General features: G+C 39.9%; 2 pseudogenes and 2 gene segments (V, D, J or C); 2 read left to right on the forward strand and 2 right to left on the reverse strand.

Moving 5' to 3' along the window:
• Positions 1 to 29,312: 29,312 nt before the first annotated feature.
• LOC110288715 (cell division cycle 5-like protein pseudogene) lies at positions 29,313 to 31,712 on the forward strand (annotated as a pseudogene).
• Positions 31,713 to 32,057: 345 nt separating this feature from the next.
• Positions 32,058 to 33,870, forward strand: LOC147001350 (WW domain-binding protein 11 pseudogene; annotated as a pseudogene).
• Positions 33,871 to 39,602: 5,732 nt separating this feature from the next.
• LOC110306711 (Ig heavy chain V region 3-like) lies at positions 39,603 to 40,092 on the reverse strand. The segment is given in 2 exon segments: positions 39,603 to 39,931; positions 40,014 to 40,092. Coding segments are annotated over 2 exon segments (375 nt in total).
• A 20,355-nt stretch (positions 40,093 to 60,447) lies between these two features.
• LOC110289154 (Ig heavy chain V region 3-like) lies at positions 60,448 to 60,934 on the reverse strand. The segment is given in 2 exon segments: positions 60,448 to 60,776; positions 60,859 to 60,934. Coding segments are annotated over 2 exon segments (375 nt in total).
• Positions 60,935 to 72,089: the final 11,155 nt, after the last annotated feature.

Consider the following 72,089-nt stretch of genomic DNA (forward strand, 5'->3'; position numbering starts at 1 on the left):
AGATGTGTGGATGATAGTTTGCTTCAACTATGCACTTGGAAGAGTCTCTTAGACTGCTTAAAAACAACTACTCAAATTGAGGTTTCACATAGCTGAATCTGGCCACTTGTTTGATGATCTTTAGCTTTTACAGGCAGAAATATTGTCCTGTGGAGCTATTAAGTAATGTTTAGATATCATTTAGATATCAGATGCCACATTGGCATCCCTGTTAGCTATTGCTGCCACGCATTATATTGATCTGTGAAAATGATCACTGTGAGGTTGATCAGAAAAATGGGATCTGAGTTCTAACACCTGGAACCCAAGTCAACAGATCATGTACTGGGTTTGAGAAATGGCCCAATAGTTAAGAGTAAATGTTGTTCTTCCAGAAGATCTGGATTTAGTTCTAAACAACCACATCAGATGGTGTACAACCAAATGCCTGTGACTCCAAATTTGAAGGATGCACTGCCATCTTCTGGTATCCAAGGGTACCCACACAAATGTGTCATTTAATTATCCAGAATACTGCACAAATACACAGAAATGAAAAGTAAAACAAACAAAAAACATATTTTAAAAACTTCTGAGTTTCACAATACTCACATAAAAGCCAAATGCCCCAGAATCTGTCTGCTGTCTTAGACTCAGAAACAGAGGAGCAGAATGGTCCCTGAAGCTTTCACCTCAGGAGAAATTGATCAAATTCAAAAATTGATCTCTAGTCAAATTGATGAGCTCAGGCTTAGTGAGAAAATATTACTTAAAATATATAGGGGAGAGCAATAACAGTTACACCTCACATCCACCACTTGTCACCACATGTACATACAAATCTTTCATACCCAAAAAATTAAAATAAAAAATGGACTGTCTCATTCTATAATACATGACTACTTACTCCCTTAAAATTTGTCATAATGTCTTTAAATTTAATCCTGTTTCTACCTGCCTCTAGTTCCATAATAATGTCCATATATTTTTTAGGGTAATAATTTTAGAATTCCATTTCTATGACTTGCTTTATTACAGATATTTGTTGCCATGGAGAAAAAAAAAAGCTTCCAATTCTAGTGGACTATCATAGTTCCCTTTTACGCTCCACGGTTTTGTAGGTTTACTGGTTTCCAGTCACTAATTGTAGCACTGCATTTCTCATGTAGTTGTAATATGCTATAAACTTAGGTATGGATTCTGTAAAGTCTTTCTGTGCTGTGCATGTAAGATTGCCCATTTATATTGCTCTCCACTGGTTCTAGCTCTTGCCTAGGAGATCAATTTCTTTTTCTATTTCATTGAGTCTGTTTTCTTAGAGGAAACATCCCACAGGAATTCACAAGGACCAGGTAGAAGCCAGAATTCTTATTACCTTGTAGATAATTCCTCAGATTGTTACTTCTACTATAATGGGTAAGCAACTCATTAAGCTAGTCTGAAGGCAAATGGCAAGAATGTGGGCATCTCGGGATAGAAAAATATGAATAATTTTAGAAACTCAAAAGAAGATAAATGAAAATACAGAAAAACAGCAGTGCCTAAGCGTGTATGTGGATGACATTATCTAAGACTCCTAGAGGTGGGGGACATGGGGCCTGAAGTGGCCATATCCTGTAGCCAGGCAGGAGGACTCCCAGTGAAAGGATAAAGATACCAACCCAGCCAAAACTTTTGACACAAAATGTGTTCAGCTCATAAGAAAAGCAGGGACAAATTTGGAATAGACATTGAGAGAATGGCCAACCAATGACTGGCACAACTTGAGAGTCATCATGTGCAGAAGAACCAATTCCTGAAATTATTAATGATACCTTTTTATGATTGCAGACTGGAGCTTATCAAAACTGTTCTCTGAGAGACTACACCCAGCAGCTGACTGGAACAGATGCAGAGACCCACAGGCAATCATTGTATAGAGTTTGGGTATTTTTGTGGAAGAGTTGAGGTAAAGATTGAGGAGACCCACAAGAAGACCAAAAGATTCAACTAACTTGGACCCATTAGTAGCTCCCATAGTTTGAACCACCAAAAAGCAAGCATGGCCTCTACCTTGGCTCCTGCATATATGTAGCAGAAATGCAGCTTGGTTATCATGTGGGTACCTCCACAACTGGAGCAGGGGCTCTACCTTATCCTTTCACCTATCTGTGGGTCCTCTTTCCCTAACTGGCCTACCTTGTCTAGCCTTAGTTGGGAAGAGACATGTCTAGTCCTGCAGACACTTGATGTTCCATGATATGTTCGAGGAGAAGGGCCTCCCCCTTCTTAGAGGAGAAGGGGATGAGAAGAAGAGACGTAGGTAATAGGAGGAAAAGTTAGAGCTGTGACTGGGATGTAAAGTGAATAAATTGTCAAAAATAAAAAAGAAAACAAAACAAAGCAGTGCTCAGAAAGGATAACATTGAAACTTTTAGTTAAATGAACACAAGATCCACATACTCTTATTTCTCTACTACTGCAAAATCTTCAATAACTCCTTTCAAACTTATGAGCCATATTAGAGAATAGAAAAGCTTGTGAGTGTTCCACTTTCCCCATTATTACTCATTTTTATTTGTTTTAATTAATAGCTTTCATACATAAATCATATTTTAACTATTCAAAAACACACAAACATACCAGAAATGATAGATTAATTTATCATGAATGACCAGTACCTTAATAAGTACAAAATACTTAAACGATAAAGAAAAAAATAATAACTTCTCTCTCTTTCTCCCCCCCCCCGTGTGTGTGTGTGTGTGTGTGTGTGTGTGTGTGTGTGTGTGTGTGTGTGTTTGTCTTTTATTTGTGAATCCAGATAGCTCCAGGGGAGTGCACACATATGATCCAATGGGAACCAAAGCAGTGTATTCCAAACTCACCACTTAATACTGGATAGCCAAAAAATTTTCAACAAGAAAAGATCTTCTGGGTGAATCATAATGCTTGACCTCAATTACAAAGCAACTGTGATAAAAATTGAATGGTATTGGTAAAGAAACAGACAGTTCAATTGATAAAATAGGGTCAAAGACTCAGAAATAAACCCATACACCTATGGACACTTGATCTCTGACAAAGAAGCTAAAACTATACAGTGGGGTAAAAGTAAATTCAACAAATGTTGGTGGTCTAACTGGCAACCTGCATGTAGAATACAAATTGATCCATATTTATCAACATGCACAAAGGTCAATTCCAAGTGAATCAAGGACCTCAACATAAAACCAGACACAGGAAATTTAACAGAAGAGAAGTTAGATTATAGCCTTGAACACTTTGGAACAGGAAAAAAATATTGAAAAGAAAGCCAATGGTGCAGAGTCTAAGATGAGCAATTGATAAAAGGGGACCTCAAAAACTAAAAAGATTATGTAATACAAAGGACACTTGTCAATAAGACAAAACAACAATCTACAGATTGGGAAAAGATCTCCATTAGCATTAAATCTAAAAGAGGGCTAATATATAAAATATATAAAGAACTCAAGGAGTTAAACTCCAAATAAATAAATAAATAAACCAATTTAAAATGAGATACAGAGAGTGCATATCATGTGTGTTCTTTTGTGATTAGTTTACCTCACTCAGGATGATATCTTCCAGATCCATCCATTTGCCTAAGAATTTCATAAATTCATTGTTTTTAATAGCTGAGTAGTACTCCATTGTGTAAATATACCACATTTTCTGTATTCATTCCTCTGTTGAGGGACATCTGGGTTCTTTCAGGATTCTGGCTATTATAAATAAGGCTGCTATGAACACAGTGGAGCATGTGTCATTATTACAAGTTGGAGCATCTTCTGGGTATATGCCTCATAAAATTACAAAGCTTCTGTAAGGCAAAAGACACTGTCAATAAGACAAAAAGGCCACCAACATATTGGGAAAGGAACTTTACCAATCCTAAATCTGATAGGGGACTAATATCCAATATATACAAAGAACTCAAAAAGCTAGACTCCAGAAAATCAAATAACCCTATTAAAAATGGGGTACAAAGTTAAACAGAGAATTCTCAACTGAGGAATACCGAATGGCTGAAAAGCACCTGAAAAAAATGTTCAGCATCCTTGATCATCCGGGAAATGCAAATCAAAACAATGCTGAGATTCCACCTCACACCTATGAGAATGTTGCTTATGTTCTTATGCTTGCATCTTGCCATCTGGTTATCTCTGGTGTTATCTGACCTCCCTGTCTGTGACTGGAGCCTGTTCTTCCTGTGAGATGTGATCCTGTCATTCTGGATGTGTCAGAACACCTGGAGAGTCAGGCTGCACCAGCGATGTGTGCTGTGTAGGTAGGGATCCAGAGTCTATGTTGTGATCCCAGAAGAGGTGGAAACCAGAATGTGCTTTGGTCTCTGGCTGGGAAGGGAATCTGTGTCCAAAGGTCTCAGGATTCCTTATACACAGTGTATTGGGGCCGTGTATGGGGTCTTACTTGTGCTCCAGGGTTTGTCAGAATACCTGGGAAGTCTAGCTGCAACTGTGTGGGTACAGATCCAGAGCCAAGTCTCTACTCCCAACCGAGGTGGAAACCAGAAGGAACACAACTCTCTGGTGGGGCAGGAAATCTCTACCACTATAATCTTTACACAGTGCACAAAAAGCTCACCCCAACACAGAAATATGTGGAACAAATTCACTAATACTCCTTTTCCTGAATCGTAAATGTAAGGGTTTTCAGATGTGTATGGAGTAGATCTGGGTCTCAGTTTGAATGTCTGAGGACAAGTGTTTAGATTTTTTTTTATGTATTCGTTAAATTTCTTTGAGCAATGTTATATAAATATAGATGTTGAGCATCCTGCCAATAGGGTTTTTAAAAACTAGAAAATATTGTGAAAATTTTGAAGCATCTCACTTACTCAAAAATTTTACTGAATGGCTTTTATCTCCTTTTCTTTTTTTTCTTTAATCTTTTTTTTTTTTTACATTCCAGTCACTATCCCCCTACCAGTCCACCCTCCAAACATTCCCCATCCCATTCCTCTTCCCCTGTCTCCAAGAGGATGTGCCACTTCACTACACCCCTACCCCAATGCCACCCCACCATATCTTCCTACTCCCTTTTGCCACAAGTCTCTCAATGGTTAGGTGTATCTTCTCTCACTGAGGCCAGACCAGGAAGTCCTCTGCTGTGTAGGTGTCAGGGGCCTCATATAGGATAGTTCATGCTGCATGGCTTGTAGTTCAGTGTGCAAGAGATCTCAGGGGTCCAAGACAGTTGAGTTTTCTTGTCTTCCTATAGGGTCACCCTACTCCTCATCTTCTCTCAGGCTTTTCTTAATTCAACCACAGGGGTCACTGGTTTCTCTCCATTGTTTGGGTGAACGTATCTGCATCTGACTCTTTCAGCTGCTCCTTGACCCTCTCAGAGGACAGCCATGCTAGGCTCCTGTCTGTAAGCACAGGATAGCATCAGCAATACTATCAGGCCTTGGAGCCTCCCCTTGAGGTTTATCCCAATTTGGGCCAGTCACTGAACTTCCTTTCATTCAGGCTGTTCTGATTCTTTTCCATGCAGTTCTTTTAGACAGGAACAAGTCTGGGCTGCAATTTTTTACTATGGGATGGCTACCGGATTCCTCCACTTGATGCCTTGTCTTTCTACTAAAGAATGACTCCACAAGTTCCCTCTTCCCACAGTTGAGCAGGAATTAAGGGAGAATGCTGGAGGTGAGAAAAGCAGGTCTCATGTGCCTGCAGCTGCTGGTGGCAGCATGAGAGGAGAGTGCTTTGCCCCTCACTCACTCACTGAATTGCATACAAGAGGAAATGTGAAGTGCTGAGTTCTGAGCCTGAGATAGCCTGAGGAGCCCAGGAATTTCAAGCACTCCAGAGTTGGCCCCTCCCTCTCCCACACAGACCTGGGCAGTTAGATAGCCAGGCTGTCTGGCTCAGGGCTTCTCCTGGGAGTTATGCAAACAGCTGAGAATATATTGCCAGGGAAGGGGAACGCTGAGTCTCTCACATTAGCCCTCACCCTGGCTGACAGGAGAGTTCCTCTCCAGAACTGGAGCAATACTCCTAATAAAGATTTCTTTAAAAGAACAAAGAAAATAATTCCTCACACTCTTATACACTAAAAGTACTGCCCACTTCCTCCAGCACACTTGTTTACTGCTGACTAAAGACAGAAAGAGGATACTAACCTAACATGTGCCTTGCTTCCCCTTAAAAAATCAGGGGAATCTTTGAGTATCTGGTGGAGATGGAGGAGGAGGCTGTAACTAGGACAGGAAACCATTCCTTAAACACCTCTGATGGCTGGATCTAGATGAGCCAGAAGAGCAGGCAGCCAGGGACATCAAAATGTATGTGACAAATGATACTTACAGTCAGTGGGTCCTTACCAACAACAACAAAAAAAAACAGACCCATAGAAGAGCCAAGCCTATACCAGAGCAGCTGAAAGCTAAAGAGCTCAAGCCTTAGGGTTTCAGAAGGAGGTGACTACCCTGACTTGTACTCAGAGCACAGGGTCCAGGCATCTTCACCACACTCTAAATCCCTAAGAGATCTGTCACCAACATAGATAACTACAGTCTGTGAGGAAGCATTCCCCTAATCAAGCCTAAACAAAGGATAATAGTGGGTGGCAACAATCACAAAGGTTTTGCTCACTGTCAGACCTTGGTGCCCAGAGCAAGAAAACATCTCCAAGACCTTTAGACTCCTACCTCACCTTTACAAGGGTATATTTGTACACAGTTGTTCTTCTGGCCAACACCAATGGCAGTAATAGCCACTAACAGCTGTCAATGATTGACAGAGATCAGCATCTTATTCAGTCCACTGAGTACTAACTGGAATCCATCTTGGGTTTTGCAAATGTTTCTCAAGACCATGTGGGCAGAAATAGCTGACCAGAAAGATAAAACCAGGTCTATGTAAATCCAAAACTAGGGTATGATGCTTCTCCTCCCAGGATGGCAGTTGTTATGTCTGTGCTTCTTGCAGCATGTTCTCCTGGCATCCTAGCATTCTCTCCAACGCCAGACAATATTACACTGTGTGACCCAATTATCATTCTCACGGGACACCAAAGGATTTGTTACGGTCCCAGGCCCAATATAAGAATATATGGTAAATTCATAGTAATGATTATCTCTGATGAGTAGGATTATTACTATTTTAAATATCCTAAAATATACTTTATGAATTTGAGAGGTTTTGTTATGGTTTCATTTGTGTTTTGAGTCAGAGTTTCTTTGTGTAGCCCTGGCTGTTCTGGAACTTTATTTGTAGACCAGACTGGCCTTGAATTCAGAGGTCTGCTTACCGCTGCCTCCCCAGTGATGGGATTAATGGTGTGTACTACCTTCAGTGGGAAATTATAAAATTTTAACGTGAACCCATAGAATACTTGATACATGAAAAATTTCAAATGTACTTGAAAGTTTGGAAACTAGAATGTATAGCCCCTACTAATAAAAATAAACACTATATATTTTAATGTAAATGGTTGTTTTGCCGGCATGTGTATCTGGATGTAACATGTGGACCTAGTGTGTGAAGACATCAGAAATAAACATCAGATCCTGTATGACTGGAGTTACAGATGGTGGTGAGTTGCCATGTGGGTGCTGTGGGTGTTGAGAATTGAACTGTAAGAGCAATAAATGCATTAAATCACTGAGTTAACATCCCAGGACCACCCACATTTATTTTCATTTACTATTTTATCAAAGAAGCTGCATCATCTGACCTGAAGAGTGTCCCAAAGCTATGCGTTAGAAACATTTTATTATTTATTATATTTATTTAGTGATTGATTGGTTGATTGAATATGTATATATGTTTACACACATACATGCCACGTGTGTTAGCCAGAGGAATTTCTTCAACCCTTCCATCAAGTGGATCTCTAACATCCAATTCCAATTGCCGGGTTTCGTCATGAGGGTCTTTATACTCTGAGCCATTTTGCTGGCTAGGAATGTAACATCTTGATAGTATTCAATACTTTATACAGAATTCTGTTTGTTTCACATAGATGCTTCTTTAGATAGAGAAACCTCTTAGCATTGAACAGCATGCTTTGTTTTTGCACAGAGGCAGGACAAGGCTAAACAATGTGGGGGCATTTCCATCGATTTGAAAGATCAAATGTCTTGCCAGGCATCACTAATGGTTGATGTTACACCTGTCATGAAGGATTGCAAGGTGTTGATGGTTTCATTCTGTCATTTATCTTCTCCTTCTCTCTCTCTCTCTCTCTCTCTCTCTCTCTCTCTCTCTCTCTCTCTCTCTCTCTCTCATTAGAATGCTTCTTCAAAAGGAGCATTTCAGCAAGATAGAGTGGCACATTTATAAAAGTCCAGCACGACAAAGACATAGGCAGGAGGATTTGGAGTTTATTGGTAGGCTTGGTTCCAGGAGACTTTGTGGTGGTTTGAATATGCTTGGCCTAGGTAGTGGCACTATTAGAAGATTTTTCCTTGTTGGAGGAAGTGTGTGACTGTGGGGGTGAGCTTACAGATCTTCCCTCTAGCCACTTGGAAGTCAGTCTTCTCCTAGCAGCCTTTAGATCAAGATGTAGAACTCTCAGCTTCTTTCTTGCCATGCCTGTGTAGACACTGCTATGATCCCACCTTGATGATAAGGGACTGAATCTCTGAACATATAAGCCAGACCATGAGTTATCTTGGTCATGGTGTCTCCTCACAGCAGTAAAAACTTAAATAAGACACACTCTGTCTTAAAACAAGCAAGCAAGCAAGCAAGCAAACAAACAAAAACCAACAATAACTACTCAACCAACCAACTAACCAACCAATCAGAAGAAAGAATCCCACATAATTTTCCTTTCATCAACTATTTTATTGCATATCATAATAGAACACAAAGGTAAAGTAGAAACCTCTAGATCTTTGAGGAGTTAGTTATGTCAAATGATATTTTGTTAGAGCACACAGGTGAAAGCCTACAGAACAGTCAAACAGGATCTGAGGAACCACCTGTGGAGAGAATGAGAGGCGAGGTACACAAGGACGGACAGCAAGTCTGATTGATCAAGCTGTCATTTTTTTTATTATTCCCAGGCAGGTTTTATGCCCACAGAAGCAGGGTATGGGGAGGGAGATGACTCAGATCACTTTGTTTCTGGGAGAACACACATGTTCCCCAAAGCAGGATATTGGCTAGGAAAAAAGTTCAGCAGGAGAAACAGAATAGAATGGGTTGCTAGGTACTTGTCCACAAGATCTATAGCTATTTGTTCTTAACTTGGGGTAGTACTTTCCCATAGAGGCCTCAACTTTTTCCCACAGAAATCTCAACTAAGCTACTATTTTTCCACTAAGGCCAAGACTTTGTAAACAAGCACTTATGGCTGACAAGGCAGTAAACATTCAAACAGGGTTACTCCTATCATCTTCCTAAAACAAACACATAGAAGAATGTTTTCCTGAAGCAGACACATGTGAAAGGATGTTTCCATATAGCAAACATGTAGAAGGACCTGTGAGGAAAGAGTATCAATATGACGCCACAGAAATGGGGAGACTAGCACTGAGCCTTGATTTGGTTTGCTCAACATCTCTATTCTTCATTAAAGTCATGCATGTATTGGTTTGCCATATACAGAATTGGTGAGCTCAACTTGTGATAATGCCACAACTGACTCAAACTCACTTAAAAACTGCCCATGAGGTTTCTCTGACCTTGCATCAGACCTGTTGGGCAGCCCTGTGGTTTCTTCAGGATTGAACTACATCTGCTGGTTTGTGACTGGTGTCTACCTGTCTAGAGGTCTACAGCAGTTGAGGAATATTTGGTCTTTGCTATGTGAATGAACTCCTGTCATAAAATTCAAGCTCACTCCCAAAATACTATTGCTGAACAGTCTACTTCCCCCATATCATAAAAACTTTTCTCTTTCACTATCTACTGAGTGGTGGGGTAGAAGAGAGTTTGAACCTTCATTAAATGTAGGTTGCTAAAAATTATGCCTACACAAAGGAAAGGGGTTGATTCTCTTTAATAGCCACATTCAACATTTATATATGCAAAATATATGATCTATAACATACACACACACATACCACACACACACATACCACACACACACACACACACACACACACACACACACACACACATATATATATATATATATATATATATATATATATATATATATATATTTGTTAGAGGGACTGGTGATTGAACTCTGGGTCTTATACATGGTAGACAAATACTCTATGGATTGACATCTCTAAACTTCCTGGCCTCTGCTGTAGTGTTGAGTATCAAACCCAACACTTTTTATGTCAACTATTTGCCTCCATGTTAGTTAATCTTCTGCCACCGTGCCCAAACACCTGCTACACATAGTGTAAAGGAGAAAAGATTTCATTCCCCGTTTGAGATGGTTTGTTCATGTCCTCCTGACTTCCCTAATTTGGGACCATGTGTGGTGAGGCAGAACAGAGTGGCAAAGACCATGTAGTAGAGGAAAGTAGTTTTACTATCAGTGGACTAGAGACAGAAAGCAAGAGAAAGGTGCCAGAGCAAAGGCAATTTATGCAAGGGCACTCTTCCAATGAACCACTTCCTACAACAAGATATTGAATCACAGCCCTAATGATCCAGATGTCTCTTGAATCTCCCTCATATCTACAGCTGTGCTTGATGAATCTTCTAGACAACTTTCAGTACAATCAAACTGACACCCAAGATTAACATCACAATCACTGAGCCACATACACAGCTCTTAGCAACAAGTTTTCAAATAATTACATGGTTTTCTAAAGGCTACCAGAGTGGCTTAGTATTTTTGTATCATAATGAATAAAAGGAGTTAAAAATAGTCAATGTGTTTTAATCTATTTATCTTTCTTTTTAGCTCACTTAACACAAATTGTCTCTTTTTGTTTTTGTTTTGTTTTTGTTTTTTGAGACAGGGTTTCTCAGTATAGCCCTGGCTGTCCTGGAACTCACTTTGTAGACCAGGCTGGCCTCAAACTCAGAAATCTGCCTGCCTCTGCCTCTCAAGTGCTGGGATTAAAGGTGTGCACCACCACCACATGGCCACAAATCATTTTTAAAGTCTCTGAGACAGCGTTTCTCTGTGCAGCCCTGGTTGTCCTGGAACTTGCTTTGTAGATCAGAATGCCCTTGAACTCCGAATCTATGTGACTGTGATAGACCGCTTAATTTAGCTGAATGGGGCTTCCTCCTGTGACCCAATAGAGAAATCGAAAAGGGACAGAAAGGTGAGTCACGTTCCCAGAATCAGGTTCCTGTCCATAATTCTGTGACTATCAGTCATGTAGACAATGTCCCAAGCATCTGGCATTCTGGTTAGACACCACTCCCACAGTTACCTGACAATAGCCAGGTATGCTCCTCCCCACAGCAACCTGGCAACAGCAAGATAGCCCAGCCCAGTATAAAAGGGCTATTTGGCCCCTCCTTGCACTCTTTAAGCCCTCACTTTTCTTACTCTCTAACCCTACTTCTCTCTTTCCATTCTCCCCTCTCTACATGTGGCCATGGCCTGACTCTCTCTTTCTACTTTCTCTCTTTCTCCCTGCCTTTCTACAATAAAGCTCTAAACCATACACTGTCTCAGCTCATCAAGGCCCACCATGCTTGAAAAATGGGATAGGCTCTCTCGCTCTCTCTCTCTCTCTCTCTCTCTCTCTCTCTCTCTTTTCTTTCTTTCTTCCTTGCCTCCTTCCTTCCTTCCTTTTTTTCCTTCCTTCCTTTCTGTTTGCTTGTTTTCTGGAGGAAAATAAGATGTGTAGCTGTGTGAATTCAAAGATAGGACCAATATGGAAAGAGTTGGAGATGGGATAACATTATTAGAATGCACTGTATTACTTTTATTGAGAAGCTTATAAAAGTCAAAAAAATGAACATTCATATGACAACGAATTAGTAAAGAATCTAATGAGCACAGAGACATCACATGTTAATCATAGCAGGGAAGATCAGTTAATACACTTAAAAAAGATAACCACAGAGGATAGAGAGTCCCTTCCATACCTACCTCATCTCTCTCTGGGGATTTGTGACATTTTTGTGTTATCTGCTGCTCATGAGCTCCCCTGCATGTAGGTTTGAAAAGACTTACACTGAAGTTGCACTGTCTGGCCTAAGAAAAATGGCATCCCTGTTACTTCATTGTTCACAGACCTCAGCTGAAGGGAGAAGTGGTTCTAGTTTACGGGGAGATGATCATTTACACAACAGCTGTTTTAAGTTGTTCTAGTATTTGTATAATATCCCGCTATATTGACAATGTGGGATGTATAGACAATGAAATACTACTCATAGTAAAACACAAATTATGAAGTTTAAAGATATAAATGGACCTTTAAAAATATGCTGAATGTGGTCACCTATGTTCATATGACAAATGCTTCATGTTTCATGTTTTCTTTCATAATGTTCACTGATTTGACTATCTGATTGTGTGTTTAATTTGTAGAAACCAAGATAGTAGAAATGGGCCAATAGGGTCACATGAATTAAAGGAGATGATGTAATAAAGTTGAGATAAATTGAATGCAAAGAATGCATAGAGATGAGGCAGAGTGGTTCAAACACCAAATGGTGTTGGGGCATGGAGAAAAATGACAGTGGTGTAGGATAAAACAATGTTAAGTGTTATAAGAGAGGTAAGATGAAAGGTAAGATGTTTCAATGTAGGTAAAAACAAAAATATAGAGGAAATAAAATGTATGGTGCATGAAAAACAAACTAGGAATCCTGAGATTAAAACAAAATGCATTATGAAGTAAAAAGAGAAAAAAATTACAAATTTTCTATGAAAACCTCTTGAGATATAATGAACAGTTCATAGTTGCCTAATATATATTAAGGAATATCTTAGTGTTGATAGAGTAATATTATGTTGAGATTTCAATGAGGATTTATGGATCTTCTGCTATAGTATTTTTTTTATCAAAAATATTGAATGCAAGGAAATTCTATGAGAAATTGCTGGTATTCAGATAATACTCACTAATCAGTTATTGCAATTGTCTCAGTGATCTGGGTCTTGCCATGCTCTATGGCTGTGTAGTATATGTATTTGCAGAGACCAGTAGAACGTATTCAGATGGGCTGTATGTTTTATTTTTACCTAGGTATATTGGGACAGAGCTACAAGCATGGAGGGCAGTGCAGCTCCCAGAAGATATGAGTTATTAATTGGACATCTCAGTGCCCATCATAGGATAACTCACAATGAGTTAATGGTTAGAGAGTCCTCATAGGTGCCACAAGAGTATGAGGTATTTCACTTGCTCTAAGTTTCAAAATAACTTAACAATTAAACCTCATTTCTGAGAAAAACATAAAATGCTGAATAGAATAAAAGAGACAGAGGATCTGAATCCAAAGAACTGTTTTCCAGATATAACAGGACTCATGTGCATGTGAACCTACAGAGACTGTAACAGCATGTACAAGATATGCAGAGACTCAATACACATGGTGTCCCAGTGCTGAGAGAGGGTCATGGCCACACGTTCTCACTCTTAACTAAGAGGTTTCTGGAATTCACACTTGTTTGGCATAGAAAATTAGCTTTCTCCAATGGAACAACATTGGGTCTATTAGCCATACTTAAGGGTGGACACATGTCCAGCAAGAGAAGGCCAACACACAGTAAGAAATTCCATCCTCAGAGAGTTGTGGAAGAGGGTACTACTGTGGAACTGCTGGTTGTGTGAACAACCCTGTATTAGTGAGACTGCAAAGACAGTAAATATAAGAACAACCATTTATGAATAATCTCAGAACCTACCTCAATTAACAAGTATATGTTGGTAAATAAATTCTATGAAAAGTGACCTAATAATATTTTGAACAACCTACAGGAATTCCATATGCACACCTATACATTTTAATATAAGTATTTCTCACATTCTAAGAGAGTGGGACTTCTCCTAGAACAGAGTTAATGACTCATCTGGGATCACTTAATACTTAAGAATTTGAAAAGAGTGTTTCTTTGCCCAGATGTTGGTGGTTTGGATTTTATACGTCAAATACAAATTATTCATTATCTCCAACTATTTCAACAAAAGTTCTGGTCTCTCAGAATCCAGTGATATTTTTATCCTGCATCACCACAGTTTTCCCTTTTATTGTTTTGTGGAGTCAGGAACATGTCAGTAGAGGTGGTCGCCACTGAAGACATTGGCAATATATGCTGTCTTGTAGGTTTATCCTAAATCAGCACAGCTTTATTCACAGATGTTCTTTTTAAAACAAGAAAAAAGCAACTTAGGACTTTGAGGAGGAGGCATAAAAATGGAGATTCAATATTACTATTTCTGAACAAGTCTAAAGGTTAGACCTTTTGGTCATCTCAGTGACAGGGCAGATTACTGCTCCTCTGGGGATTCTGACACACTCAGGATGAGATTACAACCCTCTGTCTTCACAGTAATAGTCTTTAGAGTTCTCAGATATCAGGATATTAGTTGCAGGTAGGCTGTGCTGGAGGATTTGTCTACAGTAAATGTGGCCTGGCCTTTGAACTTCTGATTGTAGGTAGTACCAAAACTTCAAGAATCAATTCATCCAATCCACTCAAGAGCCTGTCCAGGCCTCTGCTTTATACAGTTCATAGTAGTTGCTAAATGTGTAGACAGAAGCTGAGCAGGACACCATCACTAAGTCTCACAACCTCAGCTCCACACTGCTACAACTGAACCAGGGAGTTAACATCTGTGGGAGGGAAAGGCACAGTGTATGTCATTGTCACCTCAAGCCCTGTCTCTTTTTCAGATTTTGAAATGTTTTTATTGACAGGAGGAGGAGAAAGATGCAGCTCCATTCCCTGGTTAGAGTCAATGTGTTCAGGGACTGTGGAGAAGACACTGATCAAAGGCTTTTTTCAGGGTGTGGACATCCCTGTATTTAATGCCATAGACTCAAGTAATTTGCATATTCATGAGCAGGGTACATCTTACTTAAGAACCAGCTGGACAACAACTGGAGAAGAAGAATTGAGAAGGCACATGGGTCTGTTGGTCAACTTTGGGACAATGTTAACACTTTGGTTTACACATGGTACATTACAATGATGATGGTGGTGGTGGTGATGGTGATGGTGGACAGGGTGATGTTGTTGACGATGATGATTTCAGTGGTAAATTCCAAAAACTTCTATCTTTTGAGAATTAGAAACTTTTTTCAGATTTCTGCAAGTAATATTTAAGTTTCCCACAGTTTATATACTTCAAACTTTGCTAAAAAGAAAAAAAGTAAATGGGCTTAAAATATTTACATATCAATGATTAACGGACCACTATCATGAGTAACTAAATTATAGATATAACCTATAGATGTGTTAACAAAAGATTTTATCACTAAGTCCATTCTCTGGACCTACCAACACTAAGTCCCTATTGTTCCTTTTGGAACCTTCCAATAAGTCTCTTTCCAAACATCCTAACCACTTCTGTTTCATTAACTAATAAGAAATATGAGTTTAGTTAGTACTACCAATATAAACATACATAGAATCATCACTAGTAAAGAGTGGAACTCCAGAAATTTTCTCACCAAAGTAGATTAATTTTGCCCATCAGTTTTCAAATGCTAAAAGACCTTCAGCTTGGTGTGCCCTAAGAATACCTCCCCATCCATGTGGTAATTTTTTAATTGTTATACTATTCTTAGTGGTGATAACAAAATTTATATAATTCAAATCTAAGGGATTAAACTGATATTCATGAGCTTGCCAGTAGACATCTTTACCTGCTCAGTCATTTTGGGGTCTCTCATATGGTAGTTTTCACTGGTTTGATTTTTTGTATGTCTTGTCCTGGTAAATATAGCTATTGAGAGTTCATATGTACACTATGAAGAAACAGTTAAATAGAATTTCATGTCTATTAGCTTAATTTTCTGTATCATTCATCCTTATTTGCCCTGTTTTTGATGCCCCTTGACTCAGTGCTAAGAAGTTTGTGTCATTACTCATCTGTGGCTGTGTACTATGTCAATAATTCTCAATTCTGAAACCACTCATGAATATCTGCATCAATATTTACAAACAGTTACATATGAGCCACTGTGATAAAAGTTCAGACAATCTACTGGGTATAAACATAAATGTTTATAAGGCAGTTTGACAACATGACCTCTATCAATATGACTGGGGTCTACTAAGTCCTATATCATCTCAAAACACAGGCTTTGGACAGTACTTACATTGTATAAAGCATTCCTATGAAAATTCACCAAAAATTAATAAACAAAATCATGTTGTATCCCAGTGTATCCCTTACAAACATGTACTCTAATGATTCTACATCTTATTATAGAAATATTTGCACACCCATGTTTATTCACAGCATGGTATTCATGCTCTATAAACAGCATATAGAGGAAGGAATAATTATCCCACGTTTCCAACACACCAAGAATAAAAGGTGACAAAGTTGTTCATATAGAAAAAGGAATATAACTCAGTGGTAAAACATGAAATATATAATCTATAAGTGTATGCATGGAATTGGAAAATCATACTGAATGTTCACCCATGTCCTTAAGACAAGTGTCTCATGTTCTTATTCATATACGTTACAAGATTTTATTTCTTTTTTTTTTTTGTATATTTAATTGTTGAAGCCTGGAGACAAGAATTGACTCATCAGAGTATGGGGATTTTACAAAGATGATATAAAGAAATAGACATAAAAAAGAGAGTAAAGTATTTTAAAATTGAGCAGATTATGAGAGTTGGATGTCTCCAAGGAAGGAGTGTCTTCCAGACCAAGTGGACTGATGTAGATATGAGGTCATAGAGATTGTGACTGAAGGCACAGAGCCTGAACCAAGTCAATCCAGATTAAAATTCCCCAATTTGGAGGAAGAAATGGACACAAGTTCTCCCTAACCAAGATTTTTTTGCAATTGACACTCATATAAAAAGAAAAATTAATTTTCTTCAATGGAGTCTCACAGAAGATATTAAGCCCAGTTAATCATAGAAGACAAGCTTAGAAGTTGATAGCCAGGAAAACATGTGGTCAATGGTATTTCTGCAGATAGTTTTTTCCATCTGCAGATATTATTTTCAATATCACCTTGTTTACATCTTTTTGTCTCACTTAAATTTGACTATATAGCATGGCTCTGGAGCTGTGATTTTACTATCTGTGTGCGTGTGTGTGTGCGTGTGTGTCTATACTTGTGTGTATGTATGTGTATGGGTGAGTGCCTGTGTCTGTGTGTGTGTCAGTGGGTGTATGTGTGTGTCTGTGTCTCTGTGTGTACTTGTGTGTACCTATGTTTGTATGTATGTATCTCTCTGTGTGTGGCTGTGTTTCTATGTGTACTTGTGTGTGTGTGTGTGTGTGTATGTGTCTCTGTGTGTGTCTCTGTGTGTATGTTTCTGTGTTTGTGCATGGATGTGTCTGTGTGTGTGTATCTGAGTCTATGTGTGAGTTTATGTGTGTGTCTTTGTATGTGTGTGTGTGTGTGATTGTGTATTTGTGTGTGTGTGTATGCATATGTATGATTCTCTGTGTCTCTGTGTGTATGTGTGTGTCCTGTTTTGTTTTAGTTGGTTTTGTTGTTTGTTTGTTTGTTGTTTACTTTAAATCCCCATAATTTTTTTCTTTTTCAGAAAAAAAAAAAAAGGTTTGTAGTTGGGTAAGTTGGAAGGTAAGAAGGATCTGAAATAAATTGTGGGTAGGGAAATCAGTTATTAGAATACATTGTATGGTTTTACTCAGAAATTATAAAAAGCCATAGAAACAAATAAAGAGGCATCTAGGAAGTGTTTCACAAAGAATCTTTACAGTGTTTGAACATGGAGATATCACATGTCAATCACAGAAGGAAAGACTAGTTAATACAATTAAGAAAGGAATCCATAGAGGATACAGTGCGTCATCCCGACCCTTCTCATCTCTCTATGGGGATATCTGGCCTCATTGTGCCCCCTGCCTGTCATGAGCTTCCATGCAGTTAGGTTTGTCATGGCTTACACTCAAATTACACAGTCTTACTTGAGAAAAACTTTATACCTTTAACTTCAGTGTTCTTTGAGCTAAGCTAAAGGGAGAAGTGGACCTAGTTTATGTGGGGATAATAATTTATACATCAGAGATTTTAACTTGTGCCAATGTTACTGCAATGTCCCTCTCAGTGCCAGGTTCCTCCTTGGTGGCAGTTGGAACCAGCTCTTTCAGATCTCATTTTTTAAAAGGGAATGACAAGAGATAATAGCTTTTTTCCTGTCTTCATCAGGCTACTCTTCAGGCAGAGATACAGTGTTCAGAAGGTAAATTACTCACCTACATAGTATAACAAATAATGTAAAAAGACTTATACAATAATTGGACATAGGAATGAGAATGTTGACATAAATAACTGAAATGCTGCAGCAGCTCAGGACGTGGCAGAATCATAGAAGCTAAAATAGTTTTTTGAACTTACTGCAATAATAGGCCTGTATTAACAAGCATAGTTAATTAGTGAAAACTCTGCCTGAAGAAAATTGAAAAGGACCAACCATATGAAAACATTCTTGAGTTCCATAAAAGTACTAAACTTAAAAGTGTAATATATACATACAAAAACAAAAACACACTTGCTAAAGCAAACACATGAAAGACCTTTTACTTGAAGCAAACACAGGTGAAAGAAACTATTCCTGAAGAAGACACAGGTAAAAGGATGTCTGGATATAGCAAACACCTGAAAGGATCATTGAAGAAGGAGTATAAATATGATCCCACATACAGTGGAACTTTTGCACTCAGCCTTGGGTTGGTGTGTTCCACCTCATTATTCTTTTTTTTTATTGGGTATTTATTTAATTTACATTTCCAATGCTATGGCAAAAGTCCCCCACACGCTCCCCCCCCATAACCCCCCCCCACTCCCACTTCTTAGCCCTGGCTTTCCCCTGTAGTGATGCATATAAAGTTTGCATGACCAATGGGCATCTCTTTCCACTGATGGCTGACTAGGCCATCTTCTGATTCATTTTTTTACATATAAAACTATTTTTATTACATCTTTTCCTCAATTACATTTCCAATGCTATCCCAAAAGTCCCCCATACCCTCCCCCCTAATTCCCTATCCACCCTTTCCCATTTTTTTGGCCCTGGCGTTCCCCTGTACTGGGGCATATAAAGTTTGCAAGTCCAATGGGCCTCTCTTTCCAGTGATGGCCGACCAGGCCATCTTTTGATATATATGCAGCTAGAGTCAAGAGCTCCGGGGTACTGGTTAGTTCATAATGTTGTTCCACCCATAGGGTTGCGGATCCCTTCAGCTCCTTAGGTACTTTCTCCAGCTCCTGCATTGGGGGCCCTGTGATCCATTCACTAGCTGACTGTGAGCATCCACTTCTGTGTTTGCCAGGTCCCGGCATAGTCTCACAAAGTACTACTCAGCTATTAAAAAGAATGAATTTATGAAATTCATAGCCAAATGGATGGACCTGGAGGGCATCATCCTGAGTGAGGTAACCCAATCACAAAGGAACTCACACAATATGTACTCACTGATAAGTGGATATTAGCCCAAAACTTAGGATACCCAAGATATAAGATACAGTTTGCTAAACACTTGAAACTCAAGAAGAATGAAGACTGAAGTGTGGACACTATGCCCCTCCTTAGAATTGGGAACAGAACACCCATGGAAGGAGTTACAAAGACAAAGTTTGGAGCTGTGACGAAAGGATGGACCATCTAGAGACTGCCATATCCAGAGATCCATCCCATGATCAGCATCCAAACGATGACACCATTGCATTCACTAGCAAGATTTTGCTGAAAGGACCCATCTTCTGATTCATATGGAGCTTGAGACACAAGCTCCGGGGTGGGTACTGGTTAGTTCATGTTTTTTTTCCACCTGTAGGATTGCAGATCCCTTTAGCTCCTTGGATAATTTCTCTAGCTCATCCATTGGGGGCCCTGTGATCCATACAGGAGCTGACTGTGAGCATCCACTTATGTGTTTGCTAGGGCCCGGCACAGTCTCACAAGAGACAGCTATATCTGGGTCCTTTCAGCAAAATCTTGCTAGTGTATGCAATGGTATCAGCATTTGGAAGCTGATTATGAGATGGATCCCTAGATATGGCAGTCTCTAGATGGTCTATCATTTCGTCTCAGTGCCAAACTTTGTCTCTGTAACTCCATCCGTGGTTGTCCCATTCCCAATTCTAAGAAGGGGCAAAGTGTCCAAACTTTGGTCTTCGTTTTTCTTGAGTTTCATGCGTTTAAGAAATTGAATCTTATATCTTGGGTATTCTAAGTCTGGGCTAATATCCATGAGAATTCTTTTGTGATTGGGTTACCTCACTCAGGATAATGCCCCCCAGGTCCATCCATTTGCCTAGGAATTTCATAAATTCATTCTTTTTAATAGCTGAGTAGTACTCCATTGTGTAAATGTACCACATTTTCTGTATCTATTACTCTGTTGAGGGACATCTGGGTTCTTTCCACCTTCTGGCTATTATAAATAAGGCTGTTATGAACATAATGGAGCATGTTTCCTTCTTACCAGTTGAAACATCTTCTGGATATATGCCCAGGAGAAGTATTGTGAAATCGTCCGGTGGTAGTACTATGTGCAATTTTCTGAGGAACCGCCAGACTGATTTCCAGAGTGTTTGTACAAGCTTGCAAGCCCACCAACTATGGAACAGTGTTCCTCTTTCTCCACATCCTCGGCAGCATCTGCTGTCACGTGAATTTTTGATCTTAGCCATTCTGACTGCTGTGAGGTGGAATCTCAGGGTTGTTTTGACTTGCATTTCCCTGATGATTAAGGATGTTGATCATTTTTTTCAGGTGCTTCTCAGCCATTCAGTATTCCTCAGGTGAGAATTCTTTGTTTAGCTCTGAGCCCCATTTTTAATGGGTTATTTTATTTTCTGAAGTCTACCTTCTTGAGTTCTTTATATATATTGGATATAATTCCCCTATCATGTTTAGGATAGGTAAAGATACTTTCCCAATCTGTTGGTGGCCTTTTTGTCTTATTGACTGTGTCTTTTTCCTTGCAGAAGCTTTGCAATTTTCTGAGGTCCCATTTGTTGATTCCTGATCTTACAGCACAAACCATTGCTATTCTATTCAGGAATTTTTCCCCTGTACGGTTATCTTCGAAGCTTTTCCCTACTTTCTCCTCTATAAGTTTCATTGTCTCTGGTTTTATGTGGAGTTGCTTGATCCATTTAGAATTGACCTTAGTACAAGGAGATAGGAATGGGACGATTTGCATTCTTCTACATGATAACCATCAGTTGTGCCATCACCATTTGTTGAAAATGCTGTCTTTTTCCCACTGAATGGTTTTTGCTCCCTTGTCAAAGATCAAGTGATCATGTGTGTGTGGGTTTATTTCTGGGTCTTTATTCTATTCCACTGGTCTACATCTCTGTTGGTATACCAGTACCATGCAGATTTTATCACAATTGCTCTGTAGTTCAGCTTTAGGTCAGGCATGGTGATTCGAACAGAGGATCTTCTATCGTTGAAAAGAGTTTTTGCTATCCTAGGTTTTTTGTTGTATTTTTTTTTAATTCCAGATGAATTTGCAGAATGCCCTTTCTAAATCGTAAAGAATTAAGTTGGAATTTTGATGGGGATTTCATTGAATCTGTAGATTGCTTTTGGCAAGATAGCCATTTTTACTGTATTGATCCTGCCAATCCATGAACATGGGAGATCTTTCCATCTTCTGAGATCTTTAATTTCTTTCTTGAGAGACTTGAATTTCTTATCATACAGACATTTACTTCCTTAGTTAGAGTTATGCCAAGATATTTTATATTATTTGTGAATATTGAGAAGGGTTTTGTTTCCCTAATTTCTTTATCAGTGTGTTTATACTTGGTGTAGAGAAAGACCATTGACTGTTTGAGTCAATTTTATATCCAGCTACTTCATTGAAGCTGTTTATAAGGGTTAGGAGTTCACTGGTGGAATTTTTAGGGTCACTTATATATACTATCATATCATCTGCAAAAAGTGATATTTTGATTTCTTCCTTTCCAATTTGTTTCTCCTTGATCTCCTTTAGTTGTCGAATTATTCTGGCTAGGACTTCAAGTACAATGTTGAATAGGTAGGGAGAAAGTGGAAAGCCTTGTCTAGTCCCTAATTTTATTGGGATTGCTTCCAGCTTCTCACCATTTACTTTGATGTTGGCTACTGTTTTGCTGTAGATTGCTTTTATCATGTTTAGGTATGGGCCTTTAATTCCTGATCTTCCCAAGTGTTTTATCATGAATGGGTGTTGGATTTTGTCAAATGTTTTCTCCACATCTAATGAGATGATCCTGTGGTTTTTGTCTTTGAGTTTGTTTATGTACTGGATTACATTGATGGGTTTCCCTGTATTGAACCATCCCTGAATCTCTGGGATGAAACCTACTTGGTCAGGATAGATGATTGTTTTGATGTGTTATTGGATTTGGTTAGTGAGAACTTTATTGAGGATTTTTGCATCGATATTCATAAGAGAAATTGGTCTGAAGTTCTCTATCTTTGTTGGGTCTTTTTGTGGTTTAGGTATTAGAGTAATTGTGGCTTCATAGAATGAGTTGGGTAGAATACCTTCTGTTTCTATTTTGTGAAATTGTTTGGGAAGAACTGGGATTAGATCTTCTTTGAAGGTCTGATAAAACTCTGCACTAAATTCATCTGGTCCTGGGCTTTTTTTTTTTTTTTTTTTTTGGGGGGGGGAGACTATTAATGACTGCTTCTATTTCTTTAGGGGACATAGGACTGTTTAGATCATTAACCTGATCTTGATTTAACTTTGGTACCTGGTATCTGTCTAGAAAATTGTCCATTTCATCCAGGTTCTCCATTTGTTGAGTATAGCCTTTTGTAGAAGGATCTGATGGTGTTTTGTATTTCTTCAGGATCTTTTGTTATGTCTCCCTTTTCATTTCTGATTTTGTTAACTTGGAAGCCTTCCCTGTGCCCTCTCATGAGTCTGGCTAAGGGTTTATCTATCCTGTTGATTTTTTCAAAGAACCAGCTCCTTGCTTGGTTGAATCTTTGAATAGTTCTTCTTGTTTCCACTTGCTTGATTTTGCCACTGAGTTTGATTATTTCCTGCTGTCTACTCCTCTTGGGTGAATTTGCTTCCTTTTGTTCTAGAGCTTTTAGGTGTGATGTCAAGCTGCTAGTGTGTGCTCTCTCTAGTTTCTTTTTGGAGGCACTCAAAGCTATGAATTTTCCTCTTAGAAATGCTTTCATTGTATACTATAAGTTTGGGTATGTTGTGGCTTCATTTTCATTAAACTCTAAAAACTCCTTAATTTCTTTCTTTATTCTTTCCTTGACCAAGGTATCATTGAGAAGAGTGTTGTTCAGTTTCCACGTGAACGTTGGCTTTCTATTATATATTTTGTTATTGAAGATCAGACTTAGTCCATGGTGATCTGATAGGATACATGGGACAATGTCAATATTTTTGAATGTGTTGAGGCTTGTTTTATGACAAATTATGTGGTCAATTTTGGAGTAGGTACCATAAGGTGTTGAGAAGAAGGTATATCCTTTTGTTTTAGGATAAAATGTTCTGTAGATATCTGTTAGAATCATTTGTTTTATAACTTCTGTTAGTTTCACTCTGTCCCTATTCTTAGCTAATGACAGGCATATATTGGTTTGCCTTATGTAGTGTTCTTTACCTCAACTTGTTGTAATGCTGATATTGAAACTCACCCAAGAACTGCTTGTGAGTTTTCTGGAGCTACTTGCTGCTTCGGCAGCCTTAGGCCAGTTGGTGAGTCATCTGATCTCTTCATGATTGAGTTACAGGTGCCTGCTATCGACCTGCCTTGAGGACTATTCTGCAACTTCTTAGTTATGTTTGGTGTAAACTATGTAGCAGAACTTCTTCCAAAGAAGATCAACTCACCCCCCCCCCAAAAAAAAAAAAACAAATAAAGAGAAACTTAGAGAAATGGCCCAGAAAGTGAAAAAGGAGAGCTGGGTTGAAAGTCCATGTGAAAAAGAGGATGGAGAGACATGTGAAAGGGATGAAATCCTTCATGACAGGCGAAAAGAGAGGCACTGTGACTGGAACATTTCCAGGGCAGCTCCTGATAACAGGTCAAACTAACAGAGAAATGAAAATGGAGATGTCAGTGAAGTCATTGCTCTTGGTGTGCCCAATCCTTGAACTTCCAATGAAGTCAAGAATGAACAAAGGCTAGTCAAACTTGCCAAGGTCTTGCAGGAGAGGATGAAAAGTACATTGTTTATGATCAGGTCTGGAGAGGTGGGAATGATGTGGCTCAGAGTATCTACAGGCCCAGTAAAATTCTGGACGATGAAATGTAAGGTGATGACCTCAGAACCAGGAAAAAGACCTACAGATTCATTCCTGATAAGGTGTTTTCTTGTTGAGACCATAGAAAGAGAGGCTCAAATGGAACAATTCACTTTGAGGATAATCCTTTTGGTTTGGAGATGTTTTGGGAAGAAGCCAAATTGTACAGTTTTTCTAAAAGACCATCTGAAGGCATGCTCTTAGTTTGTATAAAGCCATAGTGTGTCTGTATTCTACAAGACCTCTGCTACATCCTCATTGCCTGCTGGTCCTTAGTCCCAGGCAGTTCAGCAAAATAGATACTGATTCTCCCACCCCCTTTCCTTTTCCTACTTATTTTCCTGTAGATTGAAATTTGCTAAGTGCTTCCCATCAGACTCCTTGGGGATGTCACTCCATGCTTGATCTTTTGTGAGACCAGAGCGTGGGTCACATATGTCAAGCTCCCAGAGGACAGTGCTTTTATTACCCTTCTATCTCAACATCAGTACCACCTGGGTGGCACTTACAGATTACCAAGTATAGCTTCAGCAGGAGGTGCCTTGCTTTTGTCTGGATCACAGCTGCTTTGTATTCTCAGAAAATACTTCCCAGAAGATTTCACCTCAATGACACTGCCCTCTTCTTAATCACAATTAATTTTGTAACTCCAACTAATCAACATCACTTGTCCCAGTAGCCGCCTTCTCTTGTTGATTATAAACGCAAACCCACATGGCCAAAGGCTACAAGTTCTGCTGTTTGCAGAATCTTGTTCTATTACATTATCTCTAGCTTCATCTTTCCCAACTCCTTCACTGCCTAAGCTTGATTGTCCTGGAACTTGCTGTGAAGATTGACCTTGAACTCAGACATCTGTTTGCCTGTCTCCTGGGATTAAAGGTGTGTACTACCATGCCTGCATTTAAGCTTTTCTTCACCTAGAACTTGCTCTGTTTTTGGCTGACCTTGAGCTCAGAGATATGCTTGGATTTATCTCCTGGTATTAAATTTTGCTGAGTAGGATCTTGAAACAAGTTCACTACTCCCTTGATTCAATTTAAAATCCTTGAACTCAGGATTCAGCTCCATTTCTATTCCTGGTGCCCTTTTAATACTTGACCTATGTATTTTATATTTTTCCTTTCAATGTATTCCAAATGCTCTTCATGTGATGTAAACAGAGAACAAGTCTACAATGGGCATTTCTGAGACTTCCTTATTCAAGGCAATTAATCTGAGTCTCTAAAACTTACCCTCATTCTGTCTCTTCAGACTAGACCAAAAAGCAATCACTTAAGAGCACTAATCCCAAACACTAACATGGTGGCTCAGAAAAAAAACATCTGCTACTCTAGTACCCAGTGGGTCCAATGCCCTCTTCTACCATGTTCAGGCACCAAGCATGCATGTGGTTTCAGATAGCTATGTAGACAAAACACAGACACACAGACACACAGACTCACAGACACACACACACACACACACACATATATGTATGTATATATATAATTATATGTGTATATATATATGTATATATATATATATATATATATATATTTAAAATTATGAACTAAGTTCTAAGTTTGGTTACATGTAGTATATGAGTGTGGAGTGTGTGAGTGTATGTGTGTGTGTGTGTTTGTGTGTGTGGGTGTGTGTGTGTAAAACAATGACAACACCTCTGTGAAATTCAGAGAACAACCTGAGAGAGTCTGTTTTCTCTATCTATCGGAGACTGTACTCAGGTAGTGAAGCATGTCACCAAGGGCCTTTTCCCATTCTGACACCAAATCACTTTGACAGTTCTACTTTCTTAGTTATATTGTAGTAAAGTTGCTATTCTCTATATAAGCAGAGGATAAAGAGGGATCATCATGGTACAAGCAGCCCAAATGATATGACCCTGCGGAAAATGAGACTTGAGTGTAAGAACACATACCCATCCCTTTCTTCCAAACCTACAACCCAGGTTATGGTCTAGGCATTTCTGATTTCCCACATTCATTATTTTAATATTGTCCTCGGTAGCATCTTTTCTCTCTCATCACCATAGAAAGCCAATATCAAGTAAGAATTGTTCTTTGGTTTGTTTAGTTGGTGTGGTGATTTAATTATGCTTGGAGCAGTGTGTGGTCCTATCTGGAGGTGTGGTCTGGTTGGAGGAGGTGTGCCACTGTGGAGGCTGGGCTTTGGGGAAATGTTTATATACTCAAGCTCTGCCCAGGGTGAGACACAGTAGGTTCTCCTTGCTGCCTTCGACTTGGGAGGCAGAGGCAAGCAGATGTCTGATCTAGCTTAACCTGGTCTGTAGAAAGAGTTTCAGGGCAGCCAGGATTACACAGACAAACACTATCTCTTAAAGAATCATCTCTCTTCTGAGTCTCAGTCCTCCTTCAGAGAAGGTGGTGCTCACCAGGTAAGGAGTTGATTTGGGTTCTGGATATGCAAGGGTCTGGGAGTACATATATTTTCCATTTTTCTAACCAGATTTTTCAGGCTCAGTGTCAGAGCGAGGTAACTTGGCCATGATCATGGCTAGAAGCTCTTGTGGGCTTCATTGATGATTAGGCAGTTCAGAACCTGGGGTCTTTCATCAGGTGCCTTGCCGGCCTTCTTGCCTCCCTCCTTCCTTCTCTGCAATAAAGCAAGTCCATCTTGCTTTGTTGTGTGGAATTTAAATAGCTGCCTTCACATTACTTGCTACATTTTAACCTGGAATAGTAAGCTGGATAAACCCATCCTCCTGTAAATTGTGATTTTCAAGAGTATTTTAACAATAGCCACAGAAATGAAGGTAGAACCAACATTCGATATTTACTAGTATGGTAGTAGACTTGATACAGAAAAATAGGAGTGAGGAGTGCTTACTAAGTGTTAGAGATAGCAAATATTTGAGTCTTCTTCAGGTACTCTGATATATATTAGTAGGACTATGTGAGGAAAGGTAGAATTTGAAATGGATGCACACAGAAAAAAGCCATGGGTTCTCTGTGTATTGTGTGCTTGTCATAGCAATGGTAAAAAGTAAAGTCTCAAAATGGCCAGGCTTGATGAATACAATGCTTTCAGTTAGCTTTCATTTGTATGTTTTTAAATGTCATTTATAAAAAGCAGCAAATACTGGCTAGAGAGACAGCTCATTCATTCAGAGCATTGGCTCTTCTCACATAGGACCTGGATTGGTTCCAGACACTATCTCCAGTAACTGCTCACAAAGAAAAAATTAGAAAATAAAAGCCTGTTGTGGTGGCACACACCTTTAATCCCATCACTTGGGAGGCAGAGGCAGGGAGATTTCTGAGTTCGAGGCCAGCCTGGTCTACAAAGTGAGTTGCAGGACAGCCAGGGCTACAGAGAAACCCTGTCTTGAAACACCTGTCTATATTTTTTTTTAAGAAAGAAAGAAAGAAACAAAGAAAGAAAGAAAGAAAGGATGGAAGGAAGGAAGGAAGGAAGGAAGGAAGGAAGGAAGGAAGGAAGGAAGGAAGGAAGAAAAAGTTATTTTTCTTCAAGGGAGTCTCACTATGTAAAAAAAAAACATTTTTATGGAAAAGCCCCATACCCAGAAGTAGATGGTCAACACAAAATGAACTCAGTAGTGTTTCTGGAGTTTTTTTGTTTTTTTTTTTTTTTTACTTTTACTGTTTGTACTGGCTGGTTTTGTGTGTCAACTTGACACAGCTGGAGTTATCACAGAGAAAGGAGCTTCAGTTGAGGAAATGCCTCCATGAGATCCAACTATAAGGCATTTTCTCAATTAGTGATCAAGGGGGAAAGGCCCCTTGTGGGTGGGACCATCTCTGGGCTGGTAGTCTTGGTTCTATAAGAGAGCAGGCTGAGCAAGCCAGAGGAGGCAAGCCAGTAAAGAACATCCCTCCATGGCCTCTGCGTCAGCTCCTGCTTCCTGACCTGCTTGAGTTCCAGTCCTGACTTCCTTTGGTGATGAACAGCAATGTGGAAGAGTAAGCTGAATAAACCCTTTCCTCCCCAACTTGCTTCTTGGTCATCATGTTTGTGCAGGAATAGAAACCCTGACTAAGACACTGTTAATCTGTTTAGTCCTATACTGGTTGGTTGGTTTGTTACTAAGAATTTCTCACATCCTAAGGAGATGGAGATGAACTTTCTGGTTGGTCTTTGCTGTTATGTTTCACTGGATGCACCAGGACTTCATATAATTGTCATATGTGTCTATGTCAACTGCTTTAATGCATAAATTTGTTTCAAAAGTAGAACTAAGTAACAAAACCTGAGGCTTTAATTTTTCGTTCATTTTGTGAACTTAAAAAAAAAAACAACTTAAGAGTAATTTATTTATAGGAGCATACTCTAGATGTTCTCAGACACACCAAAAGGGGTACTGGAACCCATTACAAATGGGTGTGAGTCATCATGTGGTTGATGGGAATTGAACTCAGGACCTCTGGAAGAACATCCAGTGCTTTCAACTGCTGAGCAATCTCACCAGCAGTGAAACTGTTTTTATTATATGTTTTGAGCATGTCCACTCAAAGTGCAGCAGTGCATATTTGTAAGTGTTCTAGTGATATATTAAAAGTCTGATAAACACAAATTACCTTATAATATTGGGTACTCTAAACTTCTTTAAAATGTATAGAAAGGGTATCTGAGTCTATTAAGTGTTTTATGAAATCTTAAACAGCTACTTGTTATATAAAACTACAATCCTCAGAATGATAAAATGAAATTTTTATTAAGCTATACAATTCATTGTTGTGTGCTGAAGTTTTGATAAATATAAATTCTTCTTTTCCAAGGCATGAGGTTTCAAGATGGCAGTGTCTGCGTGGCTGAGCCTGAGGCAGAGGTGAAGTTCCCTTCTCAGAAATTTCTCCAGGAGAACCTTCTAGCTGCTCTTGCCTGCCCTGGAACCTCACAGTCATTCCTGTTCTAAAATTAAAAAGTAAATCATATGAAAAGCAGAAAGTTGCTCTTGGAAGAAGTGGCCTCTCTGAGTCTGTGACAGAAGCACCATTACTACCTTCTCAAAGCTCCAATTGGCTGCTTGCTGGGACATTCTGCTGCCAAGATTCCCAGAATCATGATCAAAGGGGGAGTGTGGAGGATATGGAGGATGAAATTCTGAGAGCAGAGGTAATGAAATATGGGAAAAACCAGTGGACTAGGATTGCCTCATTGCTGCATAGGAAATCAGCAAAGCAATGCAAAGCCAGATGGTACGAATGGCTAGATCCAAGTATTAAAAAAACTGAATGGTCCAGAGAAGAGGAAGAAAAACTCTTCTACTAGGCCAAGCCGACACCAACACAATGGAGGACCATTGATCCCATCATAGGTAGAACAGCATCCCAGTGCTTGGAACACTATGAGTTCCTCCTGGACAAAACTGTGCAAAGGTACAATGAAGAGGAAACAACAGATGACTCCGGAAAACTTAAGCCTGGAGAGATAGATCCAAACCCAGAAACCAAACCAGCCCGGCCTGATCCAATTGACATGGATGAAGATGAACTTGAGATGCTTTCTGAGGCTCGAGCCCATCTGGCCAATACTCAAGGAAAGAAGGCTAAAAGGAAAGCAAGAGAAAAGCAGTTGGAGGAAGCAAGGCGCCTTGCTGCCCTCCAGAAAAGATGAGAGCTTCAAGCAGCTGCTATAGAGATTCAGAACAAAAGGAAAAAGAAGAGAGGACTCGATTTTAATCCTGAAATCCCAATTGAAAAAAAAGCCTGCTCCTGGTTTTTATGATACTTCTGAGGAGAATTACCAGGCCCTTGATGCAGATTTCAGTAAATTACGACAGCAGGATCTTGATGGGGAGCTAAGATCTGAAAAAGAAGGAAGAGAAAGAAAAAAACACAAACAGTGTTTTAAAAGGAGAAGGGCATCTGAATTACCATCAGTTATCCTCCAAACTAGTGGTGTCTCTGAATTTGCTAAAAAGAGAAGCAAACTTGTGTTGCCTGCCCCACAGATTTCAGATGCTGAACTCCAGGAAGTTGTCAAGGTAGGCCAGGCCAGTGAAATTGCACAGCAGATAGCAGAGGTGTCTGGAATAACAAACTCTGCTTCTAGCACTCTCCTGTACTATGTCACAAAAAACAACAGTATTGCTCTGAGAACCCCACAGACACCATCCTCTCAAGACAGGATTCTACAGGAAGCTCAGAACCTCATTGCCTTGACCAATGTGGACACTCCATTGAAAGGTGGGATAGATACTCTACTGCATGAGAGTGACATCTCTGTCGTGACCACACAGCAGCAGGTTATGCAGACTCCAAATACAGTTCTGGCTACCCCTTTCAGGACTCCTTCTAATGGAGCTGAAGGGCTGACTCCCCGAAGTGGAACAAGCCCTAAACCAGTCTCTAATGCCACCCCAGATAGAACACCATTTAGAGACAAGTTAAACATTTATCCAGAGGACAGAATGGCAGACTACAGTGACCCCTCTTATGTGAAGCAGATGGAAAGAGAATCTCCTGAACAACTCCGTCTAGGGTTGTTATGACTCCCTGCACCTAAGAACGATTTTGAAATTTTTCTGCCTGAAAATGCTGAGAAGGAACTGGAAGAACATGAAATAGATGATACCTACATTAAAGATACTTCTGATATGGATGCTCAAAAGCAGGCCATACGAGATGCTGAGCATGTAAAGGAAATGAAAGGAATACACAAAGCTGTTCAGAAGGATCTACCCAGACCATCTGAAGTAAATAAATCTATTTTAAGAACTTCAAATGTAGAACCACCCCTAACAGATTTACAGAAGAGTGAAGAACTGATCAAAAAAGAAATGATTGTGATGCTTCATTATGATCTTCTACATCACCCCTACGAACCATCTGGAAATAAAAAAGGAAAAAATGTCGGGCTTGCGACCAACAATTCAAAGCACATTACCTATCTTGAGCATAGCCCTTATGAGAAGTTCTCCAAAGAAGATCTGAAAAAGGCCCAGTATGTTCTGGTACAAGAGATGGAAGTGGTAAAACAAGGAATGAGCCATGGAGAACTCTCTAGAGAAGCTTACAACCAGGTATGGGAGGAATGCTACAGTCAAGTCCTCTATCTTCCTGCTCAGAGCCGATACACTCATGCTAATCTTGCTAGCAAAAAGGACAGAATTGAATCACTTGAAAAGAGACTTAAGAGAAACAGGGGTCACATGACAACAGAAGCCAAGAGAGCTGAAAAGACAGAAAAGAAGATGAAAATTTTGCTTGGTGGTTACCAGTCTCGTGCTATGGGGCTCATGAAACAATTGAATGACTTATGGGACCAGGTTGAGCAGGCTCACTTTGAGCTATGCACTTTTGAAGAACTCAAGAAACATGAAGACTCTGCTATTTCCCATAGGCTAGAGTGTTTAAAAGGAGATGTGCAGCTGCAGCAGGAACGAGAGAAAAAGCTTCAGCAGAGATACTCGGATTTGCTGATGGAGAAAGTGACTTTACAGGCCAAGTTCTGAAGCACAGAGGATGCTCTGCCACAAAAGAACTAGTTGTTGCTTTACTACTCAGCAAGGCTGAACTGACCTTCCTCTTCCTTGACAAAGTTACCGAGCACCCAGGATTTCTCAGTTGTTTCTTGTGAATGTTACTGATCTTTGCATTCTGTGTTACAAACTTGGACTCCGGGATAATGAGGGCTTAAATTATCCAGATGCTCATTCTTTGCCAGTGTAATATTTATAAAATTTCATAGTTTAGGCCTTTCATTTAAAAAGCCGGACTTTAAATACTGCCTTGAGTAAACACTTGAATAAAAAGAACATGTGGAAAAAAAAAAGAAGTAAATCATATAAATTGTCAACATGGGACAAAGATAAACATCCTCCACCAAGAATGGAAGTTTATGGCCCCCACAGATCAAGCCCAAAATGAAACAGGGAAGAGACAAATGAAAAGGAACAAAAAGCAGTGCATGATGGTACGAGCTGTAGTTTTGAAGGTGAAAGATCCTAAACAGATTATCCAGGGCAAGGGGAAGTTTGATGAAATGGTGTATAACAGTATAACGGCCACAGTTGAATGAGGAAGTAAGTACTGAAGGATGAGCAAAAAAAGCTGGGAGAAACCTTTCAACAATTCTAGGACTTTATGAAAATCCTAGCTATTGAAAAAGAATTGAGAAAGCTAGAAGTAGAATATAAACAGAAGAGAGCTCAACTGAGCTAGTATTTTTATCCTGTGAAGAACTCTCAGCATGTGGAAGTACAGAGTATCCCTTTGCCAGACATGCTGCATTCTCCTTCCAACATCTTGATTCAGGGCATTCCACTTCCTGGTGCCCAGCCACCCTCCATACTGAAGAAACTCTCAGCATACGGGCCTACAATTGGAGCAGTTTCTATCCTTCCTCTTCTGGGACATGGTGTTCCTTCTATGCCTCCTGGCAGGAAACCACCAGGCCCTCCACCTGGCCCACCTCCTCCTCAAGTCCTGCAGATGTATGGCAGTAAAGTGGGCTTTGCTCTAGAACTTTCCCCTTAGAGGCAAGATGAAGACATGCTGTACAGTCCAGAATGTGCTCAGCAGATTTATGGTGATAACATGTCCAGCACCTGTGAAGATGACGGCTATCCTAAGAACATGGACCAAGATAAGTATGATATAGGTACTGAGGACAGTGACACTGACAGATTGGATGCAGAGAGTGACTGGTATGAGTTCAGGCACAGAGATAACAGTAAGCACAACATCACTGAAGAGACAAAGTCAGGTCTGGGCATTCAATTTGCTGATATGTCTGGGAACCTAAGGAAGAAGCACATGAAGGAGCTGGCTCCTGTTCATGCCAAGATGCTTCGAATGGTAGGTCATGATATCCCTGAGGAAGAACAGGAAGTGGAAGAATTTTCAAAAGAGGATGATGACAAAAACTCTGATAATTCTGAAGCAGAGAAGCAATCACAAAAGCAGCACAAAGTAGATTCCTACTCTGATGGTACACGCTCTACAGTCTGTTCCTACTTAAGCAGCTCCCATGCCACGAAGGTCACCTGTCCCACCCTTACAGAATCCTGACCCACATACAAGCCTTCCTCCATTCCTAAGACCACCTGGAATGCCAGGAATTCAAGGGCCTTTACCACAACTTTTACCTCAAGGACCTCCAAAAGGCCCACCAGGTCTACTCCCTGAGGACCATCCTTGAGGAGCCCTAGGAAGTCGACCTCTTACAATCGACCTCCAGGTATCCCTCCTCCTCATCCTAGAATGCTGTGCCTACCCTTGAGGCCTCCTCTTCCTTCTGCCCAACCTGGCCATTTCCAATCAGCTCCCTTGCCCAACCCAGGAGTGTTGAGTGCCCTGCCCAGCCTCATTCAGCAACCAAAGGCAGAGGATGCAAGTGCAGCCACCATCAAGAAGTCCACAGTGACCATCAGTGCTAAGCCCCAGATCACCAATCCCAAAATAGGGGTCATATATTTTGTGCCCACTGCACTGAGGGTATACCATGAGAATAAGTGGGGTACTGCTGTTCACCAGAGAAGATCTCAGGATGACTCTGCTGTGCTCATTGCCAAAGCAGCCCCAAGATCTAGTCCTTCATTTCCTGTCTCAGTACAAACCAAGGATAATGCTTATGAAGTATTTATGATAGAGATGGAAGGACTGCTGTGAAAGACTCTCCTGCTTCCAGGACAGGCTTCTCATCAGAGTACTGGTTTGTGGAAAAAGAGACTCTTGTTAAAGTTAAGGTTAAGAGAAATGTCCACTGTCAGGTGTTTTTCATGTCCACTTCCATGAGCCTCCTAATGCTTGCCTGCTGGGATCCATGCCCTCACTCCACACAAGATGTTTCTTTTCAATAGGCCAGGATGTGAAACACTGCTGCTAAATGCTGTTCTATTTGACACCACCATCTCCTCCCTCTCTTCCCCTCTCTATTTTGGGAATTCTGCTAGATATTTTTCTTGAAGTTTTAGTTATTTGTTTTGAATCATGTGCCTTGAGTAGAGAATTGTGAAGGATAAATAAAGTTTATTTCATCTTGACTTTTGTTTTTGAGTTATTTTAAATATTTTCCTGTAAATATTTTGTAATATTTTATTGGGAGTGAAATTGATTACTATATCATTTTCTAATTCAATGTAGGATATATGGGAAGAAAATATATAGTTCTGGGATTAAAGTTATTTCTCACAAGCTAAACTCTTTGAGTGTTTCATGGAGAAATTAAATGTTCCATACCAAGATAAAAAAGTTCAATGTGTTGTAATGGCCACTGCTGGGAAGCCCTGAGGTTGCTCTACAACTCCAGCAAAGGCTGCCTGCACTAAGACTGGTTGTGGCTACTGAGCTATAAGAATGATTTGGAAGAATGCAGGTCTCATCAGAAGCTATCTTCTTACTCTGAATGGGTGGTAGATCTCATCCTAACCACAACTCATGACATATGCAAAAGCATGCTCCTTCCTCTGATAAGTCACCATCTTCTAGATCTGCTTCAGGACAACATCAACGTAAATGGTGAGAAGCTGGAAGCAGTCCCACTAAAATCAGGGACTACACAAGGCTGCCCACTTTCTCCCTACCTATTCAACATTGTACTTGAAGTCCTAGCCAGAGCAATTTGACAACAAAATGAGATCAAGGGGATAGAAATTGCAAAGGAAGAAGTCAAAATATCACTTTTGGCAAATGATAAGATAGTATATATATACTTGACCCTAAAAATGCCACCAGAGAACTCCTAAACCTGATAAACAGCTTCAGTGAAGTAGCTGGATAAAAAATTAACTCAAACAAGGAAATGGACTTCCTCTACACAAAGGATAAACAGGCTGAGAAAGAAATTATGGAAACAACACCCTTCTCAATAGTCACAAATAATATAAAATACCTTGGCATGGCTCTAACTAAAGAAGTGAAAAAACTGTATGATAAGAACTTCAAGTCTCTGAAGAAAGAAATTAAAGATGATCTCCGAAGATGGAAAGAAATGAAAGACGATCTCAGAAGATGGAAAGATCTCCCATGCTCACGGATTGGCAGGTTCAATATAGTAAAAATGGCTATCTTGCCAAAAGCTATCTACAGATTCAATGCAATCCCCATCAAAATTCCAACTCAATTCTTCTTCAACGAATTAGAAAGGGCAATCTGCAAATTCATCTAGAATAACAAAAAACCTAGGATAGCAAAAATTCTTCACAAGGATAAAAGAACCTCTGGGGAAATCACCATGCCTGACCTAAATCTGTACTACAGAGCAATTGTGATAAAAACTGCATGGTACTGGTATAGCAACAGACATGTAGACCAATGGAATAGAATTGAAGATCCGTAAATGAAACCATACACCTATGGTCACTTGATCTTTGACAAGGGAGCTAAAACTATCCAGTGGAAAAAAAGACAGCATTTTCAACAAATGGTGCTGGCACAACTGGTGGTTAACATGTAGAAGAATGTAAATTGATCCATGCCTATCTTGTACTAAGGTCAAATCTAAGTGGATCAAGGAACTCCACATAAAACCAGAGACAGTGAACTTATAGAGGAGAAAGTGGGGAAAAGTCTCGAAGATATGGGCACAGGAGGAAAATTCATGAATAGAACAGCAATGGCTTGTGCTGTAAGATCGAGTATCAACAAATGGGACCTCATAAAATTGCAAGGCTTCTGTAAGGCAAAAAGGCCACCAACAGATTGGGAAAGGATCTTTACCTATCCTAAATCATACAGGGGACTAATATCCAATATATATACATACACACACACATATATATATATATATATATATACATATACATATATACATATATGTGTGTATATATGTACACACATATATATATATGTAACTCAAGAAGGTGGACTCCAGAAAATCAAATAACCCCATTAAAAAATGGGGCTCAGAGCAAAACAAAGAATTCTCACCTGAGGAATACTGAATGGCTGAGAAACACCTGAAAAAATGTTCAGCATCCTTAATTATCAGGGAAATGCAAATCAAAACAACCCTGAGATTCCACCTCGCACCAGTCAGAATGGCTAAGATCAAAAATTCAGTTGACAACAGATGTTGGCAAGGATGTGGGGAAAGAGGAATACTCCTCCATTGTTGGTGGGATTGCATGCGTGTACAACCACTCTGGAAATCAGACTGGCAGTTCCTCAGAAAATTGCACATAGTACTACAGGAGGATCCCGCAATAAATTTCCTGGGCATATATCCAGAAGATGTTCCAACTGGTAAGAAGGACACATGCTCCTCTATGTTCATAGCAGCCTTATTTATAATAGCTTGAAGCTGGAAACAACCCAGATGTCCCTCAACAGAGGAATAGATACAGAAAATGTGGTACATTTACATAATGGAGTACTACAAAACTATTAAAAAGAATGAATTTATGAAATTCCTAGGCAAATGGATGGACCTGGAGGGCATCATCCTGAGTGAGGTAACCCAATCACAAAAGAATTCTCATATATGCACTCACTGATAAGTGGAAATTAGCCCAGAAACTTAGAATAACTAAGATATAAGATACAATTTGTAAAACACATGAAACTCAAGAAGAATGAAGACCAAAGTGTGGACACTTTGCCCCTTCTTAGAATTGGGAACAAAGCCCCCATGGAAGGAGTTACAGAGACAAAGTTTTGAGCTGAGATGAAAGGATGGACCATCTAGAGACTGCCATACCCGGGAATCCATCCCATAATCATCCCCCAAACGCTGACACCATTGCATACATTAGCAAGATTTTGCTGAAAGGACCCTGATATAGCTGTTTCCGCTGAGGCTGTTCTTGAGCCTAGCAAACACAGAAGTGGATGCTCACACTCAGCTAGTTAATGGATCAAAGGGCCCCTAATGGAGGAGGTAGAGAAAGTACCCAAGGAGCTAAAGGGATCTGCAACCCTATAGGTGGAACTGAAAGACTCTGAGAGAAGCCCCTCGCTCAGGCCTCAGGACAATAGTGGACACCCAAGAACTTACAATAGACCGAGCTTGTTGCAAACCACATGAGGCTTTATTCGGGGAAAGCCAGAGCTCTAGGGACGACTCATATCCCACACAGGGGTAGAGGAGTCGACCCCGAGGGGAAAGAGGTCCCAGTTTTTATAGGCCCTCAGGGGGGAAAGGAAAGGGGGGAGTAGGGGATTTCCAGATCTAAACAATATCTATTCTGAAATGATTGATTCCTCAAGAAATGGGTAAGGGAGGGAAACAAGGGAAAAAAAATCTAATGAAGGTCCAGCAATGGGCACACACCTGGACAGAACATTGGCAGACACAGGTTCGAGGAGTGGCCAGAGCATTGTGCACCTCTATTTTTCTAAATCAGTGAAGCTAGTTCTGCTAACACTGATGTCTATTTCAGGGCTTCTGTGTCCTTTTACATTCTGTCAGGATCTTTCAGAACAACAATATGAACTAACCAATATCCCCTGGAGCTCATGTCTCTAGCTGCATATGTATAAGAAGATGGCCTAATGGGCCATCAGTTAAAAGAGAGGCCCATTGGTCTTGCAAACTTTATATGCCTAAGTACCGGGGAACAACAGGGCCAAGAAGTGGGAGTGTGGGGTGGGGGGGAAGGAGAGTTGGGGGAAGAGCATGGGGGACTTTTGGGATAGCATTGGAAATGTAAATGAAGAAAATACCTAATAAAAAAAAGAAAAAAAATGTTTACTGTCATTGAGGAATGGGTATATGCAAAACCATACCCTACTTCTCAGAGTGGGCCTGAGATTAAATACCATTTGCAGGGAGGAATGTCTGGGAACAGAAGCTTCCTGGCTAAGCTCTGCAGTTCTTTAGGAACCTCATTAGCATGGAGAACACATTTGGGCCTACTTTACTGTGGTCACATCTCTTGTCCTGTTGTCTTGGTCTGAGATGTTAGGGGTGTTGCCATATGTATAGGAAGCTAGACTGCCTGGTCTAGCCTCAGTCAGAAGAGATGCACCTAACCCTTAAGAGACTTGAGATCCCAGGGAGTGGGGAGGAGACATCTTAATTGTAACAGGCAGGATGAACAGGATGAGGAACTGTCAAAGGGATGACTGGGAGGGGGATAATGACTGAAATGTAAAAAATAGGTTTAAAAAATTAAAAATATATTAATTAAATTAAAAGATGAAACATAATTAAAACAAGCAAACAAAATAAAACAAAACAAAACAAAAATATAAACAAAACAGAACAAAAAGTAACCTGGGTGATCCCAATACACCTTTCTATTCTGGGAGTTAGGGGCATTGAATATTCTCTTTCTGGATAGATCTTTTTAAATTAATGTTTCTGTTTCTCCAATCTTGCAGCACTTACAGAAAACACAGCCCCATGCCGAAATGAGACTACATTATTTTGTGTTCCACTTACTGATCCAGGAGTAAAATTTTCTGTAAGAATTTTCTGAATAAACTTTATGAATAACATCTCCCCAAATAGTCAGTGTGATAATGTTCACACACTGCGACTATGCTAGCAGATGCATTTGCCCTGTTGTGTCCTTCTCCCATATGGTGGGGAAATGAACATCTTGCTTAGTGCAGATGGTTTCAAATAAAAACATAAAGAGTATACTGATCATCTCAGAAATCTTTCTCTTTATCAGATGTTTGATGATCCTGAAAAAGCTTTGATTTTGAGCTTAAACATGGATTGTGGGGGTGCCCCACTGTCAGAGAAGGGAATTTTCTTTAAGAAACATTAAAAGCAGAATTGATCTAATGTTAAGATTAGAGATTCATACCAAATGACTCAAGTGGTTTTTGTCTTCCTTCTACTCGTCAATTGACACATCTTTAGTCAGTAGGAATGATGAGGTTTCGGCCCCTTGCCTACACTTCTGTTTCCACTGTTCTTTGTTATATACATGCTGATAAGACATTAAAGTTTTTTCCATGTGGGGACATAACTCAGAACAGGCTGTATTAGCATATATGTGCATTCTTCATTCAATTCCTTGCACCAAAGCTAAAGAGAGGTCTTCAGGGACTTCCCTTTTCAAACCTTATAGGACACCAACTACTATTAAAAGGGACATGGAACACACAGCAGAAATACTCACTTTTATTCCATCAATAATATGAGGTTCTTATACAGCATTCTCAAGTTCTTCCTGTCAGGAAACCTGAAACCAAACTATGCCTCTGTGAAAACCAAAGTCCTTTGACCTAAAAGTGATAATTTTAACCATGAGTATCACATTATCATGGACCCATTCACATAAAACTGCCAACTTTGTCATTTGCCAAAATTAGATTTCAAACAATACATGTCCGGGGCCCATACTACATACCTTCCTGGCTGTATCTGAGCAAGTCTACGAGCAAACCTCCTCTGAGTCTCCTCAGTCCCAGGGCAGTTTGCTACTCCTCCAGGGTTTCTGACACTCTCAGGATGTGGTTGCAACACTGTGTCTTGCACAGTAATAGACCGCAGAGTCCTCAGATGTCAGGCTGCTGAGCTGCATGTAGGCTGTGCTGGAGGATTTGTCTACAGTCAGTGTGGCCTTGCTCTTGAACTTCTCATTGTAGTTAGTACTACCACTACCAGGATAAATATTTCCAATCCACTCAAGGCCTTGTCCAGGCCGCTGCTTCACCCAGTTCATCCAGTTGTTGGTGAAGGTGTAGCCAGAAGCCTTGCAGGACATCTTCACTGAAGCCCCAGGCTTCACCAGCTCAGGCCCAGACTGCTGCAGTTGGACCTGGGAGTGGACACCTGTGGAGACAAAGACAGAGTGGATGTCATTGTCACTCAAGTATATGGCCTGACCTCGAGCCTGCTACTGTGAGCCCCTTACCTGTAGCTGTTGCTACCAAGAAGAGGATCATACAGCTCCATCCCATGGCGAGGTCCTGTGTGCCCAGTAACTGTAGAGAGACCAGTGATCTTATGTTTTTCGTTTGGTGTAGACAACCCTATATTTACCTTGTAGACTCACAGGATTTGCATATTCATGAACAGGATACATATTAGATAAGCACCTACTCCTGCTCCAGAAGAAGGGACACCTGGGACAGGAATCAGGATGCTGAACCCCAAGTCGTAATCTTGTCTGTGGAAAATCATCCCATACCTCATCCATGAACCTTGTGTTGAGGCAATGGAAGTAACATTAGAGCCTGTGCACTAAAAAGATTTGCAGCCTGAGACAGGGGCCCCACTTGTGACACAGTTGACAGATGGATTTACAGGTGGTTACAAGGATGAAAATAGTGATGGGAAATTTCAAAAACAGCTACCTTATTAGAATTCACAGCCTCCTTTCAATACAAACAATTAACATTTGCTTTTCCAATATTGTATACATTAGAAATGTCACCCAAATGACCAAAACTAAATATACTTCAGAAACTTTTATACATGAGTGATTATTGCAGCATTATCAGCAGAACTAAATTATGTAAATAAACTGTGTATAGCTCAACAGAATATTGCATCAAGAAGACATGAATATATATGATATATATATATATATATATATATATATATATATATATATATCTTTGAAGTGTTTAACTTCAAAGAATCTTCACTGTGTTTGAGCATGGAAACATTATATATCAATCACAATATGTAAATATAAATTAAGATAGAAAACAACAGAAGACACAGAGTCCCCTCCACACACACAGTATCTCTCTGCTGACCATTCTTGGCCCCATTGTGCCCCCTGCTGGTCCAGAACTCACCTGCACGTAGATTTCTCATAAAGTTGCCCAGTCTGACTTGACTAGTAAGGTTACCCTGAAGAGTGTGTTTACTTGGTTCAGCCTCAGGAAAAAAAAAATGGCTCTTGTTTATCTGGAGATGACTGGTGTCTCAGTGTCTGAAGTTAAGTTGTTTCTACATTATCCTCAATACTTCTTTCAAAGTCATCCTCTTTCCTAGTGGCAGTTGAATACAACTCTAGCAGTACCAATTTGTAATAAGGTCTAAACAAGAGAGATCAGGGCCTTTGTTGCTTTCATCAAGCTGTACCTTGGCCAGAGCAGCTGAGCATAGCAGTACAGTGATGAGTCTTGAGCTCTTATATATTGCCACCATGTAACCATGTAGGAATTACTGGAGTAGTCACATACAGCAAAATGAGGAAGAACCACTGTGGTACTCACAGGTAAGTTAACAGCTATGAGTTTTACTACATCCACTCCAGTAGTGACAAGCACGACAGGCCTCGAAAACCTGGGCACTGTTCTAAGTTCATGGAAACTTAGTCTCCTGGAACCGTGGCATCCTATATAAAGAATGCTAAAATGTCCTTGCTTTAATTGGTAAACAGATATGTGTACTTTCCCTTAATATTGCTTTATTACAAGTGCTCCTAAGGATTGCTATTTTGACATATAGCTAAGTTAGATTCTAGGTAGTTCTTGATCCAACCTTGGGTATGGATAGCTAAATCACTGTCCTAAACAGGAATTTACCATTATCTAGGAAGAAGGAAGTTTGTGACCTAAAGAGGAACCAGAGTAGAAACTTAGAACTATAGCTAGCTGAGTCACACCCATACACAACAAGTATTTGCAATGGCCTAGGGGGAAGGTGGACTATACAATAGACTAGAGTAGGAACTATGGCAAGGGCACTAAGCACTTGCCCCTGGGTTTCAAGATTAAGTGGACCTTAGGTGGTTATTTATACCAGTTGTTAACATTGAGTTTTACCCCAGTTGGTTCCTGCCAGTTCTTCCATATTTGTATTTATTTGTTTTGTGTAATAATCCAGTAACCTCTTTGTACCTTGCTGGTGTGTCATCTAACTTCCCTATTTTCTTCTGTAAAAATTTTTGATGCTCGATTTGACAAATTACAATCAGATCCACACTCCCTTGTGTTGAGTCTGTCTGTCAGTTCCTGACAACTCCTTGCCCATCTGCTCCAGAGATTCATTCCATGCAGACAAGGGACTTAGAGGGTCTATGGCAAGTTTTCTTCTTAGGACTGCCTTCATTGTGTCCCATAAGTTTGGGTATGTTGGGGCTTCATTTTCATTACTCTCTAAAAAGTCTTTAATTTCTTTCTTTATATCTTCCTTGACCAAGGTATCATTGAGTTGAGTGTTGTTCACTTTTCACGTGAATGTTGGCTTTCTATTATTTGTGTTGTTATTGAAGATCAGCCTTAGTCTGTGGTGATCTGATAGGATGCATGGGATAATTTCAATATTTTTGTATCTGTTGAGGCCTGTTTTGTGACCAATTATATGGTCAATTTTGGAGGAGGTACCATGAGGTGCTGAGAAGAAGGTATATCCTTTTGTTTTAAGAAAAAAATGTTTTATAGGTATCTGTTCAATCCATTTGTTTTATAACTTCTGTTACTGTCCATGTGTCTCTGTTTATTTTCTGTTTCCAGGATCTGTCCATTGGTCAGAGTGGAGTGTTTATGTCTCCCACTATTATTATTTGAGGTGCAATGTGTGCTTTGAGCTTTACTAAAGTTTCTTTAATGAATGTGTGTAGCCTCCCATAAGCCTGAAGCAGGCCGAGCCAGGCTTGACCTTGTTGCCACTAAGAAGATCACCTGGGGTGGAACCTGCCTCCCTGGATCACTCTATTGTTCTGCCACTGCCACTGCTGTTACCTGCTGCCTAGCTGTTCTGGAGCCTACACGTGGTCACCTGCAGCTGGGCTCCAAGGATGACTTGGCAGGAATGGGCTTTCCCCTCTCCTTTATAAAGCTTGTCCGCCATTAAAAATTTGAACATTGATCAGACTACTTGTCTTGGTTCCATCTTTCTCTCGTCGACTAGTTCCCTTTCTTTCAGTTCCAAGATGCCTTCCAGGCTGGAACCGAAACATGAGAGCTGCAGACCAGCCCGGACAAATGTGGCTGCCCTTGCACTTGGAGCATAGATATTTAGAATTGAGAGATCATCTTGGTAGAATTTACCTTTGATGAGTTTGAAGTGCCCCTCCTTATATTTTTTGATAACTTTGCATTGGAAATCAATTCTTCTTTTAGTTTTGTTAAAGGATTACTTTCTTGCTTTTTCTAGGGTGTAGTTTCCATCTTTGTGTTGGTGTTTTCCCTTTATTATCTTTTGAAGGACTGGATTTGTGCAAAGATATTGTGTGAATTTGGTTTTGTCGTGGAATACTTTGGTTCCTCCATCTATGGTAATTGACAGTTTGGATAGGTGTAGTTGCCTGGGTTGGCATTTATTTTCTCTTAGTGTCTGTATAACATCTGTCCAGGATATTCTGGCTTTCATAGTCTCTGGTGAGAAGTCTGGAGTACTTCCAATTGGCCTGCCTGTATATGTTACTTGACCATTTTCCCTTACTGCTTTAAATATTCTGTCTTTATTTAGTGCATTTATTGTTCTGATTATAATGTGTCAGGAGGAATTTCTTTTCTGGTCCAGTCTATTTGGAGTTCTGTAGGCTTCGTGTATATTCATGGGCACCTCTTTCTTTAAGTTAGGGAAGTTTTCTTTTCTAATTTTGTTGAAGATATTTGCTGGCCCTTTAAGTTGAAAACCTTCATTCTCATCTACTCCAATTACCCGTAGTTTTGGTCTTCTCATTGTGTCCTGGATTTCCTGCATGTTTTGAGTTAAGATCTTTTTGCATTTTGCATTTTCTTTGATATTTGTGTCCATGTTCCTAATGGAATCTTCTGTACCTGAGATTCTCTCTTCCATCTCTTGTATTCTGTTGCTGATGCTCACATCTATGGTTCCTGATTTCTTTCCTAGGGTTTCTATCTCCAGAGTTGTCTCCCTTCTCCTTTGGATTCTTCTTTGGATTCTTCATTATTTCTCCTTCCATTTTTAGATCTTGGATGGTTTTGATCAATTCCATTGCCTGTCTGGGTGTGTTTTCCTGCAGTTCTTTAAGGGATTTTTGTGTTTCTTCTACCTGTTTAGTAGTGTTTGCTTGTAGTTCTTTAAGGACTTCTACCTGTTTAGCAGTAGTCTCCTGTAATTCCTTGAGGGGTTTTTGTGCTTCATCATTATGGGCTTCTACCTCTTTAGTACTGTTCTCCCGTGTTTCTTTAAGTGAGTCATTAATGCCCTTTTTAAATCTTCTACCGCCATCATGAGATGTGATTTTAAATCCATGTCTTGCTTTTCAGGTGTGCTGAGGAATTCAGGACTCGTTGTGGTGGGAGTACTGGGTTCTGATGATGCCCAGTGTTCTTGTTTTCTGTTAGTAATATTCTTACGTTTGCCTTTTGCCATCTGGAAATCTCTAGTGTTAATGATCAAGCTGTCTCTGGTTGGAGCTTGATCCTCCTGTGATTCTGTTAGCCTCTGTCAGCACTCCTGGGAGTCCAACTCTCACCTGAGTTCCAGTGGTCATGCACTCTCTGCAGGCAAGCTCTCCTCTTGCAGGGCAGGTGTCCATCAGTCTGGAGCTCTGATCAACCTCCTGAGTTCTGGGGTCAAAACCCTCCCTGTAGGCTGACTCTCCTCTGGCAAGGAATGTACCCAGGGTTCTGGGTCTCAGCTTTGCCTCCTGGCTGAAAATGAAGGCCTGAGGGGACTCTAACCAAGAAGCTCTGTTGCTTCTATCACCCATGTGCTCTCAGGTGATCATGAGGTCCTGGGTGTGCTAGGGGTCCTGCACACCCCTGTGGTGTGGAGAGACCTCTGGTGCCCTAGATGCCCTCGGCCAGGTTCACACATAAGATGGTGGGGCTAGCCCCGACCTGAATGGATCCCAGGCTCTGGTTGGGCAGGGTTCCTTTGTCCCTGTTCCTCCTGGCACAAGACCCTCCACGATTCTTTGAAGCTGATGTTGCATTCCACTCACCCATGTTCCCAAGGTGATCCTGGGGTCCTGTAGCATTGAGAGCACCCTGGAGCCCTTAGCAGCCTCCTCTTGGCTCAGAAGGAAGATGGTGGGGGTGGCCCCAACTGGAACAGATCCCAGCCTCTGGTCTGGTGGGGTTCCTCCATCCCTGTTCCTACTGGCACAAGACTCTCTGCGATTCTTTGAAGCTGATGTTGCCTTCCATTCACCCGTGATCCTGAGGTGATCCCTAGGTTCTCAGGTGTGGGGAGAATTCTGGAGCCCTTAGTGGCCTCTGCTGGGATCAGAAAGAAGATACTGTTCAAACTTTTTAAGGCTGGGAAAGGCCTAACCAAATCTGAGAAGGCTACAATACTGTTCCAATAAATGAACAGTTGATATCACTGTGATATTTAAAAGGAAAATTTGTTAACATATGATGTAGGAAAAACTAATAATCCAGACAATGATCCAGTCCCAAATTTCCAGTCCCATATGGAAAAATTTTTTCAACCCAAGGCATTAAAAGTTTGCATTAAAACTAGGTTGATAGTTGGGTATAATTGCATACATCTGTAATTCTAGCATTTGAGAAGCAGCCAAGATCTGTGCTGATCATCACTGCTAAGCAAGTTGGAGGGCAGCCCAGGCCACATGACCTCCTGTCTGTGCTAGAAAATTACTTTGTAATGGATGGGTCTTATACTACCATTCAATACTATGCATGCTGCTATGGGATAAAGGCAATGATGGTCTTACCTACCTGTGAACTCTGATCTATATCTCCAACACAAATCATAATAGCAATGGGATATATGAGATGGGTTGGAAGGAGGAAGGGGAAGGGAGAAATGGTTTAATACTATTTTTTTCTTTGCTTGTTATTTTCAAGACATATTTTCTCTGTGGCCCTTTCTGTCATGGAACTCACAAAGGCCAAAATGGCCTCAAGCTCAGATCTACCTGCCTCTTCCTCCTATGTGATGGGATTAAACAGTTGCCCTTGTCTATGCTGACACAGCCACCACCACCACTGGAAAGAAAAAAAAATTAAAATCAGTGTCACCCAATTAAGAATATCATGGAACTCTATTCTAATATTGTAGTGTAAGGAAAACGTTTTAATTATGGATGAATAAATAAACATCAAAAATCCTTTTCCAATCAGAGGCTAAATTTCTGAAAGGCCTTAAAGTCTAGCAATAACAGAGACTCAGAAAACATAGTAACTGGAGATTAGGCAAAATAGGACCAAACATTCATGTTAAAACAAGACAGTAAACATCCTAGAAAACACTTCCAATCTTATGGATTAGCTTTTCCATATCCCTCATTGGCCCTCTATGCTAAAGGCTTGGTTGCCAACCAGTGAGTGCTATTGGAGGTGGGAAGGTTTTAGAACATAGTGCCTAGTGATTGAAAGGATATTATTGCAATAGGAGGACCCTGCCCATGAAAGAACACTGGGGCCTCTGATTCTTATTCATTCTCTTTTTTGAAGTAGACAGCCTTCCTATACATTCTGCCACAAATATGATATACTATGCCAAGAAAACCCCATACAAGCATGGGTAAAACTGGACTGAAAGACTTTCTCTCATTTTCCACTCCACCTTCACTTTATCTGCCCAATCATCAGCTCTCCTTTATTTTGCAAATTAAGGTGGGAAGATCATTTACATTAAATCACCTGAGTGCTGAACTCATTCCTTGTTCACACCCCTCACAGGAGAAAGGAATCAACCTCAAATATAATTTGCCCTAAGACTATCCACAAATGGAGGCTTTCCCAGCATGGGGATGAGAAAAGGGTGGCCAGCAGAGGCGATAGGAGTCAGGGATGTGAGGGAAGGAGCCAAGCACTATGGTCAGGGTAATCTATCACCTGACTTGCTAGAAATCAGGCCACTTCGATGTCTTAGAATAATAATGAGCCCATTGCTGCTGTGTGGACATATTAAAATCAGCTTCTTTATTCATACAAGCTTCATAGAACAAAGACAGACTGATGAACCCTGATTATCCAAGTGGTACAGAATATATGTATGATTTGTTGTTACAAGTCCAAGGATAAAATTTAAATCACAACTAGAAAATACAAACAGAACAGATTGTTCTTAATGTTATTAGACCTATAACTCAAAATGACTCCTCCAAATCTAACACATTTGTTATATGGTAGCCTGCATTTGGGCTGCCAATTTTTGTTGTTTGAAAGCACTCCAGACAAACAAAAACTATCTGAGTCAGTCTTTTTATGAATAGCAAATACTAATACTGAAATTCTTTCACTATACTTTTCACCATCTACACTGTTAGGTAGGAAATTTTTATTTTAGTTCATCTTATTTACTGATATCTATTCTTCCAAGGTTGAACCATGCCAGAACCCCTATTTTAAAAGTACATTTTCAAAGAACTCTCAGCCTATAATCAAATTACACTTTGAATATGTAATCTATTCTCTGACCATCCTGATTGGCAATTGTCTTTGTTTGCCCTGCACCAATTATATTGTTTGAGTTAGCTCAGGGGTAGATACCCTAAGAAGTTTCCTGAAGCAATGGCCTCATCTAACTATGTGTTTATCTCTGCATTGCCAAGAGCCATCTAGGAGAAGCTAAAAACTAGCAGGTGATTTTCCTCATATGATTGCCCCAGAGACTAAAAAGCATGTTCGCCTTGCTTCTTTAGGCAAGGCCAGGGAGATTATATTTGAGGAAAGATTACTGCTATTACTAGGTTTCCTGTTATTATTGAATATTTATATAATCATTTGTTATTTGCCCACACTTTTCAGGAGATTTCAGAAGATCAATAAAGATGTGCTGTCTCAACATGAGGCTGTATAGACAAAGAGATGATTTCTTAATTTTTAATGATGATCCTATCAGAATTCCTATGATAATATAAGCAATTATTAAGATATTTTCTAATAGGACTGCTATTCAGTTCTTTCTGATATAAAACTTGCAATGAGAACTCTGCCACAATTAAAATGTCATTAGTTAATTACTTTTGAGATAGGAAGCAGACATTTACAATTTACATTCCATCAGGTTATAAAACTATTAAAAAAGGACCTAACAATTTTTGTAGGTGAAAGAACCGAAGATAAAATAATGATTGGCCTCATCTATATAAAATTTAATGATAACTTATTTGTGGTCCTTAACTCTCGAACAACCTGTAGAGCTAAGAAGAGGTAATGAATGTTTAGCCAGATAATTACTACTAAAGGATATGCACATAAGCATCATTTTTGTAACTTCTTATTCAATTTATGATTTAAATTTATGATTGAACTTCTACGTTCATGGCCTATCTTGTATGAGTTCCTTGGCCATCAAATCAGGGTCAGTGGCGAGTTCCATCAAGACAGGAAATGGCCACTTCAGGATCCATATCCACACTGCTAGGAGTCTCATCTAGAGTCACCCACATAGGTGCTCTGGGCGCTCTCCATATTCTGGGTTTCTAGCACATCATTGAGATTGCCCACTTCATTGATCTCTCTTTTCTCTCCACTGCCTGCTACATATGATCTTCCCCCAACTCTGCTTCCCTTCCCCTCCTCCTCTGCTTCCCTCCTTGCATCCAACTCCAATATCATTTTTTTTCCTTCTGTGTATGATTCTACAATGCTCCCTTGGATGTTCCTTCTGATTTGGCTTCTTTGGATACTTTGATTACAGGTTACCCTCTAATTGATGGCTAATATCCACTGATAAGTGAGTATATACAACACATTTCCTTTGGAATCTGGGTTAACTTACAAAGCAATTATTTTCAAGTTCTGTCTATGTGCCTCTGAGATTCATGATTTTCTCTTTTTTTAATGTCTGAGTAGTATATCATTGGATAGATAAACCACATTTTTTGTATCTGTTCTTCCATTGAAAGACATCTAGTTTGTGCCCACTTTCTGTCTGTTATGAATAAATGTGTTATGAAAATAGATGAAAAAGTGTCCTTTTCGGATGATGGAGAATCATTTGGGTAAATGGTCAGGAGTGATATAGCTGGTGCTTAAGGAAGAAGTATTGAAAACAAGCATTCAGTTCACTCAAAGCATAATATTATAAGAGAAGTATTTGTACCATCAGAACTTATTTATGTGATACTAATGATATTAAAATTTATCCAAGCCTACTCAATCAAAGATCAAGTGTCTTAGAACCCCAACATATTTGATCATTGTGCATTTTAACAATATTATATTTTTATTGTTTTACTAAAGAGGAAACATTCCAACAGAGATGGTCACTGCTCAAGAGATTGTCAATAGACATTGTGTTATTGGGGGTAAACCTAATTAACATCATTTTATTTGGTTATAATTTTCAAATTTTGACAAAGAGCATAAAGTACAGTGAACAGGAACAAATAAAGGAACACTCAGGGTGATTATTTCTGAGGAATAGTCTCCAGGCTAATCTTCTCTGTCATTTCAACTTCCTGCTCCTTGGGAGTTTATGACACACTCAGGATGTGGTTGAAACATTGTGCACTTGTCTAGTACAGTAATAGACAGCAGAGGCTTCAGAGTCAGACTGCTGAGCTGCAGGAAGACTGTGATGGCTGAATTGTCTACAGTCAATGTGGTCTTGCCTTTGAACTTCTGGGAATAGCTAGTACCACCATTTCCAGGATAAATATATACAATCCACTCCATGCTGTCTCCATGATTCTGCTTCAACCAGTGCATATAGTAGTTAGTGAATGTGTAGTCAGAGGCCTTGTAGGATATCTTCAATGAGGCACCAGGCCTTCTCACCTCAGATTCAGACTGCTGAAGCTGGATCTTGGAATAGATACCTGTGGAGAGAAAGGCCGAACGGATAGCATTGTCATCTAAGGCTCTTTCTTTATTTCACAGAAGAAACTGGGGAGCCACATACCGGTAGATGCTGCCCATAAAAAGAGAATACAACTCCATTCCATGGTGAGGGTCAGAGTGTTCAGTAACTGTGGAGAGGAAACTGATTTATGTTGTGTTGGGTGTGGATATCTCTTGATGAAAGAACCATAAATTTATGTAATTTGCATATTTATGAACAGTGAACTTGTTAGATAAGAATCTAGTCCAGGAAGACAAGGAGACAGAGAACACTTTGGTCAGATGGCGGGTGCTAAGATCCAAGTCCTAATCATTTCTGAAGAAATGCATCCCTTGCTCCTTCCCTGAGCCCTCTGCAGATGTGTGCATGTAACATCAGGACCTAAGCTCTCAAAGGATTTCTGACCTCAGACTATTGTTCCCCTTTGGGACAATGCTATCAGATGAATTTATAGAAAGAGGTTGTGGTACTTTTAGCAACTGGAAATTTCAAAATGTACTAAGTTATGGGAGTTTGGTGTCTCTTTGAGAGACATACAATGAATATTTGCCTTTATAGACAGTCTGGATACAAAAACAACTTACCAAAATGAAATATTAGCAAAGCAAGTTTTTTTGCAGGACTATCTACAATAACTAAGTTATGTAAAAATGCTAGCTATATGCAGGTGATTGTATAAGGAAAGTATGATTATATATGCATCACAACAGAAACATTCTATTTGAGAGAATAAGAAAGTTATATCACATGTGGGAAAATCAATGCAACTGTAGATAAGGGTATTAGTGGAGACCTACAGCCTTGAGAATAAAAGGATCTTTTTGCAGTGTGTAATGATGGATGCAGACCTTCCTTACTGGTTGAAGTTTTGAGAATTATTTAAAGAGCACTCAGTCACAGCTGAATCCTCTTTATCAACCTCCCCACAAATGAGAAATTGGAAAGAACATAAGATACAGAATGTGGGATCAATATACATGAAATGCTATCTCTGAAAATGACATGACCATTCACACATGAACTATTAGTAGCTGCACTTACTACCACAAGGGACTATTGGGGATAGAACACCATGCTTTTGGTATATTGTAATTTGAGAACTGATGAGCAAAATGTAATCCCTTGTCTTTGGAGGGTTGCTAAATGTTCCTTGTGTACTAGTGAATGTCACACATACGTGTATGTACATAGCACTGATTGGACTCCCTATACTGTTAGGTAATTAAATAAACGTGATCAGGAAGCTGGGAAGGAGGTATACTGGAAGATTCCAGTGGAAAACAGAGGGATATAGTGGGGTACATATGATCATGATATATTTCCTACATTAATAAACTTTTCAAAGAATGAGAAACTCATTCTGAAAATAGAATAAAAACGTATACATATGATTAGAATTTTCATGTACATGAATATAAAACACTGTGCATATTTCTATAATTTTTAATCTTTCATTTCTTGATTGCCCTATATTTATTTATTATGCTGAACACTTTTGTTTACACACTATATTGTAATAATATATATAATTATATGTAATAATGCAATATCTAAGAAGTACTAAGGAAATATTTCTCTAATGACTGAATATCTTCATTAATATAGTTAGTATATTAGAATATAGATATCATTAACACATCTATGGCTGAGGACTCTAATACTTTTCTTTGAGTACTCATGAATGTCTGCATCAATCATTACACATTGCACACAGGAGCTTCTTTATCTAGGCTGAGAACATCACTAGTCTATTATATGAACATTTATAAGGCTGTTGGACATATTCAATTCACCAATACCACTAGCTATCTCTCTCGTCCTGAGCCATGGGATTTTGACCATATTTAATTGAAGAATGTTGTTCCTATGCAATAGATCACAAGTCCAATCAGAAAACACCTGGTCACTGCATATCAGTTATTCACTAACTGGCACATCTTACCTGAAGTCTGAGATTGTAGACTACAAGGTTAGGCATAGTATAACATCACTGATGTCTTTGAAGTTTTTCTAAACTGCATGACATTGCTCCCCACATAAAAAAAATGACAGCAGATAGGCTGTCCAGGTCAGTTGAAGGTTGGTTTCTCTATGCCCTGTACCACAGTCCTTAGGTAATAGTGTAATGTAGAATAACACTGATGAAGATCAAAAACACAAGATACATCACATTCTGGCAAGGAAAACACTACTCAGTTTCTGGCAGGAGTGAAAACCTGTACAACTACTCTGGAAATCAATCTTGAGATTTCTAAGAAAATTAGGAATAGTTCTACCTGAACATCCAGCTATAGCAATCTTGGACATATACCCCCACAACACTCCAAAATACACTAGAATGAGTATTCTACTATGTTTATTGCAGCTCTATTTGTTATAGTCAGAATCTGGAAAAAACTTAGTCACCCCTCATTCAGAGAATGGATAAAGAAAATGTGATTCATTTACACAATGGAATACTAGGTCATACCTGGTATATAAGTTTTTTTTTAAGATTTATTTATTATTATATCTAAGTACACTGTAGCTGTCTTTAGACACACCAGAAGAGTGCATTAGATCTCCTTGCAGATGGATATGAGCCAACATGGTTGTGGGATTTGAACTCAGGTCCTTTGAGAGTAGTCAATGCTCTTAACTGCTGAGCCATCTCTCTACCTCAGCTATTAAAAGCAAGGGTTCAATGAATTTTGCATACAAATGTATGGAACTATTAAATATCATCCTTGCATCCAGTGCTCCTACTCTCTAGGTTTTCCATTTACAAGATTCCATCAGTTTGTGCTTACTCTATTGTTTCTAATTCCACTTTTAAATCTTACACCATTTTAATGATTTTCTTCAACTGTTTATTTGTATTTTCCTGTATTTCTTAAGGGATTTATTCATTTCTATTTAAAAGCCTCCATCATCTTTATAATACTGGATTTAAGGTCATTTTCTTGTATTTTGATTGTGTTAAGATATCCAGGGCAAAGAACTTTCCCAATCTGTTGGTGGTCTTTTGGTCTTATTGATGGTGTCTTTTGCCTTGCAGAAGCTTTGCAATTTTATGAGGTCCCATTTATTGATTCTCGATCTTACAGCACAAGCCATTGCTGTTCTATTCAGGAATTTTTCCTCATATACCCATAACTTCAAGGGTTTTCCTACATTCTCCTCTATAAGTTTCAGTGTCTCTGATTTTATGTGGAGTTCCTTGATCCACTTAGATTTAACCTTAGTACAAGGAGATAAGAATGGATCAATTTGAATTCTTCTACTTGATAACTACCAGTTTTGACAGCACCATTTGTTGAAAATGCTGTCTTTTTTTGACTGGATGGTTTTAGCTCCCTTTTAAAAGATCAATTGACCATAGGTTTGTGGGTTCATTTCTGGGTCTTCAATTCTATCCATTGGTCTACTTGTTTGTTGCTATACCAGTACCATGCAGTTTTTATCACAATTGCTCTGTAGTACAGATTTAGGTCAGGCAAGGTGATTCCACCAGAGGTCCTTTTATCCTTGAGAAAAGTTTTTGCTATCCTAGGGTTTTTTTTTTTTTATTCCAGATGAATTTGCAGATTGCTCTTCCTAATTCCTTGAAGAATTGAGTGGGAATTTTGATGGGGATTGCATTGAATCTGTAGATTGCTTTTGGCAAGATAGTCATTTTTACTATATCGATCCTGCCAATCCATGAGCATCGGAGAACTTTCCATCTTCTGAGATCTTCTTTAATTTCTTTCCTCAAAGACTTGAAGTTCTTATAATAGAGATCTTTCACTTCCTTAGTTAGAGTCACGCCAAGATATTTTATATTATTTGTGACTATTGAGAAGGGTGTTGTTTCCCTAATTTCTTTCTCAGCTTGTTTATCCTTTGTATACAGAAAGGCCATTGACTTGTTTGAGTTAATTTTATATCCAGCTACTTCACTGAAGCTGCTTGTCAGGCTTAGGAGTTCTCTGGCGGAATTTTTAGGGTCACTTATATATACAGTCATATCATCTGCAAAAAGTGACATTTGACTTCTTCCCTTCCAATTTGTATCCCCTTGATCTCCTTTTGTTGTTGAATTGCTCTGACTAGGACTTCAAGTACAAAATGGCTGAGAAGCACCTGAAAAAATGTTCAGCATCCTTAATCATCAGAAAAATTCAAACCAAAACAAACATGAGATTTCACCTCATACCATTCAGAATGGCTAAGATCAAAAATTCAGGTGACAGCAGATGCTGGTGAGGATGTGGAGAAAGTGGAACACTCCTCCATTGTTGGTGGGATTGCAAGCTTGTACAACTACTCTGGAAATCAGTCTGGCAGTTCCTCAGAAAATTGAACACAGTACTACAAGAGGATCCCGCAATACCTCTCCTGGGCATATATCCAGAAGATGTTCCAACCTGTAAGAAGGACACAAACTCCACTATGTTCATAGCAGCCTTATTTATAATAGCCAGAAGCTGGAAAGAACCCAGATGCCCCTCAACAGAGGAATGGATACAGAAAATGTGGTACTTTTACACAATGGAGTAATACTCAGCTATTAAAAAGAATGAATTTATGAAATTCCTAGGCATATGGATGGACCTGGAGGGCATAATCCTGAGTGAGGTAACCCAATCACAAAGGAACTCCCACAACATGTACTCACTGATAAGTGGATATTAGCCCAGAAACTTAGAATACCCAAGATATAAGATACAATTTTCTAAACGCATGAAACTCAATAAGAACCATGACCAAAGTGTGGACACTTTGCCTCTTCATAGAATTGGGAACAAAACAACCATGGAAGGAGTTACAGAGACAAAGTTTATAGCTGAGTCGAAAGGATGGACCATCTAGAGACTGCCATATCCAGGGATCCATCCCATAATCAGCCTCCAAACACTGACACCATTGCATACACTGGCAAGATTTTGCTGAAAGGACCCACATATATCTGTCTCTTGTGAGGCTATGCCGGGGCCTAGCAAGCACAGAAGTGGATGCTCACAGTCAGCTATTGGATGGATTACAGGGCCCTCAATGGAGGAGGTAGAGAAAGTACCCAAGGAGCTAAAGGGATCTGCAATCCTATAGGTGAACAAGAATATGAACTAACCAGTACCCCTCCCCCCACCCAGACCTCATGTCTCTAGCTGCATATGAATCAGAAGATGGCCTACTCGGCCATCAGTGGAAAGAGAGGTCCATTGGTCATGCAAATTTTAGATGCCTCAGTACAGGGGAATGACAGGGCCAAGAAGTGGGAGGGGGGGGAGCATGTGGGGGACTTTTGGGATAGCATTGCAAATGTCAATGAAATAAATACCCAACAAAACAAAAAATACAAAACAAAACAAAACAAAACAAAACAAACAAAACAAAACAAAACAAAAAACCCGATAACTAGGGCAGGCTGTAGTTGGTTAACTCTGCTTTGGAGGTGTCATGTTGACCTCGATCTTGTTGGTGCTTTTTAAAGTATCTTTTGCAATATAGACTGCATCAGTCCTGGATCCTCTTGCAGTCAGTATTGAGAGGAAGACAAACCTCAATGTTCCTAGTATGATAGGTCTCTGATGGATATATTTGCTCAGTATGGTTCCTGGCCTGCAGTTCTGTATGATTCAGGGACATCAGATCCAATGAACACAGGCAGAGAGGTGGCAGGAGATTGGATGTCCCTCTGTATGGGAGTGACCTTAGCTGTGACACACTACTTTGAGGATATGGAATCTGAAGAGGCTAACTCCTATATCCAGAAAGAACTCTAGTGGAACAATAGGGATTCCAACCCAACTACAAAACTTTCAACTGGAATCTTTTCTTGTCTAAAAGAAAAACAGGGACAAAGATAGAGCACAGCCTGTGGAAATAGCGAACCTACTGGCCAAACTTGAGGCTAATCCATGGGCAAGCACCAATCCCTGACACTATTAATGATTCCTTTTTATGCTTTCAGATAGGTACTTCTCATAGCTATCCTCTGAGAGGCTCCACTCAGCAATTGTCTGAAACAGATGCAGAGAGACCCATAGCCAAACACTGGATGGAACTATGGGAGTCTTTTGGAGGAGTTGGGTGAAGAATTGAGGGACCTGGAAGAGATAGAAACTCAGAAGGAACTTCAACAGAGCTAAGTAACACAGATGATTGGGGGATCTCAGAGATTAAATCACCAAGAAAAACACATACATGAACTAGAAATAGGGCCCCTGAACGTATGAAGCAGATGTGCAGCTCAGTCTTCCTGGGACTCTCCCAATAACTAGAGTGGGGGCTATCACTAAAGCTGTTGCCTTCCTGTGGATTCTGTTCTCCTAATTTGTCTGCCTTGTCTGGCTGAATTGGGAAAGGGTGTGCCTAGTACTGAAGACTCTTGATGTGCAAGGTAGAGGGATACCTAGGAATGGGAGGGCTTCACCCTCTCAGAGAAGAAAGTGATAAGGGAGATCATGTGTGAAAGGGGACGGGAGAATATAGAGTGAATAAATGAAAAAAAATCAACAAAAATCTCCAAAATTTAATGTTCCAATTTGACCTCAGTGAGACGAAAATAAGCAAGAATATAAATGATAACAAATAAGCATTTGTATACTGCAAAATTTTAAGTTCTTGTTTTTGATATGAGTGTAAACTAAGAAAGGAAGATGGGAAGAAAGGGAAGAACGGCATATAAAGTTTGCAAGACCAAGGGGCCTCTCTTCCCAATGATGGCCAATTAGGCCATCTTCTGCTACATATGCAGCTAGAGACACGAGCTCTGGGGTACTTGTTAGTTCATATTGTTGTTCCACTTATAGGGTTGCAGACCCCTTCAGCTCCTTGAATACTTTCTCTAGCTCCTCCATTAGGGGCCCTGTGTTCCAACCAATAGATGTGTGTGAGCATCTGCTTCTGTATTTTCCAGCACTGTCATAGCCTCAAACGAGACAGCTATACCAGGGTCCTTTCAGCAAAATCTTCCTGGCATGTGCAATAGTGTCTGGGATTGGTGGCTGATTATGGGAGGGATCCCCGGGGTGGGGGGGGTTAGTCTCTGGATGGTCCATTCTTTCCTTTTAGAACCAAACTTTGTCTCTGTAACTCTTTCCATGGGTATTTTGTACCCTATTCTAAGGTGGCACAAAGTATCCACACGTTGGTCTTCCTTTTTCTTGATTTCCCTGTGTTTTGCAAATTGTATCTTGGGTATTCTAAGTTTCTGGGCTAATATGTAGTTATCAGTAAGTGCATCTCAAGTGACTTCTTTGTGATTGGGTTAACTCACTCAGGATGATATCCTCCAGATACATCCATTTGCCCAAGAATTTCATAAATTCATTGTTTTTAAAAGCTGAGATAATAGCTGTGTTTAATAGCTGAGTCCATTGTGAAAACGTAACACACTTTCTGTATCCATTTCTCTGTTGAGGGACATCTGGGTCCTTTCCAGCTTCTGGCTATTATAAATAAGGCTGCTATAAACATAGTGGAGCATGTGTCCTTATTAAGAGTTGGAACATCTTCTGGGTATATGCCCAGGAGAAGAATTGCTGGATCTTATGGTAGTACTATGTACAATGTTCTGAAGAACCATCAGACTGATTTTTAGAGTGGTTGTACAAGCTTGCAATCCCACCAGAAACGGAGGAGTGTTCCACTTTTTCCACATCCTTACCAGCATTTGCTGTCACCTGAATTTTTGATCTTAGCCATTCTGACTGGTGTGAGGTGGAATCTCAGGGTTGTTTTGATTTGCATTTGCATGATGATTAAGGATGTTGAATATTTTTTCAAGTGCTTCTCAGCCCTTCTGTATTCCTCAGTTGAGAATTCTTTGTTTACCTCTGTGTCCCATTTTTTAATGGGGTTATTTGAATTTCTGAAGTCCAGATCTTGAATTCTTTGTATATATTGGAAATTAGTCCCCTATCAGATTGAGGATTGGTAAAAATCCTTTCCCAATTGTTGGTGGCCTTTTTGTCTTATTGACAATATCTTTTCCATTACAGAAGCTTTGCAATCTTATGAGGTCCCATTTTTGACTCTTGATCTTACAGCCCAAGGCATTACTATTCTGTTCAGGATTTTTCCCCTGTGTCCATATCTTCAAGGCTTTCCCCCACTTTCTCCTCTATAAAATTCAGAGTCTCTGGTTTTATGTGGAGTTCTTTAATCCACTTAGACTTGAGCTTTGTGCAAGGAGATAGGAATGGATCAATTGGCATTCTTTTACATGTTTATTGCCAGTTGTGCCAGCATCATTTGTTGAAAATGCTGTCTTTTTTTTTTTTTTTTTTTTTTTTTTTTTTTTACTGGATGGTTTTAGCACCCCTGTCAAAGATCAATTAACCATAGGTGTGTGGGTTCATTTCTGGGTCTTCAATTCTATTCCACTGATCAGCCTGTCTGTTGCTGTACCAGTACCATGCATTTTTTTTTTATCACAATTGATCTGTAGTACATCTTGAGGTCAGGCATGGTGATTCCACCAGAGGGTTTTTTTTTTTTTTTTTTTGAGAATAGTTTTTGCTATCCTAGGTTTTTTGTTATTCCAGATGAATTTGCAAATTTCCCTTTCTATCTCAGTTAAGAATTGAGTTGGAATTTTGATGGGGATTGCATTGAATCTGTAGATTGCTTTCAGCAGGATAGCCATTTTTACTATATTAATCCTGCCAATCCATGAGCATTGGAGATCTTCTATCTCCTCTTTTTACTTATAGGTGTAACATTATTGTTTACAGAGTTTAGATGAAGGGAGAAATGGCTCTAGTTTACTTGGGGATAATGACTTGTGCATCAGATATTTTAAGTTGTGCCAGTATTAATATAATATTCCTGTCAAAACCCAGTTCCTTCTTGGTGGCAGTGAGACCAAGCTCTAACAGTATCTATTTCTAAAATGGAAATGATAGGAGATAACAGATTTTTTTCTGTCTTCCTTAGGCTATACCTAGAGCACCTATGTACAAATCATAAATTATTGACTTTACATGGTTTTTGCTTTACAAAGTAAAAAGGCTTACAGAGTAATGGTACAAAGGAGTGAGAGTGTTGATATTACAAACTAAAATGCGGAAGCAGATCAGGACCTGGTTGACGCTTAGAAGCTGCAATATTTCTGAACTTAGGAATGAAATATGTCTGAATTAACAATATTAGATGGATAATTAATGCAAAAAAAGGGCTTAGAGAAAAGCAAAGCAACTAACCAGGTGAAATTTCAGAATCTTAGAGATCTGCAATGAGAATCACAGTAGAACTGCAGCAACTCTCAGAGACTATGCCACCAACCAAAGAATATATATGAGCTAGACTGAAGGCCCTGGCACATATGTAGTGAAGGACTGTCTTGTCAGGAACCAATGGTAGTGGATGCAACTAATTCAGCATTGATGTGATGACCTAGGAAAACAGGGAGCATAAGGAGTGAGAAGGTTGGAGGGAGCTCCCTCTTTGAGGCAAAGGGAAGAGAGGATAAGGTAAAGAACACATGGATAGAGGACTCACCATGGGGACAACGTTTGGAATATAAATAATTATTTTTTTTTAAAGAAGGAAATTGGAGAGATCTTATACTAGAAACCTAAATGTACACCTTAAAGATTTGGGGAGAATAAAAAGCAAGCGCACTCAAGAGAAGCAGACAGCACAAAATAATCAAATACAGGACAGAAATCAATCAAAAAGAAAAGGAACAATAAAAGAACCAAGTAAATCATAAGCCGGTTCTGTGAGAAAATCAGCAAGACAGACAAACCATAAGCCAAATTGATGAAAAGACAGACAGACAGTATCCAAATGACAACATCAGAAATGACAAGGGAGATACAACAACAAACATTGATGAAATTGACAGAATTATTAAGTGTTACTTCAAATGCGAATATTACACAAATTAAAAATATAAACAAACATTTACCTAAACCTGAATGAAGGGCAGATCTTCATGCCTACCCTATTGTGACAACTCAGTGTGCCAGTCTCAGATGAGGTCTGCTCTAAAAGACCATAAGAGACTAAAAGGCTGAAAAATACTTCCAAGAAAATGGTACCAAGAAACAAGCTGTAGCAGCCATTCTAATATCAACTAAAATCAACTATCAACCAAAAGTTATCAAAAAGGATAAGGAATGAAAACTCATACAAATCAAAGGAAAAGTCTACCAGGATGAACTCTCAATTCTGAACCTGTTATATTCTTAGAACCTGGAACTTCTGTGGGACGACACAAGCAGAGTAATCAAAACATGGAGAAGTCACATAAGACTTAGTGCTGAAAGGACTTTTTGTTTACCCAGAAGTTGGTGGACATTTACAGGTCAAATTCATATTATACTTTATACCTAGCTAATCCAATGGAAGTTCTGCTGTTTCTAAAAATCCATGGATATTTTTATCATGCCTAAACAGTTTCTTTTTTATTGTTTTATTACAAAAGAAATACATCAACAGAGATGGTCACTGGTGAGGAAGTTGATTGACAAGGTATACTCTAGGAGCATCCTAAATCAATATCACATGATTATTCAATATCCATTTTCAAAGGTGACAAAAGCAATACAGGACTCTAAGGAACACACACAGAAACTGACTATCTAAATGGCTGTATCTGAGCAAGTCTACAAGCAAATCTTCTCTGAGTCTCCTCAGTCCTAGGGCAGTTTGCTACTCCTCCAGGGTTTCTGACACTCTCAGGATGTGGTTGCAACACTGTGTCTTGCACAGTAATAGACCGCAGAGTCCTCAGATGTCAGGCTGATGAGCTGCATGTAGGCTGTGCTTGAGGATTTGTCTACAGTCATTGTGGCCTTGCCCTTGAATTTCTCATTGTATTTAGTACTACCATCTCCAGGATAAATCTCTCCAATCCACTCAAGGCCCTGTCCAGGCCTCTGCTTCACCCAGGTCATCAAGTTGTTGGTGAAGGTATAGCCAGAAGCCTTGCAGGACATCTTCACTGAAGTCCCAGGCCTCACCAGCTCAGGCCCAGACTGCTGCAGTTGGACCTGGGAGTTGACACCTGTGGAAAGAAAGGCAGAGTGGATGTCATTGTCACTCAAGTGTATGGCCAGACCTCAAACCTGCTACTGTGAGCCCCTTACCTTTAGCTGTTGCTACCAAGAAGAGGATGATACAGCTCCATCCCATGGCGGGGTCCTGTGTGCCCAGTAACTCTAGAGAGACCAGTGATCCTATGTTTTTTGTGTGGTGTAGACGACACTATATTTACCTTGTAGACTCACAGGATTTGCCTATTCATGAGCAGGATACATATTAGATAAGCACCTACTCCTGCTCGAGAAGAAGGGACTGTGCACTAAAAAGATTTGCAGCCTAAGACAGTGGCCCCACTTGTCACACAGTTGACAGACGGATTTACAGGTGGTTACAAGGATGACAATAGTGATGGAAAATTTCAAAAACAGCTACCTTATTGGAATTCACAGCCTCCTTTAAGTTCATAAATTAACATTTGTCTTTCCAATATCTTATACATTAGAAAAGTCACACAGATGTCCAAAACTAAATATACTTCAGAAACTTTTATACATGAGTGGTTATTGCAGCATTATCAGCAGAACTAAATTATGTAAATAAACTGTGTATAAGTCAACAGAAGATTGCATCAAGAAGACAGGAATATATATGATATATATATTGATATATATATATATAAATCTTTGAAGTGTTTAACTTCAAAGAATCTTCACTGTGTTTGTGCATGGAAACAATACATGTCAATCACAATACATACATCTAAGTTAAGATAGAAAACAGCAGAAGACACAAAATCCCCTCCACACCCACAGCATCTCTCTGCTGACCATTCTTGACCCCATTGTGCCCCCTGCTGGTCTAGAACTCACCTGCAAGTAGATTTCTCATAAAGTTGCACAGTCTGACTTGAGCAGTAAGGTTACCCTTAAGAGTGTGCTTACTTGGTTCAGCCTCAGGAAATAAAAATGGCTCCTGTTTATCTGGAGATGACTGGTGTCTCAGTGTCTGAATTTAAGTGGTTTCTACATTATCCTCAATACTTCTTTCAAAGTAATCCTCTTTCCTTGTGGCAGTTGGATACAACTCTAGCAGTACCAATTTGTAATAAGGTCTAAACAAGAGAGATCAGGGCCTTTGTTGCTTTCATCAAGCTGTACCTTGGCCAGAGCAGCTGAGGGTAACAGTACAATGATGAGTCTTGAGCTCTTATATATTGCCCCCATGTAACCATGTAGGAATTTCTGGAGTGGTCACATACAACAAAATAAGGAAGAACCACTGTGGTAATCACAGAAAAGTTAACATCCCAAAAGAAATTCACATTAACAAGGAAGTAAAAATCAAGCAACTGTATTCTTCAACTCAATCTGTTTCTCAACCTGCATGTGCATCCATTTAATGGAGTGAGGGCCTAGAGGACAACCCCATGATAGAGAACCTAATGGGCAGAGAATCTGTGTACTTATAAATCTTTATCTCTACCAGAATAGCTTTCTAATCCAGGGTCCTCTTATTTCCACTTGGTTGATTTCTGCCCTATGTTTGATTATTTCCTGCAGTCTACTCCTCTTGGGTGAATTTGCTTCCTTTCGTTCTAGATCTTCTAGGTGTGCTGTCAGGCACAGTGTATGCTCTCTCTAGTTTATTTTTGGAGACACTAGGGCTATGAGTTACTGCTGCATCCACTCCAGTAGTGACAATCATGACAGGCCTCGAAAAGCTTGGAACTGTCCAGAGGGGAAATGTTCATGGAAACTTAGTCACCCTGAACGGTGGCATCCTGTATAAAGAATGCTCCAATGTTCTTGCTTTAGTTGGTAAACAGATCTGTGTACTTTCCCTTAATATTGCTTTATTACAAGTGCTCCTAAGGATTGCTATTTTGACATATAGCTAAGTTAGAGTCTAGGGAGTTCTTGATCCAACCTTGGGCATGGATAGCTAAATCACTGTCCTACAGAGAAATTTACCATTATCTAGGAAGAAAGAAATTTGTGATCTAAAGAGAAACCAGAGTAGATACATAGAACTATAGGTAGCTGAGTCACACCCATACACAACAAGTATTTACAATGGCCTAGGGTAAAGGTGGACTATACAATATACTAGAGTAGGAGCTATGGCAAGAGCATAAAGCCCTTGCCTCTGGCTTCCAAGATTAAGTAGACCTTAGGTGGAGATGTTTTTTTTATACCAGTTGTTAACCTTGAGTTTTGCCCCAGTTGGTTGCTGCCAGTTCTTCCATATTTGTATTTATTTGTTTTGTGTAAGAATCCAGTAACCTCTTTGTACTTTGCCGGTGTGTCACCTAACTTACCTATTTTCTTCTGTAAAAAAGTTTGATGCTTGATTTGACAAATTACATTCAGATCCACACTCCCTTGTGTTGAGTCTGTCTGTCACTTCCTGCCAACTCCTTGCCCATCTGCTCCAGAGACTCATTCCACGCAGACAAGGGACCTAGAGGGTCTGTGGCAAGTTTTCTTCTTAGGGCAGCCTTCATTGTGTCCCATAAATTTGGGTGTGTTGTGGCTTCATTTTCATTACTCTCTAAAAAGCCTTTACTTTCTTTCTTTATTTCTTCCTTGACCAAGGTATCATTGAGTTGAGTGTTCAGTTTCCACGTGAATGTAGGCTTTCTATTATTTATGTTGTTATTGAAGATCAGCCTTAGTCTGTGGTGATCTGATAGGATACATGAGATAATTTCAATATTTTGTATCTGTTGAGGCCTGTTTTGTGACCAATTATATGTTCAATTTTGGAGGAAATACCATGAGGTGCTGAGAAGAAGGTATATCCTTTTGTTTTAGGATAAAATGTTTTATAGATATCTGTTAAATCCATTTGTTTCATAACTTCTGTTAGTGTCTGTGTGCCTCTGCTTATTTTCTGTTTCCAGGATCTGTCCATTGGTGAGAGTGGAGTGTTGAAGTCTCCCATTATTATTGTTTGAGGTGCAATATGTGCTTTGAGCTTTACTAAAGTTTCTTTAATGAATGTGTGTAGCCTTCCATAAGCCTGAAGCACACTGAGCCAGGCTTGACCTTTTTGACACTAAGGAGATCACCTGGGGTGGGGCCTGCCTCCCTGGATCACTCTATTGTTCTGTCACTGCCACTGCTGCTACCTGCTGCCTAGCTATTATGGAGCCTACACGTGGTCATCTGCAGTTGGGCTCCAAGAATGATTTGGCGGGAATGGGCTTTCCCCTCTCCTTTATAAAGCTTGTCGGTCATTAAAAATTTGAACTTTGATCAGACTACTTGTCTTGGTTCCATCTTTCTCTCGTCGCCTAGTTTCCCTCTCTTTCAGTTCCAAGATGCCTTCCAGGCTGGAATCCGGACATGACAGTCACAGGCCAGCCCCAAAAAATGTGGCTGCCCTTGCATTTGGAGCATAAATACTTAGAATTGAAAGATCATCTTGTTAGATTTTACCTTTGATGAGTCTAAAGTGCCCTCCTTGTCTTTTTTGATAACTTTGTGTTGGAAATTGATTTTATTCTATACTAGAATGGCTACTCCAGCTTGTTTCTTTGGACCATTTGATTGGAAAATTATTTTCGAGCCTTTTATTCTGAGGTAGTGTCTGTCTTTTTCCCTGAGATTGATTCCTGTTATCAGCAAAATGTTGGGTCCTATTTATGTAACCAATCTGTTAGTCTATGTCTTTTTATTGGGGAATTGAGTCCATTGATATTAAGAGAAATCAAAAAAAGTCAATATTGCTTCCTTTCATTTTTGTTGTTAAAGTTGGGAATCTGTTCCTGTGGTTGTCTTCTTTTAGTTTTGCTAAAGGATTACTTTCTTGCTTTTTCTAGAGTGTTGTTTCCATCTTTGTGTTGGTGTTTTCCCTTTATTATCCTTTGAAGGGCTGGATTCCTGGAAAGATATTGTGTGAATTTGGTTTTGTCATGGAATACTTTGTTTTCTCCATCTATGGTAATTGAGAGTTTGGCTAGGTGTAGTAGTATGGGCCTTCATTTGTTTTCTATTAGTGTCTGTATAACATCTGTCCAGGATCTTCTGGCTTTCTTTGTCTCTGGTGAGAAGTCTGGAGTAATTCTAATAGGCCTGCCTTTATATATTACTTGGCCTTTTTCCCTTACTGCTTTTAATATCCTGTCTTTATTTAGTGCATTTGTTCTTCTGATTATTATGTGTCGGGAGGAATTTCTTTTCTGGTCCAGTCTATTTGGAGTTCTGTCGGCTTCTTGTATGTTCATGGGCACCTCTTTCTTTAAGTTAGGGAAGTATTCTTCTCTAATTTTGTTGAAGATATTTGCTGGCCCTTTAAGGTGAAAACCTTCATTCTCATCTACTCCTTTTATCTGTAGGTTTGGTATTCTCATTGTGTCCTGGATTTCCTGGATGTTTTGAGTTAGGGTCTTTTTGCATTTAGCATTTTCTTTGATAGTTGTGTCCATGTTACCTATGGAATCTTGTGCACCAGAGATTCTCTCTTCCATCTCTTGTATTCTGTTGCTGATGCTCACATCTATGGTTCCTGATTTCTCTCCTAGGGTTTCTATCTCCAGAGTTGTCTCCCTTTGGGTTTTCTTCATTATTTCTGCTTCCATTTTTAGATCTTGGATGGTTTTGATCAATTCCATCACCTGTCTGGTTGTGTTTTCCTGTAATTCTTTAAGGGATTTTTGTGTTTCGTATACCTGTTTAGTAGTGTTTGCCTGTAGATCTTTAAGGACTTCTACCTGTTTAGAAGTACTCTCTTGTAGTTCCTGAGGGATTTTTGTGCTTCATCTTTAAGGGCCTCTACCTCTTTAGCACTGTTCTCCTGTATTTCTTTAAGTGAGTTATTAATGCCCTTCTTTAAATCTTCAACCACTATCATGAGATATGATTTTAAATCCACGTCTTGCTTTTCGGGTCTGCTGGGGTATTCAGGACTTGTTGTGGTGGGAGTACTGGGTTCTGAGGAGGCCCAGTGTTCTTTGTCTCTATTAGTAAGATTATTACATTTGCCTTTCACCATCTGGAAATCTCTGGTGTTAATGATCAAGCTGTCTCTTGTTGGAGCTTGATCCTCCTGTGATTCCGTTAGACTCTGTCAACACTCCTGGGAATCCAACTCTCACCTGAGTTCCAGTGGTCAGAGCACTCTCTGCAGGCAAGCTCTACTCTTAGAGAGCATGTGTCTAGCCGTCTGTAGCTCTGATCAACCTCCTGAGTTCTGGGGTCAAAACCCTCCCTGTAGGCTGACTCTCCTCTGGCAAGGAATGTGCCCAGGGGTCTGGGTCTCAGCTCTGCCTCCTGGCTGAGGATGAAGGCCTGAGGGGACCCTAACCAAGAATCTCTGTTGCTTCTATCACCCACGTGCTCTCAGGTGATGAGGAGGTCCTGGGTGAGCTAGGGGTCCTGTGGCGTGGAGAGTCCTCTGGTACCCTAGATGCCCTCGGCCAGGTTCACACAGAAGATGGTGGGGCTGGCCCTGACCTGAATGGATCGCAGCCTCTGGTTGGGCGGGGTTCCTTTGTCCCTGTTCCTGCTGGCACAAGACCCTCTGCGTTTCTTTGAAGCTGATGTTGTGTTCCACTCACCTGTGTTCCCAAGGTGATCCTGAGGTCCTGCAGCATGGAGAGCACCCTGGAGCCCTTAGCAGCCTCCTCTTGGCTCCGAAGGAAGATGGTGGAGGTGGCCCCAACTGGAACGGACCCCAGTCTCTGGTCTGGTGGGGTTCTTCTATCCCTGTTCCTGCTGTCAAAAGACCCTTTGCAATTCTTTGAAGCTGATGTTGCCTTCCATTCACCCATTATCCTGAGGTGATCCCTAGGTTCTGAGGTATGGGGAGAACTCTGGAGCCCTTAGTGGCCTCCGATTGGCTCAGAAAGAAGATACTGTTCAAACTTTTCAAGGCTGGGAAAGGACTACTCAAATCTTAGAAGGCTACAATACTGTTCCAATAAACGAACAGTTGGATATCACTGTGATATTTCAAAGGTAAATTTGTTAACATATGATGTAGGAAAAACTGGTGATCCAGAAAATGATCCAGTAAAAATTTCCAGTCCCACATGGAACAATGTTTACAACCCAAGGCATTAAAATTTGCATTAAAATTAAGATGATAGTTGGGTATAATTGCACACATCTGTAATTCTAGCATTTGAGAAGCACCCAAGATCTGTGCTGATCATCACTGCTAAGCAAGTTGGAGGCCAGCTCAGGCTACATGACCTCCTGTCTGTGCTAGAAAATTATGTTGTAATGGCTGGGTCTTATAATGCCATTCAGTAGTATGCATACTGCTATGGGATAAAGGTAATGATGGTCTTACCCAGCTGTGAACTCTGATCTATATCACCAACACAAATCATAATAGCAATGAGATATATGAGATGGTTTGGAAGGAGGAAGGGGAAGGGAGAAATGGTTTAATACTATTTTTTTTTCTTTGCTTGTTCTTTTCAAGACATGTTTTCTCTGTGGCTCTTTCTGTCATGGAACTCACCGAGACCAGGATGGCCTCAAACTCAGATCTACCTGCCTCTGTCTCCTATGTGGTGGGATTAAACAGTTGCCCTTGTCTATGCTGACAGAGCCACCACCACCACTGGAAAGAAAAAAAAATTAAATCAGTATCACCCAACTAAGCATATCTTGGAACTCTATGCTAATATTGTAGTGTAAGGAAAGCTTTTCAATTATGGATGAATAAATAAACATCAAAAAAATCCTTCTCCAATCAGAGGCTAAATTTCTGAAAGGCCTTAAAGTATAGCAATAACAGAGCCTCAGAAAATATAGTAACTGGAGATTAGGCAAAATAGGACAAAACAGACACTCGCCAGCTACCCACAACACCCGCCACAGGATCTGAAGACTTCTGGTGAGTGGAGCACAGCTTCTGCTCCAATCCAATTGCGCGGGACCTGAGACTGCATTAGTTAGGGAAGCAGAAACCGGCCTGAGTAGGGCCACAGGCCTCATCCGGCCGGATCAGCGCCTGGGTAGCGGGAGCGCAGGGTTACCTGACACCCGCCAGCTACCCATGACCCCCGCCGCAGGATTTTGGGACTGCTGGTGAGTGGAACACAGCTTCTGCTCCAGTCCAATCACGCGGGACCTGAGACTGCTCTGGTTGGGGAGAGAGAAATCCGGCCTACATAGGGCCACAACCCTCTTCCGGTCAGAGGAGCGCCTGAGCAGCTGGGGCGCAGGGTCGGCTGACACTCGCCAGCTACCCACAACACCCACCACAGGATCTTAAGACTTCTGGTGAGTGGAGCACAGCTTCTGCTCCAATCCAATTGCGCGGGACCTGAGACTGCATTAGTTAGGGAAGCGGAAACCGGCCTGAGTAGGGCCACAGGCCTCATCTGGCCGGATCAGCGCCGGGGTAGCGGGAGAGCAGGGTTGCCTGACACCCGCCAGCTACCCACGACCCCCGCCGCAGGATTTTGGGACTGCTGGTGAGTGGAACACAGCTTCTGCTCCAATCTTTAAACAGTGACAACGATAACAACTAACCCCAGAGATTACCAGATGGCGAAAGGTAAACGTAATAATCTTACTAACAGAAACCAAGACCACTCACCATCATCAGAACCCAGCACCCCCACTTCGCCCAGTCCAGGGCACCCCAACACACCGGAAAAGCTAGACACGGATTTAAAAGCATATCTCCTGATGATGATAGAGGACTTCAAGAAGGACTTTAATAACACACTTAAAGAAATGCAGGAGAACACTACTAAACAGACAGACGACAATAAAGAGGAAGCAAAAAAATCCCTTAAAGAATTGCAGGAGAACACTGCTAAAGAGTTACAAATCCTTAAAGAAAAACAGGATAACATAATCAAACAGGTAGAAGTCCTTACAGAAAAACAGGAAAACACATCCAAACAGATGATGGAAATGAACAAAACCATACTAGACCTAAAAAGGGAAGTAGACACAATAAAGAAAACCCAAAATGAGGCAACAATGGAGATAGAAACCCTAGGAAAGAAATCTGGAACCATAGATACGAGCATCAGCAACAGAATACAAGAGATGGAAGAGAGAATCTCAGGTGTAGAAGATTCCATAGAGAACATCAGCACAACAATCAAGGAAAATGTAAAATGCAAAAAGATCCTAACTCAAAACATCCAAGAAATACAGGACGCAATGAGAAGACCAAACCTACGGATAATAGGAGTGGATGAGAATGAAGATTTTCAACTCAAAGGACCAGCAAACATCTTCAACAAAATTATAGAAGAAAACTTCCCAAATCTAAAGAAAGAGATGCCCATGAACATACAAGAAGCCTACAGAACTCCAAATAGACTGGACCAGAAAAGAAATACCTCCCGACACATTATAATCAGAACAACAAATGCTCTAAATAAAGATAGAATACTAAAAGCAGTAAGAGAAAAAGGCCAAGTAACATATAAAGGCAAGCCTATCAGAATTACACCAGATTTTTCACCAGAGACTATGAAAGCCAGAAGATCCTGGACGGATGTTATACAGACACTAAAAGAACACAAATTCCAGCCCAGGCTACTATACCCAGCCAAACTCTCAATTAACATAGATGGAGAAACCAAAGTATTCCACGACAAAACCAAATTCACACATTATCTCTCCACGAATCCAGCCCTTCAAAGGATAATAACAGAAAAAAACCAATACAAGGACAGGAACCACGCCCTAGAAACAACAAGAAGGTAATCCCTCAACAAACCTAAAAGAAGACAGCCACAAGAACAAAATGCCAACTTTAACAACAATAATAACAGGAAACAACAATTACTTTTCCTTAATATCTCTTAATATCAATGGACTCAACTCCCCGATAAAAAGACATAGACTACCAAACTGGCTACACAAACAAGACCCAACATTTTGCTGTTTACAGGAAACTCATCTCAGAGAAAAGGATAGACACTACCTCAGAATGAAAGGCTGGAAAACAATTTTCCAAGCAAATGGCATGAAGAAACAAGCTGGAGTAGCCATTCTAATATCTGATAAGATTGACTTCCAACCCAAAGTCATTAAAAAAGACAGGGAGGGACACTTCATACTCATCAAAGGTAAAATCCTCCAAGAGGAACTATCAATCCTGAATATCTATGCTCCAAATACAAAGGCAGCCACATTCATTAAAGAAACTTTAGTACATCTCAAAGCACACATTGCACCTCATACAATAATAGTGGGAGACTTCAACACACCACTTTCACCAATGGACAGATCATGGAAACAGAAACTAAACAGGGACACAGTGAAACTAACAGAAATTATGAATCAAATGGATCTGGCAGATATCTACAGAACATTCTATCCTAAAACAAAAGGATATACCTTCTTCTCAGCACCTCATGGTACCTTCTCCAAAATTGACCACATAATTGGTCACAAAGCAGGCCTCAGCAGATACAAAAATATTGAAATTGTCCCATGCATCCTATCAGATCACCATGGACTAAAGCTGATCTTCAATAACAAAATAAATAATAGAAAGCCAACATTCACGTGGAAACTGAACAACACTCTTCTCAATGATACCTTGGTCAAGGAAGGAATAAAGAAAGAAATTAAGGCCTTTTTAGAGTTCAATGAAAATGAAGACACAACATACCCAAACTTATGGGACGCAATGAAAGCATTTCTAAGAGGAAAACTCATAGCTCTGAGTGCCTCCAAAAGGAAACTAGAGAGAGCACACATTAGCAGCTTGACAACACACCTAAAAGCACTAGAACAAAAGGAAGCAAATTCACCCAAGAGGAGTAGACGGCAGGAAATAATCAAACTCAGGGGTGAAATCAACCAAGTGGAAACAAGAAAAACTATTCAAAGAATCAACCAATCAAGGAGCTGGTTCTTTGAGAAAATCAACAAGATAGATAAACCCTTAGCCAGACTCACTAGAGGGCACAGGGAAAGCATCCTAATTAACAAAATCAGAAATGAAAAAGGAGACATAACAACAGATCCTGAAGACATCCAAAACACCATCAGATCCTTCTACCAAAGGCTATACTCAACAAAACTGGAGAACCTGGATGAAATGGAGAAGTTCCTAGACAGATACCAGGTACCAAAGTTGAATCAAGATCAGGTTAATGATCTAAACAGCCCTATATCCCCCAAAGAAATAGAAGCAGTCATTAATAGTCTCCCAACTAAAAAAAGCCCAGGACCAGATGGGTTTAGTGCAGAGTTCTATCAGACCTTCAAAGAAGATCTAATCCCAGTTCTTCACAAACTATTCCACAAAATAGAAACAGAAGGTACTCTACCCAACTCATTCTATGAAGCCACAATTACTCTGATACCTAAACCACAAAAAGACCCAACAAAGATAGAAAACTTCAGACCAATATCCCTTATGAATATTGATGCAAAAATCCTCAATAAAGTTCTTGCTAACCGAATCCAAGAACACATCAAAACAATCATCCATCCTGACCAAGTAGGTTTCATCACAGGGATGCAGGGATGGTTCAATATACGGAAATCCATCAACGTGATCCAGTATATAAACAAACTCAAAGACAAAAACCACATGGTCATCTCGTTAGATGCAGAAAAAGCATTTGACAAGATCCAACACCCATTCATGATAAAAGTCTTGGAAAGATCAGGAAGTCAAGGCCCATACCTAAACATGATAAAAGCAATCTACAGCAAACCAGTAGCCAACATCAAAGTAAATGGTGAGAAGCTTGAAGCAATCCCTCTAAAATCAGGGACTAGACAAGGCTGTCCACTTTCTCCATACCTATTCAACATTGTACTTGAAGTCCTAGCCAGAGCTATTCGACAACAAAAGGAGATCAAAGGGATACAAATTGGAAAAGATGAAGTCAAAATATCACTCTTTGCAGATGATATGATAGTATATATAAGTGACCCTAAAAATTCCACCAGAGAACTCCTAAGCCTGATAAACAGCTTCGGTGAAGTAGCTGGATATAAAATTAACTCAAACAAATCAATGGCCTTTCTCTACACAAAGAATAAACAGGCTGAGAAAGAAATTAGGGAAACAACACCCTTCTCAATAGTCACAAATAATATAAAATATCTTGGCGTGACTCTAACTAAGGAAGTGAAAGATCTGTATAACAAAAACTTCAAGTCTCTGAAGAAAGAAATTCTAGAAGATCTCAGAAGATGGAAAGATCTCCCATGCTCATGGATTGGCAGGATCAACATTGTAAAAATGGCTATCTTGCCAAAAGCAATCTACAGATTCAATGCAATCCCCATCAAAATTCCAAATCAATTCTTCAACGAATTAGAAAGTGCAATCTGCAAATTCATCTGGAACAACAAAAAACCTAGGATAGCAAAAACTCTTCTCAAGG

This window comes from Mus caroli, unplaced genomic scaffold (assembly GCF_978045245.1).
Source record: "Mus caroli unplaced genomic scaffold, Mus_caroli_1 scaffold_14, whole genome shotgun sequence".
NCBI lineage: Eukaryota > Metazoa > Chordata > Mammalia > Rodentia > Muridae > Mus > Mus caroli.